The sequence below is a fragment of the Sus scrofa genome, chromosome 1 (genome assembly GCF_000003025.6).
Source record: "Sus scrofa isolate TJ Tabasco breed Duroc chromosome 1, Sscrofa11.1, whole genome shotgun sequence".
Classification (NCBI taxonomy): domain Eukaryota; kingdom Metazoa; phylum Chordata; class Mammalia; order Artiodactyla; family Suidae; genus Sus; species Sus scrofa.
Genome location: NC_010443.5, coordinates 152,158,195 through 152,230,283, shown reverse-complemented (window position 1 = coordinate 152,230,283; position 72,089 = coordinate 152,158,195). Strand labels below are relative to the sequence as shown.

At 38.5% G+C, this 72,089-nt stretch overlaps 1 long non-coding RNA gene across 2 annotated transcripts; it reads left to right on the top strand.

The window, feature by feature from the left end:
- Positions 17,356-63,110, top strand: LOC110261593. Of its 2 annotated transcripts, XR_002345922.1 has the most exons (5): positions 17,356-17,448; positions 18,046-18,265; positions 25,273-25,409; positions 45,295-45,377; positions 62,736-63,110. It is a non-coding gene; the product is annotated as an uncharacterized LOC110261593 (long non-coding RNA). The 2 variants fall into 2 exon arrangements; XR_002345923.1 differs by lacking the exon at positions 25,273-25,409.

Sequence of the window (72,089 nt, the reverse complement as noted above, 5' to 3'; positions counted from 1 at the left end):
TCTATTGGTATTTATATATCTACCTGCACTTGGGGGAGATTTTCTTTTCTAAGCCCTCTCATTCTTCCTCAAGATATTTCTGTAAAAATAAGCAAATAATTTTGGAATGTGAAAAGCATGTCTGTGGATGTATTTGTTTAATGTTGATGCAAAGACCAGAAATAAAATCAAATGCCAGAAATATAAGTGTTTAAAATTTTAGGTAGGTAGAGAAAAACTATTAATATAAAGAAAGAAATACAAAGAAGGAAATCTATACTGATAGGTCATTGCTGGCAGAAGATGGCTGCCTATTTATTACTTTATACTGGAAATAAAAAATTGAAATATGAAAACTTTTTTTGGAAAACTACATTCCAATTGTAGTTTGAGAACAGAATTTCTAATCTCTGTGGCTTGTGGGGATCCAGAGACAGTCAGTGCAGTGTGAAGAATTTGGTCTGAATATCTTGATTCAGTGAAAATTTCAGTACACACACTAGCTGCAGTGTTAGGCAAGATACTACTTCAAACCCAAATCTTAGTTCATTAGCTGTGAGTCTGTGTAATTAGAGGATTAATAAGAGCATTAGAATGGAATCATAAGTATAAAAGTATCCAAGAACTATATAGATATAGTAATGTATCAATATTTTGTAGACAAATCATGGTTGTAATTCCAACTTCATATGTTTTGGTACCAATTTACCTCTATTTATACACTATTTTATGTCATAAATAATTCATGGTGGTTTAGAAGAAAATGGCAAAATGCAAATTTGAATAAAATTATAATTTAGAGAAGTGTAAATTAAAATAGGCAGTAGATTTCAGGGGAAAATTGAATCTCAATTTGTGGGCCACATGAGCCTAATAATGGTTATAGGTGAGGCATAAATTTGGTTCTGAGTTTCATGGAAAATGTAACAAAAAAGGAAAGTATTCATTTATATAGATCTTAACTGATAAGGCAATGCTTTGCTTATTTGAATATGGGATATGAGTGGCTTTTTCTGACATCTCCAAGATAACAAATTCACTTGGGGCTTTATAGAAGAGTCATTAAACAACTTAGGGATAATGTTCTCAAAAAAAAGAAAAAAAAAAAAAAAAGAAAATCCCCCAAACCTCTAAGGAAGGAGGGACTGTTCTGTGATTGCCCCTCCATAAAAATCCAGGATATAAAAGTGCATTACCATTCAAGTACAAGAGAATATGGTCTAAATCAGCATCTTTCTGATAATTTTGGTGGCTACTATGAAAACCCTAGATGATCAAGGGTTTTTTTTTTTTTTTTTTTTTTTTTAGTCCACATTCCTACACTGGGGCAACATTTCACAAAGAAAAAAATTCATTTATTGAATGTTAATTAAACATTTACTATGTGCAAAATATGATTGTACTGGTGGAGGATGTCCATTTACAGAGGTTATTTGATGTTGGTCTCTGTTAGGGGTCTTTATCACATCTTCTCTCTATGCAAACCTCCATCAGAACCACTGTCATCCTCACAATAAACTGAGGACCTTGTTTCTCTCTTCCTGGAGAAAACAGAAACAGCTGAAAGGGATCTCTCCATTTCTCCTCTCCAATCTCCTGACCTACGTGCATCTACACCATGCACTTTGATGTTCTTCCTCCAGGACAGGAGCTGAGCTGTTGCTGACCCAGACAAAGCCATCTATACTCAAGGATATTATTCTGACCATTGACCCTCAATCTTCCTCATTACATTATCGTCTACATTATCTTTTTCCCCCTTTTTTCTGCATTGATCTTATCAGCATGAAGGCTTGTTATCGCCTTGCCTTAAAATATCTATTCCCCCACACTACATCTCCTCAGTTCTTTTACCATTTCTCTGTTCTATTTATAATAAGAATCCTTGAAAGATTTTTCAAATATTCCTTTTCTCCCTTTTTTTTGCATATGAAACATACTTGAATCAAATACCAAAACTGCTTTTGTCAAGGTTATCAGCATCCTCTATTTTGCTAAGTTAATGGTCAGTTCCCAGCCCTTACATTCCTGCCTTGTCATTTGAATGAAGTAACCACTACCTCCTACTTGCAACACTGCCTTCATTTGGCAGCTGGGACTCCATCTTGTCCTGGTTTTCCTGAAACATCTTTGCAGTTTCTACTTAGCATCTGTGACTGTTTCCTTTTCCCTCTGACGTCCCTAAATGCTAGAATGTCTTTTCTCTTTCCTAACTATAATCAGTAATTAATCTCTTGATGATCTCCTTATCTTTCATGGTTTAAACACCACTTAGACCAGTAGCTGTCAGTCCTCACTGTGTTCATTACTGCATGGTAATCCTCACTATATCTTAACCCAGGAAGCTTTTGTAAAGATCTGTGGTATAAGGGACCACAGATATTCTGATATATTTGGTTTGTGATGATGCCCAGGGAATGGCCTGTTTTAGGAGCTCTCCTGTTGATTCTGATGTGTTGCTATCAGAAGAAGAGTCACACATATTTAGGTGGAGACTGAACTCAGTTCTGAACCGAAAGAAGAAAAGACCTGTTTTTTTAGCCGCACACCCAATCAGTCATAAGTCCTAAATATCTCTTGAATTTCTCCACTTGCATTCTTGCCATTGATGCTTTATTGGGCCAATTGGATGAGATTCATAAACATAACTAAGTGTTCAAATGTTGAAAAAGCAATCAGCATCTTCTATTTCTCTTCCTCATCGCTTGCTTTAAATTCCTTGCCCTTAGAAAGTCATATTATTATTTCATACTTGTTTTCCTAAGTTTATGTTTTAGAGTAATCATAAATTAACAGACATAATTTTAGATGAGTGAAGGAGGTTGTATTAGACTACGTGAAATATGATTCAATATTTAACTCTGTGTGTGTAAGTTATCTGTAGGTGGGAGTGCTATAGATGGCTTAAGGCAGTTTATTTTCTTTGTACTAGTTTTGTTTTTTATACATAGGTTTTATAACTATAGAATACAGTAAATGACAATTTAGAGATGCATTTTCTTTTAAGAAAAAAGTCTCACAACATATTACTACATATGTATTCTACATATTTGTACATATTTTTATTGTATATATTTTTTCATATTTTATGTTACACATTTTTATACATTAGTTCAACTACTTTGCATACCTTTTGGTCTTAGTGACAGTAGTATTTTCCTGACTACTCTGTATGTTAGAAAACTATAGAAATAAAAAAAAAAAATAGGAGGATTCCATGAGTTAAAACTCCAGTGCAGTTACACGGATTAAAAGATACCAAGTTGTCTGTGTAAGGTGGTAATTCTCTTTGCTTTTTTACACAGGCAGACTTCCCCTGGTATTGGCATCCAGCAACCCTGTGTTTTCATTAGCCATCATCACTTTTTAAATAAAAGGCATCTTTTTCTATACAAATTAAAAGGAAACCGCTTATGTAATTAAATCTGAAGAGCCTAACTTTCAGGAATGTAGATAGACTGTGCTTTTTAATAGCTATCTTGACCTTGTGTTAATAATAATATATTTCTCCTGCTAGGCTAAACATCTTCGCAGCTTGTAGCAGGGTAATATAAGGGTTAATTGCTTACTGAATCAAAATTAGTCAAGTTATGTTATTGTAATGAAATCAGAGCACATCTTGGTAATAACTCTGTCCACACTGCAGTTGCCATTTATCATGGTAACTCTGTCCACAATGCAGTTTGGTGGTATTTGGCTTGAAAAAAGAAAAATATGATGGAATCTTGCTCTTTATTTTCAAATAATATTTCCCCCAACTTAAAAAAAATCTCAGGTGTTTTCTCCAGAATATCCTAGTTAGTTGCCAGTGCTTTGCTATGGTGCAGAGTGCCAGAGGTAGAGTGTGGCATAGGGCACTTTTTGCTCTTTGCATCCCCAAACCATGCCAGGACCTTGGTTTCAAATTATTCATAGTGAGCTTGTCACAGTACTGTAAGACAGCTTACAAACAGCAGGACATTTCATTAGTTGGACAGTAAACACGGGGAAAAGGAAACCCATACAATGCAGGGGAGACTGAAGAATGCATTCAGTTGTCTATGAATAAATGATGTTTTTGACTATGGAATTAATCATTTGCTTACAACTTTCCAAAATTTGATTTTTATGGTTTCCCTTTACATATACAATGAAAATTGTGCTGTCATGTGCCTCCTTAGCAATTTAGACTGATTTCTTTATCCTCAGGGTGGCTTTGCCTGCTGTTTGGGGTTTGTGACTCTAGGTGGGGGTACAGGTGCATTACCAAGGACTGTTCAGGTTAGTTTTGAACTAGGCTCTCAAAGACCGATTAAGGATATACTAAATTTCAGAGGTATTTTCAACTCTTTGTATTACAGAAAAGAGAATAATTGGTCATACTTCTTAATTTACCCATTAATGGCATGCCACTTCATGCACTGTCATGTAATGCTGTTGTCTTTTAGGGTTTGAAAATTAAGGAATTGTTTGCATCTGGACAAAACAGAATGGGATATAGAGCCCAAGCAAGACCGCTTCTATTGTTTTTGTCGAAACGACTCAAAAATTTGGAGCCTTAACTAATGCCTGCTTTCTGGCAAACTCTGAAGATAATGAAGGTGTTGCTCAAGAAAAGGAAGATATCTGGAAATTTTGTGATTCACCCTTAATATGAACAGTATGATTCCATTTTCCAGGCATTCCACTTGAAAACAGTGATACAAACTTACCTTGATTATTCTTAAAATTTCCTATTTCATATTTTTCCCTTTCCCTAATTCTAAGGTAGGAGAGGGAGTTACATTTCACTCTGGAGTTGTGTACCATCCACAGTTTAAAATGATAATGCCTGTCCTCGGAGCAGTAAGTGTTTCCTAACCTCCAGGCTGAACCTCTTCCCCAGAGCTTCATGACTGTGAGCAGTTCTTTCTTTGCCACCTCTCTCTTCTCTCCCCCCTTCCTTTCTTTCTCTTTTCCTTCCCTCTTTCTTTTTCTTCCTTTCTTCCCTCTTTCTGCCTTCACTTTCTCTCTCCTCGCTTCTTTCCTTCATCCCCTCTTCCTTCCTTCTGTTGACGTAAAACATACAAACAGCCAGCAAAACAGGTTTATTCAGGAAGAACTGCACTTTGGGACCTGCAATTTATAGTGAACCACAGGCATGTTCAGTAAATAGAGGAAAGAATGTTCTTTTATAGAGGAGAAGAGGAAGTTAGGAGGGGCTGTTATAAATAAAGAGCCCACTGGAGGAAACTAGGAGTTTCAAGTGTAGTAGCTTTTCATTGGCCGAGTTGTGATGGTCTTTCCTTGGCTGGGCTGTTGCTAAGCCAGGAGAAATTCTTCCTTCCTACTGCTGGGTAGTAAAGCAGTAACTTTTTCCAGCTGGATATGCAAAAGTATGTGTCTTCCTCTTAGCTGTGCAATTGATGACAAGTGGTAAGGGCTAAGAGCTCTCCCTTGTGGCCACTCACCTCTGTTTATATTAATTAATTAATTAAGTCCTTCCCACAGCAAATGAGGCTCCTGGGCCAGGGATCAGATTCGAGCTGCAGCCACAAGCTAAACCACAGCCGCACCAGATCCACTGTGCCACGCCAGGGATCAAACTGCATCCCAGCACTCCCAAGCCACTGCACCATTGCACCACAGCAGGAGCTCCCACGCAACTTTATTTTAAATTAGGTTTCTGATCATTAATTTTCACACTTCCCTCTTTCCTTCCTTTTTTTTTTTTCCCCCTTCACTGGAGTGGATTGAAAAGAGTGTAGCCTTGGAGATGCATCCTGAGTTGAATTCTCCTGAAGCCTCATGCCTGTTGAGGAACCTTGGAAAAGTGGCTTAACTTCTTTGAATACTATTTTTCCTCACCTGTAAAATAAGGCTAATTCATAACGCTTTTCACATGTAGCTGGAGGGGGACAAAGGAGTGAATGTGTGTAAATCAGTTGTCACATATTATCACTTACACCTAAGTGAGGTTAATTTTATTTTCACAGTAGGAGCTGAATAAATGGCAGTTATTACCATGTGAACATTTTTTAGATATTTTAGTATATTTTTTTCAAGAATGTGCATATGTTATTTAAATGCAATATTATTTACCGTTTCTCAGTGGCTTAAGGCTATTTCACCTGGAGGTCACAAATCCTCACCTTTCTGATGAAGATCACCTTGGGTCAGGAGCTCACCTATGCACCAAGGGCACAGTCCTAGAGCCAGGCCAGACCAAGCAGCCTGAGACCTGCTTTGGGCTCTGCCGTTAACTAGCCCTGGGCCCTTTCTTGAATCTTTTCTTTGGTGGGAAGGGCTTTTCACTTTTTTATGGGATTGGAAAAGCAGATTAGGAGTTCCCATCGTGGTTTAGTGGAAGCGAGTTAGATTGGCATCCATGAGGATGCTGGTTTGATCCCTGGCCTCGCATAGTGGGTTAAGAATCCGGCATTGCCATGAGCTGTCGTGTAATTTCATAGATGCAGCTTGCATCTGGTGTTGCTATGGCTGTTGCATAGGCTGACAGCTACAGCTCTAATTGGACCCTAAGTCAGAGAACCTCCATATACCGCAGGTGTGATCCTAAAAAGACAGAGGGGAAAAAAAAAAAAAACAAGAAAAAAAGAAAGAAAGCAAGAAAAAAAAAAGGAGACTATATTGTCTGTCTTCCCAAGGCCACTCCTAGATTGGGCCAGGTCCAGATGGAAAGCCAATAGTTAGAGATGGGGTGTGATCAATTTCTCTTCTATTCTCTCTCACTTATTTATCTTCTCACCAGCTAATTCCCTGTGCTCTCCGACCCTGTGGATCTGCAGGAGGGAGGACGTTTGATGGTGGAAATGAGAGGAAGGGACAGAGAAGGCTGTAATTAGATACTTTCATGCACGTTTGTGGCTTCCTCAGACATTTCCTTCTCGCTCCTCCTGATGCTGGAGATCTCGCACCAGAAATGCTCTGGATTCTACAAAATGCATCTCCTCTGGCTTACTGCTGAGTTTTCCCTCAACCCATGGGGTCTTGCCTCTCCCCAAGCTGACCTTCTTAGACACCTCCAGACCAATATCACCTGGTCCAGGGGAAAGGTCAACGTTGGTCCACTGTTGAAGTTCTGATGGCATATGAGGTGGACTTAACTGCACACTGATGAATCATAATAAAGGCTTTTTCTAGTCTTCTTTTATTGGTGGGGAGTGAGTGGTCACAGGTGCGTGGCTGGCTCCTGCCCCCTCACTTGCAAGTCTTATCTTGATGGTCTAGCTCTTCATTTTTGGGTGTGAAAGTGCTACCATTTTTTTTCTTTTTTAGGGCCACACCTGTGGCATATGGAAGTTCCTGGGCTAGGAGTTGAATCAGAGATGCAGCTGCCGGACTACACCACAGCCACAGCCACAGCAATGCCATATCTAAGCCGGCTTTGCAACCTACACCATACATAGCTCACAGCAACGCTGTATCCTTAACCCACTGAATAAGGCCAGGGATTGAACCTGCATCCTCTTAGATACTAGTTGGGCTTGTTACCACTGAACCATAATGGGAACTCCCCCAATTGTTGTTTTAATCTAAATCTTTTGGCTGAAACAATGAAGCAGTAATTTCCCATTTTATATCCTATTCCACTCAGACTGATGAAGGAAACCAGCTTTGCCATTTGTGTAGTTCTTGGCACCACTTCATAAAAGTGGAAAATGCATCTTGAAACCCCCTAGAGGTCCTTTGTAGCTTCTTTTCTCATTCCATGTATTAACTGACCCCATTTGTACTTCATTATTTCTGTTTAAATTTTAAATGATAAATATTAATTGACTTTCCAATGGATTTTATTTGATTGATTGATTGGTGATTGATTCTAATGGATTTATTTCTTATCCATCCCTAACATTTAACAGCTTTCAAGGTTAGGAGATGAGCCAAAAACATCCATCTGAGAGTGACATCGACAGAAGTGAAGCTGGGTATTCAGCTCCACTGGTTTCTGGAGGCCAGCAAACCATTCTGTTAATGTGCTCTTTGCTTTATCATTTGCTTCATAATTCCTGAACAGAACTGAGCTGTAGAACAGGATGCTGGAATAATTGCAGCAATGATAACTTGAGTGGCTAAACCCTGAGATGACTGAGAAATAGTGGAGGAACTGTGGAGAAAGGAAGTGTTTATTCCACACCTCCCAATAAATGAATAGCTATGAGAGCCAAAGAAAGAAAACAAAATAACCTCAGAATTAATAAATTATGGGAGGTCTTTCTCAAAAGCCATGTCTCATCTAGCCTTTTGACCATTTTCTCTTATAAAATATAAATATCAATAGATCATTAAGATTTAAATAAAAAGGTTTTAAAAGGTACTTCTCAAGAGTAGACGGTGACCTTAAAATTGGACTATACAAATAAATCACATCTCACTGGCAAAGATGGTGCAAAATAAATTATTGAACTTTAAAAGGCCAATAAATTATGTTTTACTTTATCATGATATATTTTAATCAACAATGAAATTGATATATTACAGTCAAGTTTTCCAAGCATTTTAAGTAGAAAATTGTTTTTTTCTTTGACTCCCATAGACTGTCTTTGAAATTCACCCAGTGTAAGAAAATACAGGAAACTCTCTTGATGTGAAGTGACACCTTGTAAGATTCTGGAATATTTTATAATATATACAATCCAAGAGTGATGACCACTGCTTGCAACTTACTCTAGATATTCTCACATGGGCTTTTGTTGAAGCATATGGGGTTGATTTAAAGAGAAAATGCTGCTTCCAATTCTGTAATCACCCTCTGCTTTGGCTCTGGAGTATTAGTCTATTCTGGAAGCTAGAATGACAATTGGTGGTGTATTTTGAAAAATGGGAGGAGTTAATGAGGTCTTTTATTATATGATTATGTTCTCTGCTTTCCCATCTAATTTGCTAGAAGGTAATTCAACCTGTATTTTCCCATCACTTAATAAGGATGAATAGCAGCACAGTCTGTTTTAGGGGCTTTAATTGTTTGCTAGACATTGCATATCTGTTCCAAGAATGCTTATGATACTAGAGAGAAAGTTCCCTTCCTTGGAGTATTTCTGCCAATCTGACTTTTTGAATAAGATCTAACGGTAATACTGTGGAGAAGACCATTAGGTGGATGCTATCGAAGTCTTGGAAATGAATTATAGGCAATAGGAGAGTCCTAAAGGTAGGGGAGGAGGGAGGAAGAGCCTGCAGGAATACTGGCCAAGGCTTTCCTGTTCTTAACTGTAATGAAGCAGAGTTGTTCCTTGTTTAAATTGCTCTAGTTAAAAGTCATGAGTAAACTACTAAATCTTCATCTTGTGACGATTTTGTGATCTCTGTATGGAACATAGCATTCATTTCCTCCATTCTGGGTTAGTAATTTGTAGCATATTTCCTTGATAAAAGGTCTATGGCCCTCTTCTTTTTAAATTTTCCTTTTGATAAAAGGTCTATGGCCCTCTTCTTTTTAAATTTTACTTATGGTCATCAGAAATCTTCCATACATGAAAGTGCACCTCAGAAGTCTCAAAAGTCTCCTTATCTATCTATCTATCTATCCATTATCCATCTGTCTATATCTGTATCCATCTATTTATCTATCCATCCATCTATTTATCTATACATGCATTGTAAATCAGATAGTCCCTACAAGTTGCTATTATCTACAAGGAATGTGCCTAGTGCTGATTATGAAGCATGCTGGGAAACAAGGAGAAATAATGTAAGAGGAAGAAATGGTTAATGTAGAGAAATGTGGAAAAGAGGAGAGGTAGAGGTGCAGCTGGATTCAACAGGAAACAATCCCGACAGTGTCTTTCCCTGGAGCCTGTGACTTTGGACAGTGGAAAAATATTCTGAAAGCTGATGGTGGAATGGATTTGTGGTTGTTTCTGGGAGCCATGCAGATACCATAGAATAGTTGAACAATGATCAGGAAAGGGTGAGACTATATTCAATAATAGTTAACAATAAGGCTGAATTTTTTCTGTATATTCTCTTTGCAATTAAAAAATAAAACAAGTAGAAAGGTTCATCTTGATTTTTTGGCAGTGGGTAAAGCTATAAAGTTCCTCTACCTTCTTTTGTGAAAAATGAATAAAATTAAGGGCCAGATCAGTCATGAGGCTGCAGCAAGGAGGAAGGGTATTTGGTGTGTGACGGGAAAGTGTTTATGCTTTCTTCAGGCCTAGTGAGTCCTTTTCTTTTTGGTTGCCTTTTGGGATCAACGTCTAATTACTACCATTCAGTCCTAACCCCTAACATCTAACTATACCTCCAACCCTTCCATTCGTATAGTTCACACACTCTTGGCTGCCTCCAATTAGAGAGGTTGCTGCATCTGGGCTCCTGAAAAACCTGTGATTGATTGTTTTGGCCAGTTTAGTTCAAAGTATTGGAGCAATCCTTTAAAATGCTTTTGGGGGTCATTTGACTGGTGTACGTGTGTGTGTGTGTGTGTGTGTGTGTGTGTGTGTGTGTATACACAGATGTTTGTATATGGAATTGGCTTACGCAGTGATGAGGTTTGGTTCAGTGGTCCTTTGGGTTCTGTCTCCATGTCTGGTGCTGGAGTAGGAAGTTCAGGGCAGATGGTCGGAAAGGAGGAGCATGAAGAGGCTGGAATCCCATGAGTACAAGCTGAAATCCTATAAGAAGAGGCAGAAACTCATCCTCATTCTTGCTCCCTGTGATCTTAGTGACAAAGATATCTGGAGGGAGCTAGGGCCCTTCTTCATGTTGCTGAGATGCACACCTGGCCCAGGGCTCCTTTATACCGATGGGGTGATTCAGCAGATCACAATGTGTGTAGGTGCTTCAAGGTGGCTTATGCCTCCCTTCTAAACTCTAGAAGTGCTAAGAACCTCTCCTCTGTGGCCTGTCCTAACCAGACACCTAACCTCCCAGGGGAAGGGAGATTTGGGGAACATTGTTCAACCTGTACACAGCAAGGTAACCAGTCTTGTAAAACCTGTGATGGCCATGGTGGCAATGGTGACATTGATAGCAGCTGACATGTACTGAATGAATGATTGCTGTTTATTAGGCACTGAGCTAAACTCTTCTTATGATTATTTCATCAGATCATAACCACAATCCTGTGAAGTAGATTCTATTATCTCCCTCTCAGATAAAGAAGCTACAGCACAGAGATTCCATAATTGAACAGCTAATACGATTGGAATGCAGATGGTTTTAAACAACTGTCTTCAAAATATCACCTCTGCAGCATGTTTCTTAGTATAAATGGTTTTATCCATCATTACAATGTCACCTTTGTGTTGAAGTGTGCACGTGTGTGTGTGTGTGTGTGTGTGTGTGTGTGTTTAAACATCAACTAGGATGACTATCCATATAGCCACTTGTCATCACAAGCAAGGTTAATAACTTTGGAATACTAAACGTTGACAGCTAGTAATGTAACTTACCCAAGATAACCAGTGTACCTCTGGTACAAAAGAGTCTCATGATCATTTCCCATCTCACTGCAAATGTTGTAGTGATCCTACTGTACTTTACAGATGCCATTTGTATAAAATTTGCCAGATCCATGACGTCCTGTAGCACATTGTACATTTTGCTGCATTTGCTTCTTATGAATAATGCAGAGGAGAAATTCACTGGTGGTGCTACCTCGTTTATTCACTCTGGAATTCTTTGTTTCAACCAGAGCAGCTGTTCTATCAATGGTTGTTTACACTTTTTTTTCCTATAAAAGATTGTTTTTTTATTTAAGAAATAATTTAGTATTGAGATAGCATCTTTTCTAGTATTTCTTTCTGGTATTAGCTCACAAAAAGTAGCTTTTCAATATTGAAAGGGAGTCTATAGTATACCAAATATTATAAGCTTGATTCATTAGCAACATCTGTATTTTCATCCAACTGTGTAACAGTTTTCCCACATGACTTATTTTTTCTAACATTGTTTTTTTAATTTTTCAGCAATGTTTACCATGTTTTCCAATAATATTTGCTGACAAAGAAATGCATTTTACTTTGCCGTTGTACCATCTTTCATGTGTGTATAATCTCAGTCATTCTTTCTTTCTTTCTTTTTTTTTTCCTTTTTTGTCTTTTTAGGGCCGAACCTGCAGCACATGGAGGTTCCCAGGCTAGGGGCTGAATTGGAGCTGTAGCCACTGGCCTACACCACAGCCACAGCAAAGCCAGATCAGAGCCTCTACTGTGACCTACACCACAGCTCACGGCAACGCAGGATCCTTAACCCACTGAGCAAGACCAGGGATCGAACCTGAGTCCTCATGGATGCTAGTCAGATTTGTTTCTGCTGAGCCGCAATGGGAACGCCTGTCTTTTATTTTTAAGTGAGAAAACTCGACAAAGCCTTCTCAGCATTTGGAGTTTTGTAAGATACACTATTATCTTTTGCTGAAAACTTGAGGTGTTTTCATGTTCTTGATACTTACTTTTAAGATAAATTACTGATTATTAGCTAATATTTCACCATATACATTTAGCATATTGTAAATGATAAATGGTTTTCTTGATACAATTTTTTGGTCTAACTTTTATCAGATCTAATTACTTCACCATTGTTTTTATTTATTTGTTGTTATTATTTTTTGGTCTTTCAAGGCCCCACCCATGGCATATGGAAATTCCCAGGCTAGGAGCTGAATCAGAGCTGTAGCTGCTGGCCTACACCATAGCTACAGCAATGCCAGATCCAAGCCTCATCTGCAACCTACACCACAGCTCACAGCAATGCCAGATCCTTAACCCACTGAACAAGTCCAGGAATCGGACCTGCAACCTCGTGGTTCCTAGTCAGGTTCATTTCCACTGAGCCACTATAGGAACCCTCTCCATTGTTTTAAAACTCATAAAACAAAGAGCTTTTACTAGAACAGTATGTTGACCACATCTAGCATTTTTGCTGTTTGACTGTGCTTTCATCATTAATATTATCTTCAGTTTTGATTTCTTGGATGCATCATTAGAACCAACCTCCCATGTTGTGGTTTAAGAAAAACTAGGAAGTATAATCTGGAACTCCACGAATTTGAGCCAGTGCAGATGGTTATATAGTTACCACAAATTTGGTTGTAAACATAAGTAGAATTTATTTTTTTCTCATAATTTTTAAATTAAAAAAATAGCTATAATGGGAAATTCTTAGATGCCATTTTGGAAGAAATTTTGGATACTAGGACATAACTGGAGATTAGAATTCTATCTAGACTTAGGAGAAGAGGCTGAGGAAGCTGCTAAGGCTGCCTTTCTCCTTGACCTTTAACCTTCACAAACATTGTTCAGTGATGCTCAGAGGTCATATTGGTGACTTGAGGCAAAAACTTCATGATAATCAACAGAATGTCCCTTTGCCCAGCCTCCCTGGGAACTTATCTCTCTGAAATCTCATGGAAGGGCCTAGTAGCTTGGTTGGGATGTGATATATGATTCAGAAATACAAATTAAGCATATTTTCTACTTTCATTTAAATCATTTTGACTGTTGAATAAATTGATCAATGAAAACAGAACATTTTTCTGGCAGGAGGAGAAGTTTCAATGAAATTACTGTGTAAAAGCATATGGCTTTTGTGTATTTTCATCAAAGCATACATAGCTTCTATACATTTGATTTCATTCAGTAGTTCTTAATTTGGTCTCTATTTCTATAAAAAGGATACTATAATACCAATTTTAAACAATTTGTGGGACAACTAGTAGCTATCATAGTCTCAAAATTCCCCTCTTTTTATGTATTGTGTTGGTTATTGACACAAAACTCTGTTACTGACACATACTGAATGAAGTTCATAGAAGGAAAATAGAGAATTAATATTGTTTTGGGACATATTTACCATGAAAACAATCACTCCTGAATATTTCTGGTAGTTCTGCCTATGGCCTTACTTCATAGTGACATCCTGTATAATATATACTTTGCTACCCAATGTAAATTGTGAACTAAAAAGAGACCGTAAGATTTTTGGCTTAGGGTAGCCAGTGTTATCTCACTGGTGTCAGTGAAGCTGTATAGAAAGGAATTCAGGATTAAGGAGGGTGATTCCCTCAGATTATGAAACTACTGTTTGCCAGGCTCCAGCCTAAGTCCTTGAGATTGACCCATGAAGACAGCATATACACTGTACAACAAAAAGTATGAAAGAGAAGGCAGTGTAATCTTATGTGTCAAAAATATCTACACTGCACAGAAAATTGCAGGTATCAGTGAACATTTCAGGTGGCTAAATAGAGACATTAAAGTAAGTGTTATTCTAGGAAAATGATTGAACTCTGTGGCCATTTGGACAAAGTGATAAGACTAATGACACGTGCAGAAGAGATGCAGACAAGCTCTCAGTGTCTGCTTTCTGGGCATTACCTGGATCAATTCTTGGGCTAAATGCAGAGCATCAGGGACAATCCTGAAGGATATTATTGAAAATTTTATTTCTTACAAAGTATAACATTATTTCTCACAATACAAATATGCAATACCCACCCAAAATCTTACAGTATATACTTTATAATTCAGATTCTTGGGCATTCTAAAGAGTCAATAAAGTCTGCTTGTGGCAAATAGGTTTCTGACTTTTACAGCCAGGCATCCAAATGACGCTTGGTGATACTTATATACCTACAGTGTGTGAGAACTGCAAAGGCATGAGAAATGATTGAACTGATTCTCTGAGCACAATCTAACAGAATTCGTGAGGGGACTTAAGGAAATGTGACTTTTTTATCCAAGGGTGTATTATAGTCAAGGAAGGAGAGATTGAGAATAACCAGACTGCTGTACTTTCCTCTGTGATAGCAGATTTCAAAAGCTTAAGCGAAATGTCAGCTTCATTTCAAAGCACCAGTCTCTGGAAAAGAAATTACTGGAGATGGTTGAACTTCTCTTGCAATTCAATTCAGTGTGTAATTATTTAACTTTCTGGTAATGAATAGGGCGCAGTATCTAAAGATGCCAATATGCTTGTTTTCGTCGGAGCTTTCTGAGTTCCAATTTCTGAAAGAATGTGCACAGGACAGAGAACAGGCTATGATACTCTCAGTCAAGAGTGAATAGAAGGTGCTGGCACAGGAGTGTAGGGTAGAAGGAAAGTTGTGTCTTGAAATGAGCAGAGGTCAAAATGCCAGCAACACACATTTATTCATTTATTTGTTGATCTCACTGGCTTTTCATTTTACAAAGATCAGGTGAGGAAAGTTTGCTATTTGGGTTTATTGTGAAATGATAAGGGTTTACCTTTTTAAACTGCTACTCTATTTCTATCTTCTAAGTTATTTACCAATACAAGAAAGCTGTTAAGAGGACATACGTAAAAACCAAAAGAGGACCATTTTTCCCCAGGTAGACATAGCTTTGAACTTGGCACTGTTACTCCCTACGTCTTGGACTTTAGGAAATTTCTTATTTGGCGCATCATTCTTCTACTCTTACCTTAAAAATGAGAAGAAAAAAATATCTGAATCATAGATTTTTTCTTTGTTTACTCTTTTATAAAAATTTTTATTATGATTTATTTATAATGTTCTGTCAATTTCTGCTGTATAGCAAAGTGACCCAGTCCTACATATATACATTCTTTTTCTCATATTATCCTCCATCATGTTCCATCACAAGTGATTATATATATAGTTTCCTGTGCTGTACAGGATCTCATTGCCTGTCCACTCCAAATGCAAGACGACCAATACATCCCACTCCCTCCCCTCCCCATAGCAAACATGACTCATAGATTTATTGTGGAAAATAAAGAAATAATATAAACCCCTTGTGCAGATACTCAAAATGTCACTTTTCAAAAAAGTTTTGGGCTCCAATTTCTTCTTATCTTACCAAAGGCATTTGCAAATGAAATGGGAATTTGCTGAATCAGGTGGGTCATTTTTGAAATATGTGGAAGATGGGAGAAATACCAAGACAGTGCCATTTCGATTTTTAAACTGGGGATAATGTCAGATTTAGAAAAGTAGAGGTTCATGGATTTAATATTGGTCTACAGCAGGATTTTTATGCATATTATTCAAAGAATGGAATGTTTGCCTGTACAGGAGACATGAGACAACCAGGTCTAAACACGAGTTTGTTCACTATGAGCAAGTCACACCAGACTGACTGAATTTCCCTCTCTTTCTTTCTTTCTCTCTCCCTCCATCGCTCCTTTTTTCCTTTCTTCTGTCTTTCTTCCTTCCTTTCTCTCTTTTGCCACACTGGCGGCCTGCAGAAGTTCCAGGACGAGGGATCGAACCTGTGCCACTGTAACCAGAGCCACAGCAGTGACAATGTCAGACCCTTAACCTGCTGAACCACCAGGGAACTCTTAACTGAATTTATTTTGTTAAGGTGCATCAATCAGGAGACCTTGTGGCCTAAATATATGAATTGTTGCAAAACATCTGTTTCTTTGTGCTTAAAGTGTATACTGTTATAGCTATGACTGTTGGATTAGGAATAGATTGAATATTAATATTTTTTCACATGTTAAAGTAGAAACTGAGGCCTGTGAAAAATGTTCACAATCTATTTGAACAAAAATCAGTTTAAATTGGGCAGCACCCCATCTAGCAGATAGAAAGGAGCTCTGAGGAGCTGTACAAAATGAGTTTTACAGGCAGAAGGAATTGGGAACATGGAAGTTATACTATATGAAAAAGCAGGTTGGTTATTACAGAGTTTCCCTCTTTAGGGGTTGGTGGTGGGGGCGGGAGGGTGTGGATGGGGGGTGTTCCTCAGGCAGATGACCTAACTAGAGTCAACCAGGTGATTCCTGATTAACTTAAGATTAGGTTTCTGAGAGAACAAAAACTGTAACTAAGTTTAAGTCTTGGTTTGGCTCTGTGTGAATTAGCATAAGTCACTCCATCTTGAGCCTGTTGTCTTGTTTTTAATGCATGCTATTAATTTTCTTCAAAAACATGATGATAACCCTTTACAGCTTGTTACCATGGAGAATTAAGTTTTTGAATTTATGTGGCTTGAGTGGTTTCCCTCTGCAGCTAGAGACCTATTTTTCTAGCAGTCTGTTCCTTTTAATGGAAAGACCAATGGGGTGGTTTTTATTAGTAGGGCTGAGTGTAGGTGCACAAAAGGGAGCCAGGCTGTGGATCCCCATAGTTGCCAAAGTAAAGGCTCTTCTAATCTCCAGGGAGAACACTTAATTTGCATTTACTCCAGGGTAAAGCTGCCTTCTATGTTTTTGTTGCAGTGTATTTTATTTTTCCAGCATCTGATATAAAGTCAAGAGTTTGCTCAAGCTTCGCTCTTTTATCTTGAGCTTGACACCCACACTGGTTTGCTACCTAGACAGACCACTTTCTTTTGAGAGTGGTTCTCAAGTTTTATTCAGAAAGTTAAAGCTCTTTCTACTCTCTGCCTAACTGGGGATGGGAGAGGCGGCACCCACTTGGCCAGCTGTCATGAATTAAGATTGTTAGTGGTTAACCTGCTCATGGCCTGAGGTTCACACCTGCTCCTTATCTCCAGTGCGTTTCTGCGCAGTTTCTTCAGAGTTCTGGGGGAGCCACCCTTTCCTCTGCTCTCTTGGGTGAGTGTTTCCCTTGGTTGTTATTTTATTTTCTCTTGGTCTGTTTCTCAGTATCTTGGGCTGCAATTTTCCACTTCATGGTTTTCAGTCTTGTTATGGTTTTTCTGCTTCCCTTTATATTTTCTTTTTGTTCTTCCATTGGGACCTTGAGAGATAGAGAAGGTAAGCAGGCCCACTGGTTGTTTTCTTTGGTTCACAATATTTATGTGGTAGCTTTTCTGGGGAAAAAACTCCAAACAAGAGAAAAATCTCATTAGTCATGAGACACAGCTTTGTGAAGTGCTGACATAGTGTTTTAGGCCTCAGAGAAATAGTTTGCTACAAATAAATGTCATTATCTCAACCTTAGAAATAAGGAAACTGAAACTTAAAATGGTTGGGTAACTTGGCCTCAACTAATGAGCTAGGTGTTGGCCCAAGTCTCATGACTCCAAAGGCAAACTTTTATAGTAAGTGTAGCAAAAACCATTGCAGTGTATTGGATGAATTGAAAATATATTTCTAAATGCACTAAAAATCCAAGCTGATGTAATGAGAATATACATTTGTTGTCACTGTTTTTGCCATCCAGAGTTGTGTTACTGTTTATGTTTTTAGATGTCGAAAGTTCAGACATAGCAGATGTAAAACCGCTGAATCGCCAAGATAGTAATTAGTAAAAGTTCAATGTGCACACGCAAAAAGTTGGTGAGCTGGAAGCCCTTAAGCCAAAGATTAAATGAGTCTCAGAGGCCTGTTAAAGAAGCTCATGGAATGACGAGGCAGCAACTGTGTATTCCTCACACTGGTGGGTTTTAAGACTAGCGTTTTCTTGATGGTAAGGATTTGGTTAGTTTATATTAACTTGTGTGAACCATTTAAATTTCACTTAAGATTTTTCAGAGGGATTAACAAGCGACCTAGGTCTAGTCTCGCTCTTCTTGGAAAACATGCTAAAGTCGTTTTTTGCTTGTATGACTGAAGTGGTTTGGTCTGTTCAAGAAGTTGTCATATTTGGTCTCTGTGTTTAACTGTAATTATTGCAACTAATTTAATTATATTGTACTAATAATTACTTATTACAGTGTGTTCCCATTATAAAAACTTGAGGCTTCATTTTCACCAAAAAGTCGGTATTAAAAATATTGCTCTTCCACACCTCTTAATGGAATTGCTTTCAATATTTCCTGAAGACATTTGCACCAAAATGGAAATTTCAGTTCAGAGATTAAGAGGTCTAAACACTTATGTTTTTATTGTATATTTATAAATCATTTTTTTTGTCTTTTTGCCTTTTCTGGGGCTTCACCCACGGCATATGAAGGTTCCCAGGCTAGGGGTCTAATCGGAGCTGTAGCCACCGGCCTAGGTCAGAGCCACAGCAACACAGGATCTGAGCCGCGTCTGCGACCTACAGCACAGCTCAGGGCAACGCCGGATCCTTAACCCACTGAGCAAGGTCAGGGATGGAACCTGCAACCTCATGGTTCCTAGTCGGATTCATTAACCACTGAGCCACGACGGGAACTCCAGACAAATCAATTTTTAAATGTTTCAATTAATTTGTGTCTCATAGCAAACTCTTTGTAACATTCTCATCCTTATTTACCTTCAGTAATTCTTCATATACTTAAAAATGTTAACGTAAGACTTAAAAATTAAACAACTTTTAAATGAAAAAAGAACGAAATTTCTCCAAACACAAAAACAATTTGTAAGAATGGCATTGTTTATCACTTTTGTAACTCTCAAGGTCTGGCTTAATAGAAGACAGGTGAGCAAACAATTCTTAATGAGCTGGCTTTGACTCTCAGTTCACCTTAAAGTACAGGGTATGGGAGATGAAGCTTAGTAACTGTTAACATAAAAAAAGGCAAAAAGTCTTTATCTCAAGATTTGTATGAGGAAAGATGTGTAAAAGCTAGCAGAAATATAATATTGGGTTTCCAATAAAAATAGGATTTAGTTCTGGTATTCTAAGTCCTTAATTAGTTAAACTACACCCAGAGTGTCAAGCCCAGTGCATGATTTATAATAGCTACTCATAATGCAAAGAGAAAATCAAAATACTTTGAGTTCTCAATGGCATGCGTTTAAAAATAATGATTTTATTCTGCGTGAGTGAAATGGATGCCAAAGGACTTAAGACTTTGGCATGTTAAGAACAGTGAAAAAATATAATTGGGGGAGAAAATTAGAATTATAGTCATTAAAAATAAGACCATAATCAGTCTTAAGGGGTAGAACTAGAAATCACACAGATAAGCAATTTGAGGTCAATATGAGGAGGAACTTTCAAACATCCTAGGAAATATAAAATCTGCAGTTAGGTCTAATGAATTTCTGGCCACTTTCTTGGAAATTCTATGGAGTTTCTAATGAGTTAAATTTGGTAAGCTTTATAATTGTGCTGCTCTGTAATAGTTAGCAATCCACCTTGATGGACTCTTGTAATCTATAGAAATTGAAGCCAGACTAGAAGTGCAGGTCAGGCTTTATTGGTACTGGTGCTGCACAAGGAAGTGAGAACAAGTAACAGGTGTCCTTACTTTCTTCCTGAGTGAGGTGGGCTGGTTTCTTAAGTGGGGTGAGTGTGGATGGGAGGGGATTGGTGGGGCTTGGGTGGCCTGCCATCCTTTGAGGGAGTCTACTCAGGCTCCAGCTTTTGCTTCCAGCACTTCAGAAGTGGCAGTTGGGTTTTGAACTTTGAATTTTGTTCATAATTTGCTCCAACCTCACATGTGTGCAATCATATTTGGTCCCTTACCATTTCTTCATATTCTGTTGCTCCAGGAGGCTTTTGTTCAGGTGCAAGCACTGCAGGAAAGGGTCCCAGGTCTCAGCCTTTCTCAATATCCCTTGAGAGCATTTCAGTACAACTCAAAAGTTAGTCTGGAATTGTAATCGCATGTCTGTATGACTCACAAGTGAGAACTGATCGAATTAAGTGATTAAAAACAATAAAACTGTTTGCAAAAGCATTGTTCCATAATTGGGTTTGTCTCTGAATCTCTAAAATTGAAGGACTTTCCTTGTGTTTATTACAAAACAAAGTAAGATTGGAACTAATTTTGGTTTTTCTATAAGCAGAAAAAAGGGAAACACAGTGTTTTGGGAAGAGATGTATTTGAGTTTGTCTTAAAGACAGTGATTTCCAAATAATTGGTTGTCTTTCAAGTATAATTTGATGTATAAGTTTTTTACACATTGCTTTTTGGAGACATCCTGATAACGGACTTTTTATTCAGTAAAGATTTCAAGGAAGTGTAATAAAATCTATTGTTTCCACAAAACATGGATTTGCATTGTCATATCAAGTCTATTTTATGGTTGGTTTTTAAAAAGCAGTAGTTATTACTGTAGATCACTCCATCTATTTTGATGGTAGATTGCTTCACTTGCTATTCATGTGGAAGATGAAAGTAGAAAAATCAGTAAAAAGTGTATATAGCCTAAAATCCTAGATAGTAAAGGAGAAAGTGGGATTGATGTTTCTTTAGCAGACAGGCTGGAGACAAGGGAACAAAATATCAATAGTACCGGTTCTAAAGTTTCCTTCGAATAACTGACTTTGAAAAATGACTCTCGGAGTTCCCATTGTGGCTCAGTGGTTACCGAATCTGACTAGCATCCATGAGGACACAGGTTTGATCCCTGGCCTTGCTCAGTAGGTTAAGGATCCGGCATTGCCTTGAGCTGTGGTATAGGTCGCAGACATGGCTTGGGTCCTGTGTTACTGTGGCTGTGGTGTAGGCTGGCAGCTACAGCTCTGATTCCACCCCTAGCCTGGGAACATCCATATGACAAGGTGTGGCCCTAAAAAGCAAATGCAAAAAAAAAAAAAAATGATTCTCGGGCTTGGAGTGTGTCATGCACTAGACAGATGGGGCCACGAATGCAGAGGTGGAAAGTTCAAGGTCCTTATCGGTAAGAAAGGAAATGGTTTTATGTGATTCCTAGGGCCACTAGACCACAAAGTGTATTTTTATTATGAATCATTTTATAGTAAATAAATGCTTCCATTTCTGCATAATGCTTTAGGCATATAAACAGAAAAGTCCTAAACAGAGTGGCCCATAAAAGGAAACAACAAACATAGTCACCTCAAGCTTAGGATCTCTGGTAGATTCTTAAGGCAGTGGATGAACAAGAGCAACACAGATGGGGACAGAGTTTTGAGGGCAATAATAGTAGTTTCCCCAAATACTTTCCCTAGTGGTGTATGCTAATTTCCCTTCACATAACTTAGATTTGTCAACAATAGCATGGTAATTTTTATTGCTGTCGGCTCTATCCTTGGTACAATTTTGTTTTCATTTCTATTATGAACCCACTTTAAAAAGATGTTACCTTCTCTTGTCAGGTGACGTTGTTTTTGCAGATTGTTGAAAGCCCCCCCCCCCATTCTCGATCTTGAATCAGCTGAGTTTAAGCCTTTCTTCCCAATGTGTAGAGGAAACAAGGTGAATGACACAACTCCCCCTACCACCTCCCCAGCCCCAAATCTAATTTAGGCTTCATAGCACAGTGAAATTTGCTGAGATTTTTAAAGAGGTTGGAGGCAGCCCCCAGCACTAGTTTAAAATGGGGGCTTCAAAAGGAAGAAAAGCTGAAAAGGAACAAAACAAGTGCCTCATTGACTCCCAAAGGGTGTTGTTTCCTAGTTTCACAGCCCAAATATGGTCTCAGGGTTCATAGCTGAGTACTTCTTGGAAGTGAAATGTGTATCTGAGTTAATATGTACATCTGAGGTGGGCATTCTGTGAGTATTAGTTATGGCCAAATCTCTTTATTTGGGTAAGGAATAGCACCAGGGACACCTTTTTGGAAGGTGGGAATAGAGATTGACAGAATCAGTTGATTCTAATCCTCTCTATTTTCAAAGCATCTTAGCATACCCTGGGACTCCATTTTGACTAGCTGAGTAGGTTTTGCCTGCTGCATCTGTTGTTTCCCCTCATGATAAAATCCTTCTATAGTTTGCCATCCCCTACCAAATAACATCCAAGTGTTTGGGAATGATTTATATCGGTGGATCTCAGGGTTGAGCAGGCATCAGAGTCACCTGGAGGGCTATTAGTATAGTTGATCCTTAGGAACATGGGTTTGAGCCACATGGGACCACTCATTTCAGTAGTAAATACTACATGGTACTACCCAATTCCCAGTTGGTTGAATCCTTGAATAGGGAACTATGGCTAATGAGGAACACCATATATGGATGGACAACTGTTATATGCAGAGTTTGGATGGCACAGATTGTTGGCACCCCCTCCCCCAATGGTACAAGGGTCGACTGTGCAGATCCTGAAACAGAGGATGGGGCCTGAGTGTTTGAATATCTAGCAACTCCCAGGTGATGCTAATGCTGTTGGCCAAGGGACCACACTTGGAGAATCAGCAGCATAGAATGTTTCCTTGATCTGACCAAGACCAAGGCTAGCCTAACCTTGGACTATTTCCTCATGCTCAGGGGGATTTGTCAGACTTTTCACAGTTCCCAAATAGGAGTGTTCTTTCATGCCCCTCTGCTCTGCCTTCTGCCTTGAAGGGTCTTTACTGAAGTCTTGTCTGAAGTCTGACTTGCCAGCATAGCCTGTAGGTCTCCCTTTTGCTGTTCTCAGCCCTTTAATTTTTATTTTTATATTTTTTATTTTTATTTTTTTTTATTTTTAATTTTTTTTCCTCTACCTTTTTTTTTTTTCCCCACTGTACAGCAAGGGGGTCAGGTTATCCTTACATGTATACATTGCAATTACAGTTTTTCCCCCACCCTTTCTTCTGTTGCAACATGAGTATCTAGACATAGTTCTCAATGCTATTCAGCAGGATCTCCTTGTAAGTCTATTCTAGGTTGTGTCTGATAAGCCCAAGCTCCCGATCCCTCCCACTCCCTCCCCCTCCCATCAGGCAACCACAAGTCTCTTCTCCAAGTCCATGATTTTCTTTTCTCTCAGCCCTTTAATAAGTTTTTTAGTGGATAGAGTTTCTCAAGCCTCCTTAATTTTATTCTGCTAATTTTCGCTTCCCTTAGTTTCTGCCACTGAGTTTTGGGTTTTCTGGGAAGGACCATAATCACTTGTCAGGTTCTTAAGTTTCACCTTCATTTTATCTGCTCTGATGCAGTGGTTATGAGCAAGTATTTTGGAACCAGATGATCTGGGTTCAAACCTCAGTTCTCATGGCATGGTGCTGTCCGTAGCTGTGGGAAAGTTACTTAGCTTCTCAGAGCCTGAGCTTTCATCTATGTATAAGGATGATACTAGTAATTCCATTCCTTGTAGTGGGTATTAACACACATAAAGAATTTAGAGTAATACCTGGAAATTTTATATGAATGTTTGATGCTGTATTAGAATGTATTATCCACAGGACTTAGGCTTAAATATTTGTTGAATCAATGAATCACAAGTGATCCAAGAGACTGGGGGGTGGCCTCAGTAACTTGAGTTGAATGATGAGAAAATTTGCAGTTGAAAGTTTAGGTCAGCAAGAGCTGTACCGATATGGTAATGCTTTCCTTGTCAAATATGCAGTGTTTACACTTTAAATAACCTTTTTTAGAGCAATCTTATGTTCATAGAAAAATTGAGAAAATAATTCCTATTTGCCCCATCTCTCTGGCACATAGTTTCCCATGTTATTAACATCTTCTCATTAGTGTGGTAGATTTTTTTTTATAATTGATGGATCAGTATTAATACATTGTTATCTAAAGTCTGTAGTTTAATACATTAGGGTTACCCCTTTGTACAGTTGAGTTTTGATAAACTCATGTCACATATTCAGTGTTGCAGTATCATGCAGAATAATTTCATTGCCCTAAAAATGGCCTGTTACATCTCATCACCTCCCCCTGAAACCATGGCAGCTGCTAATCATTTTACTAAGTTTGCTTTTCCTAGAATTTCGTTAGAATTAGTCCATAGCCTTTTCAGTTTGGCGGCTTTTACTTAGCAATGTATACTGAAGGTTCTTCCATATCTTGATAGAGCTCATTTCTTTTTATTGCTGAATAATGTGTTATCTGGATGAACCATGGTTTATTAACTCCCCTATTGAAGGTTGCTACCAATTTGACTGTTAAGAATAAAACTGCTATCAATATTCATGTGCTGGTTTTTGTGTGAACAAAAGTAAATGGGTAAATATCTGAGTATGATTGTTCGATAAGCCTGTTTTCACCCTTGTAAGGATCTGCCAAGCCGTCTTCCAATGTAGCTGCACCCATCTGCATGCCCAACAGTAAAGAATGAGCATTAGTGTTGCTGCACATCTTCTCCAGAATTTAGTGCCATTAGTGTCTTGAATTTTAGCTGTAATAATGTGTTTACTTTGTGTTTTCTTTTTTTACTTTTTTAAACAACCTCTTTCCCTTAATACGTCTTGATCAATTATTGGTCACGTGCTTGTATGGGGGATAGACGGATACACTGGAATGTCCGGTGCCAGACCTTTCCTGTGTTTCTAGCTGGAAGCTAAACTGAGAGAAATAGGCCAATGGAATTGCATAAATTAAGGAGTGTAGTATCACTGACTTGAGTTACATGAGGAACTCCCTAATTAATCTTGGGAATAGGGCAGCACAGGCAGAGAACTGATCTCTGACCTAATCTCTTTTAGACTGTGCAGGGTTTCCATAATAACAATTCTCTCAACACAGCATAGGCAAAGCTTGTGAGGACTGGCAGGAGCCTTGGGTTAATGTAGTTGATGTTCCACTACTTAATCCAGTGACCTTCTGCACGTCACTTCACCTGTAGATCCCAGAGAGAGTTGTACTAGAGGATTTGTAAGATCCCTTTAAGCCCCCTAATTCTGATTCTAAAATCCCTCTTGGAACAGCTCTATCAGCCCAGAACAAGGGAGAGAGACCACACAGCCCTCACTTTGAGGCAGACGTGATTCATCACACACAAGACCCTCCTGAGTGAATTTTCAGCCTTTTGAAGCAGCTGAGATGTGTGACAGGGTGGCCTCAGGTAAATTTCTTTGGGGGAGATGCTGAAAACTTGAAAAAGGTGATCCTGCGTGTTGAGGGCCTGAGCAAGGGGATCACAAGGAAGTGGGGCATCTTTGACTAGATTAGGGGATTCATCGTTTGCAGCAGTAGCAGCAGGGGTTCTGGAAACAGTACAACACACCCATTTCAAGCACTCAGGTATACAGTGATACAATGATTCTGTCATGCTGAGAGCTTTTTATTTTTTTCACTGGTAGGTGAGGTTAGAGGGATTGTGTGACAAGCAAATTAAAAACTGAATAGGGTGAGCAGTGACACAGGGAAGAGCTGGGGAGTGACAGAGAAAAGCTATTGTCAGACAGCATGATTACACATCACGGCGCCTGCAGCTAAATGCATTTTTTAGGGGCCACTGAAATCACCTTTCTTCCTTTGAGACTGGCTGACTAGTGTGATATTGCTGGGAAAAAAAAAAAGGGACATTTAACTTTAAGAAAATGAAAGCTATCGCTCAAATTTTCCTGTCCTGCTTGTATCTTTATCTCCAGTTACATTTCCCACAGAGCTAATTGGTCTTTTTGAAAAGTCACTGGGGTGCAGGAAGCCAAATGGCTGTAAGTGAAGCCCGGATGATTTCCGCCAACTCCCCTGGGTCAGAGTTGTCCTTAATGATAATCATTGGCTTTAATAACTGTCCTTTATGGGAGCAGAGGAACAGAATACTGCTCATCCATGAGGCTATTTTAATCTTTCTGGAATGACCCCCCTGAGCATTTCTAAACTTCTTTAGCGTATTATCAACCCTGACTACCTGTGCTGGAGACCAAGCAGGCGAGGCCTCATCACAAAGGAAATAAAGCCATAATGGGATTGGCGGTCTTGCATCAAAGTGCAGAGGCAGGTGTGTGCCATGGGATGTCTGGCTGTTCATGTTGTGGGGACGGACTAGATCCAAGAAGAAATGGGCCCCCACATGATTAATGGCTCAGACACAATAGAAATTGAAATATTGGCGGGTTGGCCAGGCTGCAAGGCAGCCCCTGTCACACAGAGGTCCCGGAACTGGGGTGTAGGGCTTTACCATCTTCAACAAACGGGGTCTGTGGTCACCCTGGGCGCATAGCTGTTCTAGCCAAAGAGAAAAGCCTAGAACAATAACTGGTGGATATTTTTGGGGTCAGATTAAATAGTCACTTGGGTCACTTCTATTCCCACTCCATTTTGCATGAATTCCAAGATGGTTATCTCTGATGTAAACACTAACATACCTATTGACATATCTCCGGTCTGCAAGCAGAAAGACTTGATTATATTTTAATTGTTACTAGTATGAATTTGGGAAATTTCACCTGTTCTTTGTTAGCTATTGCATAATTTTGGGGTAATAATATCCTCAGAGTTGTTACAGGAATGAGGTAATACATGTCAACTTTGCTCTTTCTTTAGCCATGTCTAAAGCATGCAAAAGTTCCTGGTCTAAGGATCAAACACGAACCACAGCAATGACAATGTTGAATCCTTAACCATAGGGGCACCAAGTGACTCCTGTTTTATTCTAATATGTGCTCTCAATTCCATAAAGGAATATTTTAAAACTTATCAATATATTTTAAGAGCATCTATACTGTTTAGTATTCCACAACAGGTGTTTTGAATTCTGGGGAGAGGGGAGGAGTCACTGAAACTTCTAAAATGGTTAATTCTTCTCAGTAGGTCTCGATGAACTGTTAGTATTGGTGTATGTAGCAGTCAGCTACATTATTTAAAAACTGGAGAAACACCTATAAATACAGAAAGGTCAGTAGGGTCAGGAGTGTAATGTGTAGGAAGTGAGACGTGGCAGGGTAAGATGAGAAAATCAGGGAGGGGATTACAAAATGGAGTCACGTAAAACATATTGAGCCCATTGTGGGTGCTTTGCATTATGCTGATCTCCAAGGCAAATGCAGAACCATAAACCACAACTTTGTTGCTCTTCTCAGCAAGATTTTATGTAATCATAAAATCACAAGTCATGCTGATACCCATTTTAGGGACTGTTTTTCATTCCCGATTGCTAATAAAAAACACTAAAATGTAAACTACTCTAAGTCATTAATAATTTCTTAATTGTTAAATATAAAGAGGATAGTTTCAATTTCTCCTCTTAGTTAAACCCTGGGCTCCAATTGACAGGGTTTGCTGCTCCTTCCATCTTCAATGGCTACCCCTTGGGCTTCTGGACACTTTTTCTTCCTGGTTTTCTTGGCTCTTAAAATACTCCTTTTCCTCAGAACGTTCCTTAGAATGTACCTCACCCTTTGGATCAACACTCTATAGGTACTGACTTGGATCTATACCATAGTATCACTCATTAGCTTCAAATGCAAACAGGGCTTGCCCATGTAAAACTGCTGTCTTGCATGTTATCAATCTTGGTGATTGCCAGCTTTCATCCATCCATCAGTCATGCTTAATTCTTTCTTCTCCTTTAGACCTCCTCAATCCCATCAAGTCAGTGATGAGGTTATATTTTCATTTTGCTGACTTTTTTTTCCCCTTACTACCTGTATCAGGATATGATCAGTAGTAGTACCACTATGATGTATGTACATATATGTATTTTTTATATTACTGTTTATTACATTTATAGTTGTAAAATGATCATCAAGACCTAATTTTATATTCCATCCCAAACCCCTAGCATCCCTTCACCCTCCAACTTCTCTCCTTTGGAAACCATAAGTTTTTCCAGAGTCTGAGTCAGTATATATTTTTTCTCATTATGCTTCCACCTCTGTTACATGAGAGATTTGTCACAGGGATCTACACTTGACTGTGGGAGCTGGTTGAACAGTCTCTGGAAGGCTATTGTCCTCACATCTGGTGTTGGAGTTGGAAGTGTACAGCTTGCTCCCTGACCTACCCTGCTCCCAGTCACCATCTCTTAATTGGGTCATTTTTTGGAGTAAAGGCAGATGCTTGCTCTAGAGCCTGCAATGACTCCTTGATAACATGAATCAGATCATTTCTGTATAAACCCTCTGGTGATTCCTATTTCACTTAAACTAAAAACCAAAAGTGCATCCGCATGCTCCATGGAACTCTAACATTATGTCTGGTATGATACATTTTTTTGAGATAATCAAAAAGTGGTAATGAAATTGGAACTATGCAGACTAGTTAGGGAGTGGTTTTATAGACTGGTTCTCTCTAGGCTCTGACAGAAATGTGGGAGTTCCACACAGTCACTTATATCCTTTGACTATTAATGAGAAAATTTTAACACTTTAGTCATTTCATTTTCAAAACAATTTGGCTCCCCCCCCCTTTTTTTGTTGTTGTTGTTTTTACTATTTAATCAAATACCCATGGATAAAATAGTAAATTTTTGCGGAGTCTATTACTCAAGTGTATGTTTTCTAAATGACTTGAAATTATTTGTAACTGGCAAATTCTATTTGAAGAGAATTCACTGGGCTGGTGTCTACTCAGGCTTGTCAGAGGGGAGGGACTGCCTACCATTGATTTTGAAATGACTAGGAATAAAAGCAGCTTTAAAAGGCTAGGGATGAATTGGAGTCACATTTCCCCTAACCGCTCATGTTAGGATTATTCATATGCATTTTTTTCTTTAAACACACATCCTAATTCCAAAATAATTGGTCACAATTATCTTTATTTATGTGCCTGATCACAATGAGGTCTTCAATGGGAAAAAGCTAAATGCTTGTTACCATTGTTGGGCATATTAAAGTTGTTTGATAAATACATGTTGTCTAAACAGTATCTTTTCTGGTCTGCCTTTCTCCAGCTTCTTTATTTACTAATACTTACACAAACCTTTAGAAACAAAGTTGTCTAAACAGTATCTTTTCTGGTCTACATTTCTCCAACTTCTCCTTTATTTACTAATACTTATACAAGCTTTTAGAAAAACAAAGTTAAAACACACAAAATGAGACAAACAGAATTATCCTTGCCTTAAAATTGTACATGATTATGAATTCCTAATATGTTACTAGAGATTTTTATAGGAAGGTTAGTCTTCTCTAATCCTCATATACCTGAGCAAGAAGAACCAGTTGATAAAGGATAAAAAGAAATGTATTAGTAAAATAGCTAAAGAGTAAAATTGATAGATTTAAGAATTTAAAATCTTATTTTTCCAGTTATATTGAAAGATAATTGACACAGTATGTAAATTTAAGATGTGCATACGTATTGATACTTACTGCAGAATGATTACAGCTGTAGTGTTGGTACCTCTTTTTCATTATATAATAGCTTTTTTGGGTGTGTGGAAAGAGTTGATGATATGACAACATTTGATTCTCTTAATGTGGTATATTTCTTTATTGATTTGTGTATGTTGACCATCCTTGTACCCTATAGATAAATCCTGCTTAATTTTCATATAAGATCCTTCTAATGTACTAGTTGAATTCAGTTGGCTGATGTTTTGAGAAGTTTTACATCTATATGCACCAGGGATATTGGTCTGTAGGTTTCTTAGAGTGACCTTTTCTGGCTTTGGTATGAGGGTAGTGCTGGCCACATAGTGAGTTTGGGTGCATTTCCTCCTCTGCAAATTTTGGGAGAATTTGAGAGGGGTCGGCACTCACTCTCTAATGTTGGGTAGAATTAACTAATGAAACCGTCTGGTCCCGGGCTATTCCTCATCAGGAGGTTTTTGATTACTAACTTAATGTTGTTACTGAACTATGTGGATTTCCTCTTCAGGATTTAGTCTGGGTAGCCTACATGTTGCTAGGAACTCTTAAGTGCATTTTTGCTGTGTTTTGTCTTGTTTGGGCATCTTACCAAATAGGACAAATTTAATTTTTGGTTATGTGTACATTTTGTCTTTTCCTTCTATAATGCTTCATTGTACATACTCAGTGTACTTAGGCTTCTACCTTCCGATAGTGTAACCTAACTTGCCTTTAATTGGCCACTACAATGGATAATCTTAGCATTTCTCATACATATTTCTATTGGGATATATGCAAAATTCTCATTGTTATATATACCTGGTATAGAATTACTGTATTGTAACCTAATTGTAAAACTCAAGTAATGGAAGTAACAATGGACAGTTTTCCAAAATAGCTGTGCTGTGTTTGTCCCAGTGCTGGTGCCTGAGTGTTCCATTGCCCGTATGAATATATACCTATATTTTTATTTTGCAGCTTTCTAATTCTCACTAGGCTTTTGGACAATATCCAATATATACTCTGAAACACTGTCAACTTCTACTATATGAGAAAATAGAATATGCATTGAAACTGAAACTTCTATTTCCCATTTTATACACTACCCCCCAAAAAAACCCCAGAAACCTTAAGAATGCAACTGAACATAAAAGGAGATGAAGATATCATGGGTTATAAGAAGGCATGCTTGGCAAAGAAGGTGCAGTGTAGTCCTGAAGTCTAAAGGATTTCTAAAACACCCAAAGCATAGTAGAAAAAAATCTGGATTAAAAATTCCATTTTTAAATTTTCTGTGGTGCTGAGTAAAAGGATGTTCTTTTGGATTAGTCAAATATTATCTGTAATGAAAATTTCAACATTAATAGGAAACTGTTAAGAGATTTTAATATGAGATCATTGGAAAAATCTGATTTTTTAATGAGTATTTCAGTAAAGAGAAATGAACAAAAGGCAAGGTATTTTGAGAAGGAAGAAAAAGATTAATGCTCAGTAAGTGTAAAAATAAGTCCATAAGTTTCAGCTATCAAAATAACTGTTATTTTTATTTTGTCTTTCTGGAGCCATATCTGTGGCACATGGAGGTTCAGGCTAGGGGTCCAATCAGCGGTGGTCGCTGGTCTACACCATAGACACAGCAATGTCAGATCTGAGGCATGTCTGTGACCTACACCACAGCTCAAGGCAATGCCAGATACATAACCCACTGAACAAGGCCAGGGATTGAACCCGCGTCCTCATGGATGCCAGTCAGATTCGTTTCCACTGAGCCATGGTGGGGAACTCCATAATTGTTTTTTTAAATGCCTCTTTAGTATACAAAGATACTGAGGTTTTATAAAAGTGAAAACAACAAAATCAAATATTCCTGATATGCTACTAAAACACCTCAATGTCAAACCGAACTGCCCAGAGAGCCTGAACAAAGGATGAAAGGAGGCAGAGGCCCAGAGGGAAAATGCTGAGTTATTCAGTAATAGTCAACAAAGGCATCTTCAAGTCCCCCTCTCTGTCCCCTCATTCCACATAATGAGGCCTCAGCAGAGGCATCTGAGAGAGGTCTTGTCCAAAGACCCAGGCACAGAATGCAGGTCTTCATAAGAGTGTGGCTGGCTTGGAGTGGGGAGGCCTGAGTTCGTGACTGAAACTCCTTCTGAAGACTGCAGTGTGTTCTCTGCTCCAAGTCTGGGGGTGGTGGTTGTTGCAATGGAGACTGCCTCTGTCATTGCTTAGGGTCAGGCCTAAAAGGATCACACTTAGGATTTGGAATTGAAAGCAGACTCCTCAATGAAACTATTTTGAAGTTTAAAACTACAAGTGCCGGAGTTCCCGTCATGGTGCAGTGGTTAACGAATCTGACTAGGAACCATGAGGTTGCGGATTCAGTCCCTGCCCTTGCTCAGTGGGTTAAAGATCCGGTGTTGCTGTGAGCTGTGGTGTAGATTGCAGATGCGGCTCGGATCCCGCGTTGCTGTGGCTCTGGCGTAGGCCGGAATTTACTCCGATTCGACCCCTAGCCTGGGAACCTCCATATGCCGCGGAGCGGCCCAAGAAATCGCAAAAAGACAAAAAACAAAAAACAAAAAAAACAAAAAACCCCAAAAACCTACAAGTGCCAAAACTCACATTTTGTAAGCTGGGGAAAAAGCTTTCATACCTTAAAAATATAGGTGTCAAAATATCAGTGGACATGGCATTTTACTAAAGTTTAGAATAATTCTAATTAAGAAATGAAAGGATGATTGTTAAAAAAGATACCATACTATCATTAGGAGACGATATTTTTTTTCTCTGGAAAATCTGAGCTCCGTTAGAAAATTTCCAGTAAATAATATTTTGGAAAAGTGGTTGGAAAAAAAGTTAACTAGCAGTATACAAATAGCAACTAGTAGATAAAGGAAAACAAAAACCCGTGTCTTAACATAGAACTGAAGTCTCTATTACCTAGGAATAAACTTTTAAAAATATCAAGTAAAGGAACCATCAAAAACATCAAGATGACCTTTATGAAGTCTGTACAATATTTCTTCAAAGAAGTTCCTGAATGGGAAGAGTCAGTATTGTGAGGATGGCTTCATGATATTTTGACCATCGATGGATTTCTAGGTGAGTTTTTTTTTTTTTTTTTTTTTAAATGGAGCAAGTTGAATTTGTTTCTCTGCAAGTAAATACAGAGAAATGAAGCCAAGACTTGTGGGTTTTTTTGTTTTTGTTTTGTCTTTTTGCCTTTTCTAGGGCCGTTTCCGTGGCATATGGAGATTCCCAGGCTAGGGGTTGAATCAGAGCCGTAGCCACCAGCCTACACCAGAGCCACAGCAACTCGGGAGCCACATTTGCAACCTACACCACAGCTCACCGCAACGCCGGATCGTTAACCCACTGAGCAAGGCCAGGGATCGAACCGCAACCTCATGCTTCCTATTCGGATTCGTTAACCACTGCCCCACGACGGGAACTACAGCCAAGACTTGTTTAAGGGATTAAACATACTTGATACAAAAGGTGCTATAATGATACAAACAGAATTTCATGAATCAGATAGCTTAGAAACATCTATATTTGAACTTGGCAACTAATCAGACTCAAAGAATTGTCCATACCATGATATTAATTTAGAAAAAGCTGAATCTCCATCTGACATTTCATAATTTCCAGATGATTAAAAGATAAATGTAATTTTCTGGCATTATACACAAGTATTTCTATAATCTTAAGACAAACACAAAAGCCATAAAATTTTATGAACTTTGAAAATACTGAATACTTTAATTTTGTAAAGATAAAAATTACTCCATTATTTGGCATTTATACCTCTGCAAAGATTTAAATGTGCAAAAGTACCCAGAAGTTTTATACATTTCTTAACTTCATGGAAGAAGCACTTGCCAATGATTATATTGTGAAGATAGTCAACTATATTAATTGGACAATATCCATTAAAATATACTTTCCATCTGGCTATAGCTTAAATGGATGGATGTGGGAATGTGAGGGTTTTCATACTGGTGTGATGGAGTGTGAATAACGTCAGTAAGAGCAACTGGGAGATATCCATCAAGCTTAATAACACATTATTTCATGCTAACAATGTTACTAACTTGGAACCTGTCCACACATGCTGTAGCACACAAGATGTAGTAAATACTGTACCTGGGCTAGAGCTTACTTTGCAGATGGCACTCATTCCCCAACTGCTGGTAGGGTGGCTTATTGAGGGCTCACAGCTGAGTCTCCTGAGCACCAGCCTTGGCTGGAAGGTGACACCCTGAGGTGGCCCATGTTCAATGACTGGTCTGTGCAGAGTACAGAGGCCCTGCTGGTAGCCTTAATTGGGAACAAGTTGGAAGGTCCACTAAAGCTCCAGGGTTCCTCACGGGATCAACTAAGGTCCCCATGTAACTATCATTTTTTTTTCTCCCTCTGATTCTGGTGCCCTCACTCCCTTTGAGGTGTTACCTGGGAGGACACACCTTGTGTTAATTTCTAAAGGTTGCCATTAAAAGTGCCACAAAACCAGGCGGCTTAAGACATAGCCAGTTATTCTCACGATCCTGGAAATTAGAGGTTCAAACGTGAAGTTGTCAGCAGGGTCATCGTTTAAGTCTCCAGGAAAGAATCTACCCCATGCTTTTCTCTTAGGTCCTGGTGTTGCCATCAACCCCTAGTGTTCCTTGGTTCTCGAATGCATTCCTCCAGTCCTTGGATTGGTTGTCACGTGCTGCTCTGTCCATGTGGTTTCAAATTGTCCTCTCTTTGGGTGGCTGCCTCCCTGTTTCTTCCTTAAAAGATCGCAAGTGTTAAGAGGACTAACCCTGATGACTTCATCTTAACTTGATTATGTCTTTATAACAATCCTGTTTCCAAATAAGATCATATTCACAAGGCAAGTTAGGACTCCAGCATCTCTTGGGGTGCAGGATTCAACCATAACAGGCCTTAAAGTCTAGTATCACCAACCAGGGCTATGAAGTGTTACCTTTCCTTTCTGCTACACAGTTAACAGATTAGCATGTTCCTTCTTCTGCAATAACTTTCTGTAAATTCCTGAAGAGAAAATAAGATGTTGAAATAAAGTGTGTTTTAACCATGTAACAGTATCCTCATTTTTCTTCTAAATCAATTTAAAAATTCATTCTCATTTAGACAATAAATAGTGATTGGAGAAAGATTGAATTGATACACAGATAAAAATTTCAGTAACTCCGTATACAATTTTAAAACCGTGCTTATTTGACTGCGTTTCCAATCTTCCAGAATATTTAGGCAATTAATTTGTGGATGTGTTGACTCCACTTGGGGTAGAGTCCTACATTTGGAGTTTTCCAGAGTTACACAAATGTGCTACAGTATTACTAACTGCCAGCTGTAATTTCGAGCCAGACTGAGTAACAAATGCATTATTATCTTTTGTGATTTTCTTGCCAGATTGCTTAATGTCTGACTATATGCCCTCACAAAAAATAGAATTGCAGTGTGATATGATGACTTATGATAGTTTTTTTTGAGGTATTTGGACAGTTACTGTTGCCATGTAAACAGCTTGATAACTTGACTGCCCGAGGTGCCTACAGAGTCTGGATAGGTGGCAGTTTTCTGAGGTTTTCCTAAAATTGAAGTCAGAAACAGTACAGAAGTGGTGCTATAAAAAATGAAAGTGTCTGGGAAAGGGAATCTTACACAATTAGTTCTGAATATTTACACTTGCATATGACAATGAAACAATAGTTGTATGTAATGACCATTGCTCATTACTACCCTTCCTGCCCCACCCCCACACCCTTAGATCTGCTATTCTTAGGCGCTTAAAGGTTATACCATCAAAGATGAAGACAATTATTTTAATGTCTCACCTAGAAATCTCAACAAAACCTGTGCAAAAGTGGCATAAAGTCTAAAGAAAGACAACCATTTATCTTATGACGACAACCATTTATCTTATGACGTGTTAATACTTTCTCTTGCAAGGAGAGCTTGGATAACTTTTTTCCTTCATGAAACAATTTTTCAATTTTTTTTCTTTTTTTTTTTTTTTTTGCTTAGACTGTTAAAACTGATTACAGTAAATTGTACTGTCTGTGCTCAACACCTAATTTCATGTACTGCCCTTCTTGAGACATCATCTCCCAGGGTGCCCTGGAAGAGTTGCAGGGCTCATCTAAAACAAAACCCTGGCACTCTGGCGCAAAACATCTGGCAGAGTTGTTTACCTGTCCTATGGCTTTCTTAAATTTGTCAGCTGTCTTTCAAAATTTGTCAGCTGTCCGGTAAAATTGGTTTCCTAATCATCAGTACCTAGGATAATCTAATAAGAAATTCAGCATTTTCTTGAGTATCAAAGATTCAAAAATTCCTGAAACATTTTATCATTGTAATGCCAATTGATAAAGTTTAGCCAAATGTTAACCCGAGTGGACTTATAGGTAAACTATAATTCTTGGAAATGACAATCTGAAGGTGAAGTGTACTCTTTATACTCATTTCTTAAAAGATTAACAGTATCTGCACCTACTTTTTTTTTTTTTTTGTCTTTATGCACCCACAGCATATGGAGGTTTCCAGGCTAAGGGTCTAATCAGAGCTGTTGCTGCCAGCCTATGCCAGAGCCACAGCAACTCCATATCTGAGCTATGTCTGCGACCTACACCACAGGTCACAGCAACATCAGATTCTTAATCCACTGAGAGAGGTCAGGGATCGAACCCACAACCATATGGTTCCTAGTCAGATTTGTTTGTGCCGTGCCATGATGGGAACTCCTGCACCTACAATTTTAATAATGAGCCATACTAATAAACTTGACCTTTTATGTAGGTAAGTAATAATCACTATCCTTTTCTTTGCTAGTAATTTTTATCTTCCTATTGACATTATTTTTTTTTTGCCATCAATCAGTAGAAACACAAAACATAGTATCCAAACAGAGAAATTATTCCCTTTCTTTCAACAATTGGCTTAGTCTAAGTTGAAATCAAGTTTAGAATTCCTACATTAAATTTGAGTCTATATACTACCATGTCAAATCTTTAAGAGACCAGCAAAAAATTCTCTGGGCTATTTTTCCCGCTTAAATCCTAATTGACAGATTTTCAACTACCTTGCTCTGTTGTTTCCATATACTCCACAAAATCCTTGTTCATCTGGTCTCAACTGCTAAGCTGTGTAGATGTCACTCTGAATTATGCCCCAAAACTAAAGACCCTAAATACTGTTGTATAATCATCTGTCATAATCATCTGTCATTGTCTTTCTGTCCAAATATTAGCCTTCTCCTCTTTATACAATAAGCCTTTAAACAAAACACCTGCTCTAGGCCAGCTGGTTGCTCTCATGGGGCTAATAGAGTAGTAGAAGTGACAGACATCAAACAAAAATCACACCATAAATGGTTTCACTGCAATTGAAATAAGCTCTGTGAAGCTAAAGCACGAAGGGCAAGTTGTCTTGGTGAAAGCATTTCAGTGGACCCTGAAATGTTGGAGAGTAAAGGAGGCAACGTTTTGGCAGTCAGTTCATGAATGAAGACTCACTAAGAAAAAGCCCATGCAGCAGAAATTCAACAACCAGACCTCTGAGAAAATAGTAGTGCTCTAAGACTTGGAGGAAATGAGGGCCAGTTCATGCAAGGTGTTACATAGGAGAAACTTAAGGATGTCATGGTTCCATCTATGAAAGGCAGGAAGCCTTTTAAGGTTTTAATCTGAGAAGGAGCAGTGTCTATTTTGATGATAAAGTATTTTTATGGCTAGTCAAGAGAACTGGAGTGTGAATGCAGGAGCCCAGGGTATTGGCAAGCCAGTGCAGGATACTAGGGTGATGGTGGTAGCTTAGATTGCTGAGATGGATTTGAGGATGCATGAAGTGGAAAGGTGGAAGAAATACTGAGGAAGCTGAGTTGACAGTGCTTAGAGAAAAGTTAACTGGGTGTGAAGATGAAAAGCTGTTTCAGGAATGACTGGCTGGTCTCTGCACGGGCAGCCCTGGGCTTCAGTGGTGACATTTACTGGGAGAGGGAACATGAGATGAAGGGAAGCCTGTGCTGTCTGTCTGTCTAGTGTCAACTAGAAGAAATAGCCTAGTGAGACTTACCTGGAAGGAAAAGCCTGGTTTGGATTTGTCAGTCATTTGAGGACATGACATCACAGCACTGGTGTATGACCTTAGAACAGTAATTGTAAAACCCAAGGAGGGTACTTGGTAGCTGTGCCATCATTAACTCAGTGATAGAACTCAGTGATCATGACAACTGGACATATTCTCACTGGTGAATATAACCTTTCTAACTGATCAATCCCAGGGGACATTGCTCTGCCTTTCTCCCACCCCTTGGAAGTTTCCTCCAACTTCCTATCTAACAACCTTGCTTAGGAAGCTGACGGCCAATTCCCAACAGAGTTGAAGAGCTCCTCTCATGGAAACATTGTGATTCTAGCTTTTCCCCTTACTATACACTTTCTATCAGATATAACATTTAAAGAGATGTGGAATTGTGATTTGTTCTGGGATAGTTGCCTATGAGGCATTCAAGAAATGATATCAACTAGGTAGATGGATGTTATGATTGGGACTTAAACCTTGTATACTGAGCTGAAGAAGAGGTGTTGAACAATCCTCCAAAAACATGAAAATCATTACTTAACTAACTGCAGTCAGTACAGCACAGACACTGTTCTACATGCTTTTACAAGTAGCAATTGTTGAAACAACCCCAAAACTTTGATGCTGCTATTATCTCAATTTTGCAAGTGGGGAAACTGAGGCATAGAAGGACCTTTTTAAAAGACATGGCTAGGAAGGCGGGGAGCTGGGATTATGTGGGCCAATTATAAAATCCAAGCTCTTGAATCCCTGTGCTATGCTGTCTAATAGTTGAGACTAACACCGAACAGGGGTCTAGGAGTCCCCCTTCAGGTACCCTGAATCACTCAACACTGACATCATTGTGGTGCTGACTAACTTGGAGAAAAGTTAATTTAAATCTTCCTTACTTGCTTCAGACATCTTACTTGTATTCTCTCTAGTCCTTTAATCTCCCTTTCCAACTATCTGAGGTTAAGAGCCACTGGAGAAGAATTATTGGGCTGGCTGCCACCATCTTGGCAGAGTCTCTGCTCCATCTCTTTTGCCTCCTAGTCAAGCTCCTTAAAGTTATTAAACTATAGATGTGATAAACTCATTTGAGTAATAAAAATAAAGTTATACCCAAGGATGAATATATATAATATATACTGTGTGTTTGTGTGTGTGTGTGTGTATATATATATATATATATATATATATATATATATATATCCCAATCAATTAAGCAGAGGTTATTTATTCCGAACTGGCTACAGCAAGAGAGTCTACCACTGTCACTTGGGTTGGACAAGAGACTGAAGGGCAGGTTGGTGAGTAGGGAAACTTAATGGTGAAAAAAACAAAAGTATGCATTCAGGTGTGTCTTGATGGGAGTCTGAAGGCTCATCAGAAGCAGGGTATCCCAAGTGATTGATTAGGGGAGCATATTTGGTTTCTTTGCTTGGTCCAGGTTGGAAGTGAAGGTAAAAAGTAGGAAAGCTATCAGTTACTGATAAGGTCTGGGCCTGTGAAGCTGTTGCCACAGAAGCTGTGGCTTGGCTTCCAGGGCTGGTTGCTACAGGTTTTGGGTCAGTGATCTTTATTTATGATCTGGCTAATAGCCTCTGACATGTTCCGTCTCTTATACCTGCTGTTCTTAAACTTTTTCATATTCTCGAAACATACTTTGCTTCTATGATAGTACATCTGTCCTGGGTTTAGTTCTCTTTTCATGTTTTTTTTTTGGGGGGGGGTACTCTTTCTTTGCCATTCATCTAGTTTTTCTGTTAGCTACATGGCTCCCCATCATTTGGAACATTTTCTTTACCCTCATCTCAGTTTCTCTGTGTAGAATTGTATGTTCTAGCCAGACTGCACTAGAGAAAATTCCAGCTGCCTTGGAATGTCTCTCCCATCATTTCCATCTGGGTAGCTAACACCTCTTTTAAACCTCAGCTTAGATACCATTTCCTTGGGAAAGCTTTCTGGGAACCCTCACCAAGTCTGAGATCTCGGAGTCCCAGCTTTTAGGTCACTGTGTTTAAAACACTTACCACATTGTATTGTGTCATCTATTAACTTAATGTTTTCCTCCCCCAAACTTTAAACACTACTGGGGAACAGTTACCAGTATAGTGTCCTGTGGAGCAGACAGCCTCTACATGTTTACTGAAAGAATGTAATGGTTCAAAACTGAAAGTAGAGTAAAGCTCTTGAGGTTCACAGAACTCTTCCTGAGCCCTGGAGGCTGGGGCAGGTCTGCTTCATGGAGAGATTTCTCCTGTAAGCGCCTAAGAATTTGTCAGCAGTGAGACAGAAAAAGATGAATTTAAGTCTTTGGACCAGAAAGCAAATGACTTAACACTTCCTGAAATGCAGGAACTAGAGGGCAGATGAGTGATGGTTCCTGAGGCCATGTGGGGAGTTGGGAAGTAGAGAGGGCTCAGGCTTCCTCCAGCCTCTGAATCATGGGGACTCCCTAAAACTAAAGGCCCACCGTAAGCACTCATTTGCCAGGTTCATTTCACAATACACATGTGAAAACCAAAAGTGTTTTTGCAAGCGGCAGTGACATCCATCTTCTGTCTTCAAAGTTCATTAGAAATTGAAAAATCTTAACCTGGAAAAAAACTTGAATGCCGTTGCCCCAGCACAGAGACCATCCAATGGTTTGTTATCTCCACTGTCCTTCTGGACAACTGGAATTGTTTTTAGTTCTCTGGTGTGAGCTGTTCTTGCCAAAAATTATTTTTCAATTTACTTTGTTTATAGATCAAAAAAAAAAAGTAGGAAGAACACAGTGAACACATGGCCTTTCATCCTCTAGGAACTTAATTATAGAAGGTTTTTACTTGTATGAGAAGTAAGAAACTGGCATCTGAGCTCTCATTTGAGGGCAGCTAAGCTGAGGAATATGGCTGAGCCCCTGAGGCTTGTTGCATTATAATTGGTGGTGTGAGGTGAAGAAGGGAATTAGAAATTCCATGGTAACAGGAATAGGAAAAGCTTTGAATCTGTGCTTCCTTTCCAGCTATCTCTGCTCTGTTTGGGTGTGGACTTCCTTGCATCCCCTCTAAGGCCAGATTGTTCAAGGAGCAAGTTAAGAAATTGTTCTCACCCTGGCAGGAAACCCGGAGTCAAGTTCCTATCTGCTACCTTTGTCCCTGCAATAATCCTTCTTATATGCTGCTCAGTCATTTGAAGCCCTGTGAATTTCTTGACTCCTTTCCCTTGCTTTCCAGTATCAGTCTTTTGTAGTCCTAATATGACAGTTGAAGCTTTACCTTGATTTTTTTTCCCAGGACCTGTGTGTTACTGAGCTCATAATTGTAGTTGTGGAGACTGATAGTTTTACTTTGAACTCAATTTTATGTAGAACCATCTGGAATCCTATTCTGGAATCAACTTCAGGTGCATTTATAAATGTCTTAAGGGAAAAAAGTAAGATTTATTGCTATCTTTGTTCACTTTATAAATGTGAATTTGTTGGAAGAAGAAATTTTTCTTGCTATTTCTAGATCCTTCTCACTGGTCTAAGAAATTAATTGACATCAGAAAGAATAGGATATGAGTTCATTTTGTGGCTTAGCCATAATGAACCCAACTAGTATCCATGAGGTTGTGGGTTTGATCCCTCGCTTTGCTCAGTGGATTAAGGATCTGGCCTTGCCATGAGCTGTGGTGTAGGTCACAGACTTGGCTTGGATATGGTATTGCTGTGGCTATGGTGTAGGCTGGTAGCTGCAGCCTCCTATTCAACCCCTATCCTGGGAACTTCCATATGCCACAAGTGCAGCCCTTTAAAAAAAAAAAAGTCTTCACTTAAAGGGTGTTGGGGGTAATAGTTTGAGACTTGAATGGGAAGGAAAGCAATTTACTTGGATTGGAAAAGCAAATGTGTTGAAAAGTAAAGGTTTCCTGCGCCAGGCTGGATATTTCAATGATAGCATCAAGAAGCAATTGAAATGGAGGAAGAGATTCCTACTTCAGTAGATGAACATGTTTTTAAGCAAGGGAAGATAATAAACAGGGCATGTTTCCTACCTGAGCAACATAATTAAAATTCCTTTTTGGCTTTGCCTCTCTCTCTTTTTTTTAATCAATGTTTTTTTTTTCTATATTGAATAATACATTTACACATTTTAACATAAGTGTGGCAAATTTAATGTGAGAGTGAGTTCATTACAAGTATATAGATATTGGGAACCATACTTGCTTAACCTGCATGCAGAAACCAAAAGGTGCATGTTTGAGTGGCAGACATCTGATAATGAGGAAAAATGAATTTACTTCAGAAAAACTATTCATGTGTGCACTGTGGGTGACAATTACTGTAACCCTAATGTCGAGTGAAACTCAAATGCGTAGAGAAAATACTGATCATCCTATACTTAAGCTGTGATTTTTTGGGGGGACAAAAATTTGGCAGAACTTGCTATTGAAGTACAATGCTAGTTCATACTTATGTGAGATATGGAGATCTCTACTGCCCTACTTGGGAATGAATCATTTTGCACCCCGGCCAAAAGCTAGAAGTCCAGAGCAACACCTATTAATTAAATCCCTGAGCTAGTTGAGTCCATGGTCCAACACTGCTGGAAACCAATATGGCACATACTGAGATGCTGAATAGTCCATTGTCAGTGTGAAGCAGTGAGAAGACAGAAGGCAACATGAGAGGCAAAGCTCCGAACTTTTTTTTTGTTATACATTGGCCACTGTGTTCATTTTTAATGATCTTTATTTTTTTTAACAACGGTTTTAGACTTACAAAAATGTAGATGGTACAGAGTTTCCTTATACCTATTTTTCCCTATTAATACCTTATTAGTATGATGATTTTTTTTTATAATTGATCAGTATTAAAGGGCACACTTCAGATTCTTTGCTTTTACCTAATGTCTTTTCCAAGATCCCAGCTAAGGTATCCCTTTATGGAAAGTTGTCATGTCTCCTTGGGCCTCTCTTGGCTGTGATGTTTCTTAGACTTTTCCTTGCTCTGTGAATGAAGCTGACTGTTCGGAGGAGTATCAGTCAGGTGTTGTGTATGCTGCCCCCTCTTGGGATTTGTACGAGGTTTTTCTCTTGATTAGATGTGGCTATGGGTTTGGGGGAGGAAGACAACAGAGGTCAAAGACCGTTTTCACCAGTTCATGTTAAGGGTATGTACTATCAACATGGTTATCACTGATGTTTGCCTTGATCATCTGGCCAAAAGAGTGTGGGCTAGGTCCTGCAACTGTAAGGTTATCTTCTCCTCCCTCCTCCAGATCCCATCCATTCTGCCCTCTTGTGCAGGAAGTCACTGAGCATAAGCCACACTTGAGAAGTGGGGATTTATGCTTCAGTCTCCGTGAGGTGCAGTATCTACACACACTACTTGGAATGCTTCTGCAAAGGTTATTTACCTCTGTTACCTCACTTAACAATCATTGGATCAGTGTTAATGGCCTCATGGGTATTTTATGCTTGTGTTATCAATAATTGTTTTTTCTTACTCAAGTGATTCCAGCTTTGGCCATTGGGATCTCTTCCAGCTGGTTCCTAGGTCCCTTTGGTATAACCCCCGTCAGTATAGGGTCTTAGTAATTTTTCAGCTTTTTCTTTCTGGTGTTATAAGATATTCCATATTCATCATGTTTATTTCCTGCTGAAGTTGGAAATTGGCCAAAAATAGCAGGTTCTTATCCTAGGATAATGGTTTAGGAACCAAGGTCTGCATACTAGCTGTGCTCTTTGCATATGCATTGTCATTTCTTTGAGGTACCCTTGGCTGAGAGAATACAAATGTCTTTGTGTACACTAACTCATATGCATGTATACTTCCAAAAATATATTTTCTGCCCCAGGTCTGTAGCTACTTATTCCTGGATTCTTTGGCTCCTTTGGAGAATAATACCGGAAATCAATTATGGGTGCCAGGGGTGCTGTTGCTCCTGGGCTGATGTTGCTTCAGGGTCCTCTTCATTTGACCCAGTGAAGAACTAGATGTGCATATATCCTAGCTCATGTGTCTATAAGTCTGTGTGTAATTGTATATTACATTTCTATGTGTGTAATTGTATATTAAACTCAACTTGAGTCTCTACTGATGTCTTCACCACTAATCCACCACCCCCAGGGGTTGTTTCAGCCTCCTGCCCTTGCATACCTGTAAAATCACTCCAGTAGTGGGAAATCTGGTTCCCGTCCTCTGTTATCTATTTAATTGCTCAATTCCAGTACACGGAGCAATATTAGATTTGTTAACAAGTCATCCCATGGTGAGTAACCTCAACCAGAGTCCTGGGTGCAGCTCCTTTTGCCTTTATGCTTAGAGATACCACTCATTTCCAGAGTTAGTTAGGGCTTACCTGCCTCTCCCTCCTTCAGTGAAATAGTTTCATACATTTTTAATAGATTCTCTGGTCAGTCTGCCTTCCTTGTGACATCACTGGTTCCTCAGTGATGTGTTTTGAACTTGTCTACACTAAGATTCATTCCTTGTGCTGTAAGGTTTTATGATTTTGACAAATGGGTAATATTAAATATCCATCATTACATTATATGGACTAGTTGCACCTAAAAATCCTGTTTTAACTATTCGCCCTTATTGCTCCTTCCAGACTCATGGGAATCACTGATCTTTTTACTGTTTTACCTTTTCTAGAATGTCATGTAAATGGGATCATATAATATTTTAAAATTGAATCTTTGATTAAGAACAATATTCTTTTAAGAAAAATACTCTTTTAAGGTTCATGCTACCAAAAGCATCCATGAAACTTAAAAGCATGTAGCTTAATAGCATATTTATTTTTATGCCTGAATAATGTTCCATTGTATGGATATACCAGTTTATTCCTCTATTTAAAAATGCCCCAAACTGGAACTAGGTTTTGTAGGATATATATATTTTATTAGATATCAATTTTAAAAACGGCTTGGTTAAATACCTGAGCACGCAATGGCTGGATCATATGGTAAGACTTTTATAGTTTTGTAAGAAACTGCCAAACATTTTTTTTTCCATAAGCAGGAAGAACTCATTTAAATTTCCCTTTGCCAGTGCTTTAGTTGGACTTCTAAGACATGGCATTGTAGTCATTGCTGAGAATGTGGAATAACCACTGCCTGGTCAATGGGCTTGGTGGCCTAATGATAGGTATATAAGGATGCTTACCTTCTTACTAAAGATTTTTAACCTATTGCTTTTAAAATCATGGAATCCAGATTAATATGAGACATGGGATAAATTACTTCACCTTGATCTCGGTTTTCTTACTTAGAAAATGGAAATGCGGAGTTCCCGTCGTGGTGCAGTGGTTAACCAATCCGAGTAGGTACAATTAGGTTGCAGATTCCCTCCCTGGCCTTGCTCAGGGGGTAAAGGATCTGGCGTTGCCATGAGCTGTGGTGCAGGTCACAGACATGACTCAGAGCCTATGTTGCTATGGTGCAGGGCAGCAGAAACAGCTCTGATTAGACCCCTAGCCTGGGAACCTCCATATGGTGCAGGTGCAGCCCTAGAAAAGACCAAAAAAAAAAAAATGGAAATTCTAAAAGCCACCTTGCTGATTTCTTGTGATGGTTAGGGGTAAAGAAATGAATATAAAATTATGATATAAAATAGTTATTAATATTAAATTTATTGGATTTGTGTCACTATGATTTTAGCTCTACTGGTCATGAGAAGCTTTGAGGAGTTTGTGCTTTAATAGAAGAAGCAAGTAGAGATGCCTAAGGAAAAGGAAAATGAGGTAAGAAAGTTCAGGGGAGACTCTGAAGCCAGCTGAGCTTCAAGGCATGGGCATGAGGTCACCAGTTGTCATGAATTTCTTGGATTTTCTATGGTGAAAATCAAATAATTGGCAAATAAATAACAATTTCCTCCTAACTTTTCCACTTATTTTTCTGATTTTTACTGCAGCTACAAGAACTTGAATAATTGAATACAAGCTCTGATTATAGGCATTACTTCCTTGATAGTTTTAAAATGGTTTTTAACATTTTATTGAATTATTTTTTGCTAAAACCTTTTAGTAATCACTCAGGTTAAATTCATGTCTAATCCTATTACATTAATAATTTTCTCACAAATGGGTATATAAGCTGTTCTGCATGTATTGAGATGATGATGCTGTTTGTCTAAGCTGAAGGGTGAGACTGACCTGCCCTCTTTCTCATACTCTCCTTGCCAGGGTTTGGAATTGAGGATATAGCATTAACTTCAGAGAATAAAAGGGCCACCCTAATTATTTTTTTTGGAAGAGTTTATAGACACTTTGTGCTTTTTTGGAAAATTGAGAAGTTACCTGAAAAACCATTCGTGCCTGGTCCTTAGTGAGAACATTTTATTTATTGGTCTTTTTAGGGCTACACCCGGGACATATGGAGGTTCCCAGGCTAGGGGTCCAATCAGAGCTGTAGCCAATGCCTATGCCATAGCAACAAGGAATCCGAGCCGCATCTCTGACCTACACCACAGCTCAGGGCAATGCCAGATTCTTAAACCACTGAGCAAGGCCAGGGATTGAACCTGTTTCTTCATGGTTACTAGTCAGATTCATTTTCTGCTGAGCCACTACAGCAGGTCCAGAACGTCTTAATCTACTAATTCAGCCTATTCAATGGTCATGGTATTAGGTTGACTCTTGCAAACATAGGTTTGAACTGTGAAGATCCACTTATATGTGTTTTTTTAAATAGATATACATATTCATGTTTTCCATATCTCTTTAGACCAGAATGTATATTTGTCTAGGTTTTTAGGTAGAATGGCATATGATTCTCTTACAAGTTAAAAAAAATTTACTTGTACTTAAAATGATGATCCTGTTGATTCTTATTTTTTTACTTTTTACTTTTTTTTTTTTTTTTTTTTTTTTTTTGGTCTTTTTAGGGCTGTACCCACAGCTTATGGAGGTTCCCAGGCTAGGGGCCTAATCAGAGTTGTTTCTGCCGGCGCATGCCACAGCCACAGCAACGCCAGATCCCCCAGATCGGAGCCGTGTTTTCAACCTACACCATAGCTCAGGGCAATGCCAGATCCTTAACACCCTGAGCGAGGCCAGGTATGGAACCTGCAACCTCATGGTTCCTAGTTGAATTCGTTTCTGCTGTGCCATGACAGGACCTCCAATCCTGTTAATTCTTTAACTCATGCCTTAAATCATTCTTCCTGGCTTTTAAAAAACTATTTTAGGAGTTCCCGTTGCAGGTTTCATCCCTGGCCTTGCTCAGTGAGTTAAGGATCTGGCGTTGCCCTGAGCTGTGATGTAGATCGCAGATATGACTTGGATCCCACGTTGCTGTTGCTTTGGTGTAGGTGGGCAGCTAAAGCTCCAATTAAACCCCTAGCCTGGGAACCTCCATATGCTGTGGGTGTGGCCCTAAAAAGACAAAAAACAAGCTATTTTAAAAATAGAGGCAAATTGCTGTATTTGCTAATATCCATGTACTCTTGCATTCCTGCAGTAACAAACTTGGTTGCATTTTATATGGAATTTTTCCTTATACTATTACTGCTTCATGATTGTTTTCAAAGGACAACCTTTTGGCTCTTGCTCATATCTACTGTAAAATTATTTTCTATTCTATGAAATTTATAGCTCTCTTGACTGTGTTTTGATTTGCTGTTTTTTTATTAGACTGGATACTTGGCCTTAATTGTTCAGCCTTTCTCCTTCTTTAGTAAAAATATTTAAATATATAAAATTGTACTTTAATCCTTTTTCTTCATCCTACCAGTTTTGATATGTAGCATTTTCACTATTCAATTCTACATGTTTAATTCTCATAAGAAAAAACTATTGCCTTTGATCTCTGCTATTACTGTTTGAGAAAATAGTTGCCTGCCTTGTTATTTTTTGTTCTTTTTTCCCTTGATGCTAAAGGTCTATGGTTCATGCCCTAAAGTTTCACATCAATGTGTATGGATGTGCATTTCATATTTTATTGTTATACACTGTGTTCAATATACCTATGGATTCTGGTCTGTAGTTCTGGAAAATTCTCAAGCACTCCTTCAATTTTCTTTGCTTCATTCTCTTGTCTCCCTCTGAAACTCTCACTAGATGTGAGTTAGATCTTCTCATTATACCCTTTTTGTTCTTCAGCAGCTCTTAGAAATTTCTCTTCGGCTGTGGTTTGTCCCAAGTGATTATTTTTCTCCCCCAGAAATTGCTAGTACTATCCTTTTTAGTATTATCTCTCCACGAGTTCTTCCTATATTTTTAGTTCAACTTTTATTTCCTAGTTTTTCTGTTTTTCCAGTTCTGCCTTATCAGACTAGAAAAATCTTTTGTTTCTTACCTGTTTAATTCCATCCTTTACTTCTAACATCTATATGGATGATGTATTTTCACTGTTGCTGTCCTTGTGGTGCAATCTTTTTATTCTTGTTGACTCTCTTATAGTAACTTCATTGTTTTTGTTTTGGATAATTTCTTTGCCTTGAACTCATATTTGATTTAATTAATTTTTAAAAAGCTGTGGAACAAAACTGGGTGGTTTGGGGGAGTTTCTGTTGTGGCTCTGTGGGTTAAAAACCTGATGTTGTCTCTGGGAGGAAGCGGTTTTGATCCCTGGCCTTGCTGAATGGGTTAAGGATTCAGTTAGGTTGCAGATGTGGCTTGGATCTGGTGTTGCTGTGGCATATGCCACAGCTGCAGCTCCAATGTGACAACTAGCCTGAGAACTTCCATATGCTACAGGTATAGGCATGAAAAGAAAATTGGTTGGTTTTCCTCCAGGGGAAAAAAAAAATGTATGCTTGCTTCTGTGTGAGTCCTGGTTTGCTACAAATCTGGCACCACTTTAACTAGTGTTTTGTATATTATTTTGAGTGGCTATTGGCATTCTAGAGAAGGCAGCCTAACTGATACAGGCCTGAAGCTTAATATTTTAATCCTGGTGCTGAAAATGATAAGATGCCCCAAAGAACCTTCAGTCAGCATTTACTCAACCATTGCCCATTCTGTTAGTGTGCATCTGTTGTTTTCCTCCCTTTGTTTAGGAGGGTGGTGCATTTTCTTTAGAGACTGGATATGCTATAAAGAATATATTTCAGCAGTTTATCAAATCTAATTGTATTGCAGTGAAAATCCTTTCAGAATATTGAGTTGGTAATATTGCCAGAAGCAAGAGCTATAGTCTATTGAAGGCTTTGAAGATGTATATGCTGTCTAACTTCAGCTTCTGCTGTCTGATGGGCGCTATACACAGAAGAGCCCTAGATTCCCTCATTTTTTCCATGAGCACTGGAGTGATGCTTAATTGTAGTCACTAATCATTTAGAGAATCTTATAAAAGCCACAGCATCTCTACAAAGAGTATGTGCGTATATGATATTACATAATTTCAGAGGTTGCAGACAATTTCAGCCTATCCATGGACCTTTCATAAATTCAGATTGAGACTCTGAATAGGAGAGCTAATTTTATAAATGTTATCAGAAATGATGAGTTTGAGAAGGTGTAGGTTCAGTGTTCAGGAAGAAATAATAAGCCTATTATCCTCAGGTTCCTTCAGTGCTGCTTTAATATACAAGGCAAAACTAGTTCAACAACAGTTTGGATTCTGCCCATATTAAAAAGGTAGAATCGGCTTTTCTATTTTTGACAATTTTAGAAAGAGCAATCTTATTTCTCAAGTGGTTGGAAATGTAGGTCATTAACAGTTAAGGTCATTCATATGCTCAGTCCTTTTAAAACTAGGATTCAAAGCCATCATCTTGGCATGTAGGAGAAAGAGTTCAAGGAAACAACTAAGTTTGCATGATGACCTAGTGGGGTAACCTTCCATGTGACCTAAACCATAAGTGTTCATCAGGAGGCTGATGAACATTTCCTCTCCAAGGGATTTCATAGTAGAATTAGCAGGAAATAGGTCCATGAAAGACAGGATAGGTCCATGCAAGAAATTCTTGAGTAGCACTCAGTTATTTGTGGCCACGTAGAAGTATCAGAAGTTAAATCAAGAGAAGAGAAGCAGAGTGGATGCTGAAAGTGCTATGAAAACATCCAGAGCATCCCTTAGGAGGCCAATGCCCTAATCATCAGTCGTAAATGATGGCCATGAATGAGCATCAGTTATCATTTGCAGATCAGAGGTATATTAAGTCTGTAATTACTAATAAAATGTTATAGCTGGGGAGTGATTTATTTATGTAAATTAGACTGAATTCAAGATGATCTCTAAAATAGCATTAGCCTTAATTCAGTTGAATTCCAGTATACCTTTTGAAGTTGGTGTATATTTGAAAACTTAAACACAAACATAATGATAAAAATCTTTCCCCCTAGTCAAGACCTTAAGAGCCTTCACTAGGATCCTCTGGAGCTGGGATGCTGAGATTCAATTCCTATCTTTCCTCCTGAAAACCTGCTTGATTCACCCAGATTATTAAACTTTCCAGGGCTTCACTTTACTCATCAGGATAGTGGTAATTATAGGATTAATCTGAAATTTTTAACAAAACATAAAAATGGTAATTATGTAAAGCACTTCATAGTACCTGGCTTATAAAGGCATTAAATATTATCATTATCAGTATTGATTTTACTAAACCATATTGAGTAACTCTTAGGAAAGAAGGGCTATAAATGATTTCAGACGTTTATCTACCCTCCATGGGAACCTTCAGAATCTGGATTCATCCACAGGAGTCACACCCAGGGCCATTATCTATGTGTGGCATGGCAGAAAAAGAAAAGGAGTTAATCTCCCTCTTACAGGATCAGGCAGACTGAACCCTGTAGGCAGTCAAATAGCAGGGAAATACAGAATCTAGTTCAGGAAGGGGCAAAGGGTGAAGCTGAGCTCAGCTTGGAGCCTTGAATTGTACAATGTACCAAAAGCCTGGAGAAGGTAATAAAACTGCAGCAATGTCAGTGGTAGAAGTTGTATTTGTAGCGGTGTGAGCAACATATTAACAATGATGAGCAAATGACTTTAGCCAAGGATCAGATTTATATGAAAAGCATAAGCATAAAGAATTTTTAGGAGTTGTCATGTGACACTGAAGAATTCATTCTTCAGAGTTCCATGTGTGACTTAGCGGTTAATGAACCCAACTAGGATCCATGAGGATGCAGGTTCGACCCCTGGCCTTGCTCAGTGGATTAAGGATCTGATGTTACTGTGAGCTGTGGTGTAGGTTGTAGATGGGCTTGGATCCCTGGTGTAGGCCAGCAGCTATAGCTCCAATTCTCCCCCTAGCCTGGGAAATTTATATGTTGTGGGTGAGGCCCTAAGAAAAGAAAAAAAATTCATGCCTCTTAGATGGAATTGTCTCACAAAGAACACTTATATTTTCATGATCACTGGTGACCTGAAAACAGGCAGTTAGGCACTGTCAGTGTTTATCTCATCCTGTATGCCTATGGTAAAGGGGAAAGTGCATAGATAATAAAGTGTTGTATGAAAATACTTTTGGTATCTTTAATAAATTGCAAATCGTCTCAACCACAGAACATCCATATAATTTATGAGAGAGACTTTCTAGAAAACAAGCAAAACCTCTTAAGACTTGAGAAAATAGAAATATTTCTCAAATAGAACTAGAGAATGATAGCCATAAAAAAATTTCAGGAGCATGATGTGGAGAGCTATGGAAAGACTGTATTGAGATGACACCTAAAAACGAGTGATTCAAGTTATTTTAAAAGAAGTGTGGTGACTCAACTGCCTCCTGAAAACAGGACAGCAAGAAACATTCTCTATACAGTGTGAAGTTCCTCTGTCCTTCCTATTTCTAATTCCAGGCAAGGTGCTGTCGGCCCTCAGGAGCAAGGCAACAAATGGCAAGTTTTAGTCAGTGGTGTGGGCTGTGTGGGGCCTTTAGATCCTGTGCACACACTGAGCAACATCATGCATATTCCCATCAGAATGTTGACACCTGAACCTTTGCTGGAGCTCCAAAGGGAAGGTTGCAAAGTGCTGAGGATGAGCATCAATTCTGGGTTAGCTTAACATTCTCCTCCTGTGCCCAGAAAAGTAACAATTTCAACTGAATTTAATTCTATAATGAAACTAGGAATTGGAATCTCTAGGTGTTGAGCTAACCTTTTCTCCAGAGTCAGGTCTTTTTCAAAATGGTATCTTAGTGACACTGATGGCCCAAGGCCATCGAAGAACAGTGCAAAAAAAATTTTATATATATATACACATACATACATATATGCACAGTTCTCTCGAATCTTAAAAAGCTGGCTTTTTTAAATGAAAATGACCATTTTAATTTTTATAACCTTTAGTTATCTTGCCAATTTTTAAAAAAATACTGAAATACATTTGATTTTACAATGTCGAGTTAGTTTCAGGTGTATAGTGAAGTTATTCAGATAAATATGTATGTATACACCCACACACATATTACATTTCTCTTCCATTGTAAGGTATTACACGATAATGAGTATGGTTTTCTGTACTATACAGCAGATCCTTGTTGGTTATCTTACTTCATATGTAGCAGTGCATGTATTTTATCCCCAGTTTACTAATTTATCCCTCTCTTCTCCTTTCCTTTAGTAACCATAAATTTGTTTTCTATGTCTGAGTCTGTTTGGTAAATAAGTTCACTTGGCTTTTTTTAGATTCCATTTATAAGTGATATCATGATGTTTGTCTTTATCTGGCTTATTTGGCTTAGTATAATACTCACTAGGTCCATCCATGTTACTGCAAATGACATGATTTCATTCTTCTTTATGGCTGAGTAATATAAGTGTGTGTACCACATTTTCTTTACCCATTCATATGTCAGCTGACACTTTGTTTCCATGTTTTCGCTATTGTAAATAGTGCTGCAGTGAATATTGGGATGCATGAGTTTTTTGAATTATGATTTTCACCAAATAAATACCCAGGAGTGGAATTGCTGGATCATATGGTAGCTCTATTTTTAGTTTGTAAAGGAACCTCCATACTGTTTGTCCATGGTGGTTGCACCACTTTACATTTCCACTAACAGTATTGGAGGGTTCCTTTTTCTCCACAGTTTATCCAGCATTTGTTATTTGTAGACTTTTTTGATGATGGCCTTCTGAGTGGCATGAGGTAATTTATCTCATTTAAATTTTGATTTGCATTTAATAATTGGCCAGTACCATACCCTTTTGATGGCCAGTACCATGCTCTTTTGATGACAGTAGCTTTGTAGTAAAGTCTGAATTCAGGGAGCCTGATTCTTTCAGCTCCATTTTTTTCCCCCCTCAGGATTGGTTTGACTATTTGGGGTGTTTTGTGTTTCCAAACACATGTTCAAATATTTTGTTCTAGTTCTATGAAAGATACCATTGGTAATTTGGTAGGGATTGAATCTGTAGGTTGCCTTGGGTAGTATAGTCATTTTGAGAATATTGATTCTTTGATTCCAAGAGCATGATATATCTTTGCATCTGTTTGTTACCTTTAATTTCTTTCAACAAGGTCTTAGAGTTTTCAGAGTGCAGGTCTTTGCCTCTTTAGGTAGGTTTATTCCTAGGTATTTTATTCTTTTTGATGCAGTAAGTAAATGGGGTTGTTTCTCTAATTTCTCTTTGTGATCTTTCATTGTTAATATATATAAATGCATTCAATTTCTGTGTATTAATTTTGTATCCTGCAGCTTTACCAAATTCATAGGTCTCTAACAGTTTTCCGGTAGTGTCTTTAGGATTTTCTAGCTACAGTATCATGTCATCTGCACACAGTGATAGTTTTACTTCTCCCTTTTCAGTTTGGATTCCTTTAATTTCTTTTTCTTCTCTGGTTGCCATGGCTAGGACTTCCAAAACTATGTTGAACAGAAGTGATGAGAGCAGACATCCTTGTCTTGTTCCTGATCTTAGTGGGGAAGGCTTTCATTTTTTCAACATTGGGAATGATAGCTGTAGTTTTGTCATATATGGCCTTTTTTTTTTTTTTTTTTTTTTTGTCTCTTGTCTTTTCAGGGCCACACCTGCGGCATATGGAGGTTTCCAGGCTAGGGGTCTAATTGGAGCTACAGCTGCTGGCCTACTCCAGAGCCACAGCAATGCCAGAGCTGAGCCACATCTACCACCTATACCACAGCTCACAGCAATGCTGGATCCTTAACCCACTGAGCGAGGCCAGGATTTGAACCCCAACCTCATGGTTCCTAGTCAGATTCGCTTCTGCTGTGCCACAACGAGAACTCCTATGTGGCCTTCATGACATTGAGGTAGTTTTCCTATATGCCTGCTTTCTGAAGGTGTTTTTCAGAAATGGGTGTTGGAGTCTGTGAAAAGCTCTTTCTGCACCTATTGAGAGGATCATGTGGTTTTTATTCTTCGGTTTGCTAATGTGGTGTATCACACTGATGGGAAAAATTGAAAAAGACTTGCATATCTGGCACAAATCCCACTTGATCATGGTGTTTGATCCTTTTAATATATTGCTAGATTGGGTTTCTAGTATTTTGTTGAGTTTTACATTTATGTTCATCAGTGATATTGAACTGTAATTTTTTAAAATAATTGGTAATGTTGAGCATCATGTGCTTCTTGGCCTTCTGTATATTTCTTTGGGAAAATGTAAAAAGCTGCATTTGAATAAGGATTTTTGTTTTTGAAAGTATTCAAGCACTTAGTATCTTTAATCACACAATATTTAATCAGTTTGTGTTCCTCTAATTTACAAAGAACAAATTTTGCTGTTGTGTATGAAGGCCTACAACTTTTGGTTCTCCACACCACTTAATTTTGATTCCTAATGCTATGGATTTTTATATTTTATGTCCCCTAGGACTTCATATTTGATTCTTAGTATAATAATTGGAGTTCCAATTTGAATAGATATTTGATGCCTTTGCCTTTGCACATGTATATTTCAATACTAAATAATATATTTTCATACTATATACATGTTACTACAGATGGCTTATTTCTAAGTCCTTAAGTTTTTTGTTACTATTTAAATTGATAAATATAATTATACACATTTTAAAAACTTGTTTCCATGTTAGCATGCTAAATTTTAGTCATTTTACTAACTACCAATATTGTTGTTTTTTTCCCCAGATTGTTGTAGGATTATACAAGTTACTATAAGAAAGAGATCACATGTCTTATCCAGTGATTGTGCTGATTTAGTTCTTGACATTTCATAGAAGTTATTGGAACTTTCGAGACAGCTATAATTGTACTAGATGATTTTCTTGCCTAAGTCTTGATTTTAATTGAAATGGTTTTACTCTTGTGCCACTTAACTTTTGGTAAATCTTTTTTTTTTTCCATTTTTAAACTTTTCAATTTCCTATCTTATTTTAACAAATGTCTTTTTTGGCATTAGCCGATAATACCACATTCTTCCTTTAATTTCTTGATATAACTGTCAGTAGAGGAAAAAATAGAAGTATTGGAGTCTGTTTTAGCTTGGTCCAAAACCAAACCACAGGTGCCAGGCACTCTCCTATTAAAGAAGAGGTGAGTGATTGGCTGCTTATGTTGGACACACATATGTGGAAAGGTGAAACTGACTGTGTTCTTAGCAAGCCTTGTCTGTTGGAAAGTGTGAGGTTAAAGATGGATGATGACATTTTGCTGAGTGATGGTTGGCTCTGCCATCCCCATCCTACACATAATGCCATCTCCTCCTGGCTGGAGGAGGCTGAGGTGCTTGACTTTAACTAAAATCTTGGAAGAGAAGTTGGTGTTTGTCCCCAGGGCTACTAAGCCAAGGGACTGGAAAATCAGAGGCATCTGACATTGTGTAGAACTAGGGCCCTGTGACATCACAGTCCTATCATCACAGTGGGTGGAGGTGGCTGCTTTAGGGCCAGGTGAGCTGTTCTGAGCTGTTTCCGGGGGTCAGATGTAAACTATGCAGTGGGGACATTTTGGTGCCACTTGAGAGACCTCTAACTCAAAGTAGGCAAGACAACATCAGCCTCAAAAGGCTAGACATAGTCTCTTTCTAAAATTGTTTTTTAGGGCTGTACCTGTGGCATATGGAGGTTCCCAGGCTAGGGGTTGAGTTGAAGCTGTAGCAGCTGGCCTACACACCACAGCAACACCAGATCCAAGCTGCATCTGAGACCTCCACCACAGCTCACGGCAACACTGGATCTTTAACCCACTGAGCAAGGCCAGGGATCAAACCTGTGTCCTCATGGATACTAGTTAGGTTTGACAACCACTGATCCATGACAGGAACTCATATTTTTATTTATTTTTTTGTCTTTTTGCCATTTCTTGGGCTGCTCCCGCGGCATATGGAGGTTCCCAGGCCAGGGGTCGAATCGGAGCTGTAGCCACCGGCCTATGCCAGAGCCACAGCAACGTGGGATCCAAGCCGCGTCTGCAACCTACACCACAGCTCACGGTAACGCAGGATCCTTAACCCACTGAGCAAGGCCAGGGATCGAACCCACAACCTCATGGTTCCTAGTTGGATTCGTTAACCACTGAGTCACGACGGGAACTCCCAGGAACTCGTATTTTTAAAAAGAAAAATGAGGGCCAGCTGAAGTAATGTGGCCTGGGCCATAGTGAAGCCAGGCAGAGGGGCTCAGCGGGGGAATATCTGATGGTGTCCCAGCATGGAAACATGAATGCACTATCGTTGAGGGCATTCATGCTGAATTTCATCTCCTCTGACCTCTCTGGCTCATAGCTGTAATCTTGGAGAAGCCGGAGTAGCCTAGTGAGAAATTCAGGATAGAAGGAGGAGTACAAAAAGCATAAAGAGGGGGAAAGAGGGAGACAAGTGGCTATGCCAGAGAATCACCTGAGGCTTTTAATGTCCTAATGCCAATGCCACAATTAAATCAGAATCTCTTCCTGGTCGGATCCAGGCATTAATCTTTTAAAAATACTTCAGATTAATTATGGAGATGTGTTTCAAAGCCAGAGCTACAATCCTAGTGCTTTGGAGACCTTGTTAAAATGCAGATTCTGATTCAGTATGTGTGGCGTGGGGCTCAAGATTCTGTAGTTCTGACAAATTCCAGGTGATGCTGAGGCTCTATTCCTGGACCACAAGAGAGATACATGTGGCTCATTTTCCCATCCCCTCTGCCCTCTGCAAGCCTGAAGAAGTACTGAGTACTAGATGGGACATTTTAGAGACTGGTCTGAGTCTGTTGCTGTGACTGAAATGCTCAGAGGAAATCTATGTTACTTAAGACTGACTAGAAAGTTTAGAAGGCATGCCTTCTACATCATACTTGGGAGTAGAAACAATTAGGAATGGGATTGTATGGGTAATGGAGGGAAACTGTACATTTATTTTCTGCCTGCCCCCATTAGCATTTCATTCCAACATTATAATAGAGTTTTAAAGTAGTTTTTCAAAATCAATATTCAAATCTTTCTATAAAATTGTGGAACCACTCTTGAATTTATAGAATACACTCTCCTTGTTATAATTGGGATGGAGAGATCATAGCCACTGATGCATGTCCAAGGGTCAGTCCTAGTTCTACCTCTTGGAAACCCTGTGACCTTGGGCAGCTACCTAACCTCTCACTGTTTCTGCTTACTAACAGGTCAGATGTGGATAATTGTGACCTGAGGTGGTTGTGAAGAGCAGTACAAATAACACTGAGAACAGTGTCTAAATCTAAATAAGTTTTCAATAAGTATAAATTTAATACTGTTAAAACTGAATTAGGCTATTATCTCTTTACATCTATCTAATATTCTGAAACTATTACTAATGTACATATATTCTGAAACTATTACTAATGCAATTATTAAAAACAGTTAAAATTTTACTTTGGAGAATTTTTTTCTTCTCCTTTTCTTTAGGATACTTCCCACTAGGAACCATTTGTCCAGTTGCCACCTTTAACCAATCATTTAGTACTAGTTTTTTTCCTTATTGCAGTTCATGGGACTTTATACATGTAAATAAACTTTCATTTTCTTAAAAATAAACAATTTTTAATTTGACTATATTTCGTTGTAAAACCAATTTTTCAAATTCTACTTTTGGCTCTGCTTAGTCCCTTTGCTTTTTGTTTTCTGTTTGTTTTTTAGCAAAAGTGCTAGTTTGCTTTATTTTTAAACTTTTTTCTTTAGTTTGGAAGATTGATATGAGCTGGATATTCCTGAGTTCTCAGAATATAATGTTAGGAGCAGGCTTCTAAATTTCAAGTCAGTATATTTGGTCAACTTTCTATTATGTATTCATAAATTTTTTGGATTCCACCAGTGAAAGTGTATTGGAAGATAAGTTTGTTTCTGCAGCATAACATAGGGTTAAATTTTAAACCTTCTGTGGACCCATAAAAGGTGCATCCTTATTCACAGATGATTAAAGTCTACTTATCTGTTCAGGTTTGCACACTGTTCTACTCAATTCCCTTCCTGTCCTCTCATGTATTATTCCAGACTTATGAAGATATGTATTGAAATTTCCTGCTGGATTTGTGTCCTTTCTGAGTGTTCCTTGCTTACAGAGTGCTCTGTTGCTTTATCTGTGTAATTGCTGCTTTGTTTTGCATCTCAGGGCTACTGTATTTCCTTCATTCGAGGTGCTGTTCTCACCTCACTACATGATAGCTCTTTATCTAAAGTCGAGTGCTTCTGACCTTAAGCCCATCTCCTTGGATGGTGATCCTATAACTCCTGCTTTCTTTGGTTTTTCTGGGTAGTTTGCCCACCCACTATAGTTGGCCTTGTTTTTTGACATTTTCTTTTAAATGTATTTCTCATAAAGAGCTTTTTTTTTTTTTTTTTTTTTTTTTTTTTTGTTGTTGTTGTTGTTGTAAAGCAATACTGCAGTCTCTTTGGATAGGGGTTTTTTCCTGCTCACATCATGTATAAAACTCAATACACTATTCTTTGCGTTTAGTATGTAAGTGTGTTTGGGTGTTGCCCTCCTTTTCTTTTGCTGCTTAAGTCCTATGTTGACAAAATTTGCTGCACTTTTCTATCCATTTTTGGCCAATGAAGAGAGCCCTTTACTCTCACGAGTGTTCCTGCTTGGGTGATGTGTTGCATGGTCCTTGGATTTAGTGGTTACCTTCCCTTTTCTAAGTGTTCATAATCATACATGCATTTCTTTACTAAAGTATGGACATAGGAGTTCCTGCCATGGCACAGTGAGTTAAGAATCCAACTGCAGCAGCTTGGGTTGCTGCAGAAGTGCAGGTTTGATTCCTAGCCCTGCAGTGGGTTAAAGGATCCAGTGTTGCCACAGCTGTGGCTTGGATTCAGTCCCTGGCCCAGAAATTTCCATATGCTGTGGATGCAGCCATGAAATTGAAATAAAATAACTCTTTATGCAGCAACAGTTGTCACACCCTTCCTTCTCGGTCTAGAAAGGAGCTGTCTTTCTTAAAATTTCCCTGCAATCCTTTGCTACCCTGTGAACTAAACTTTTACTCTCTCCCTTTCCTCTTGGCCCCAAATCAGAGTTTTGACCTGATATTTTAGTTCATTTAATTTCAGAATATTAAGAGAATGTATTTGCAATATGTCTTTTATCGTCTTAATGTCAGGAATCTTTATTTAGCATTTATATTAACTCATATCATCATCATTCTTGATGCAACCCAATGTGGTTCCTTATTGTTTCCTGTCTTGGTGATTTCAGCTTTTTGATCTTTGGATGGTCTTTCTCTTTTTCTCCACTGGAGTTTTGTGGGTGGCAGAGTCACAGGAACTTTGCTGTCTTTGTGTGGCCATCACCCTGTGATGCTGCATTAACCTCCTGTGTACGGTTTTGCTGGCATGGTACTGCTAGTGGTTTACATCCATTCCTTTGCTTTCTTCCAGCAGATTGTCTCCTTTTAGGATTCTATTTAGGGTTTGTGCTAGTTTGTCCACCTCTGACATCTGAGCACCTTGGGCAGTATTTTCTTTCTGCCCATTGAGGTCCGAGGCCTGGAACACAAAAGTAGAGTCTCATGAAAACGGATCTTCTGGCAGCACACCAGTGAGCAGGTGGCTGGGACCCTTGGTCATAGGGTCTGTAGGATGCTGCACACCATTCACTTCCTCCTTAACTCAGCAACAGTCAGGGCAAAAGATGAACAGGCTTCTATTCTTAGGCATCGATGAGTGCCTGTTATGAGTTCCACTCAGACCACTATTACCTCATTGGAGACCGATTCTGGGGCACTTTCCTCTACTAAGGTCTCATTGAGAAGGGAAAGGGGAGTTTTGTCTGCTGTTCACTGCATTATCCGTAATGCTAAGAGCAGTGCTTGGCATAAGTTAATGAACAAATGGCTGCACTTTAGAGGTAAAGTTAAACAGGGAGCTGGCATGAGTTTTGAAAAGTGATTTCTCAAACAACAATGTTCCGAGCATCATTTGCTCATTTATTGCGATAGGCACTTTTTTTATTCTCTAGAAATGTAGGTAAGTCTTAATGACTGAGAATAATAGTTAACACTGCTCATTTGTCATCTTTTTGTTTCCCCCAGTGAAAGGAAAGAAAATATGGTGAATATTTAGAAGGCTTAAGCTTATAAAAGGAATTTTTAATAAGGTCCTCTCTCAAACAGTGATGCTTCCAAGGATGCATAGAGTGCCTCTGAAGGCTGATCCCAGTGGAGAAAAGTGTCCTTGGGATGAATTGATGGCTGCAAAATCCAGCTTGTTCCTGTGAGGATGTCATGATCTGGCTCATAGGAGATCAGGAGCAGGACAGAAGTTAAATCATCATAGACTTATGAGGCCAGAGGAAGGAAAGGATGAGGATGGACAGGCAGTGTCCATACATAGTGACATTAGTGGCCATATTATGAGGCCATGGGGCAATGCTGGTGCTTGTAGGCATTCACCTTCCTTAGTACCTAATGAAGGGAAAGGAAATAGACACTGCTACCTACCTCTAAGAGTAGGCCCATAAAGTACAGTTTACAGATGGAGACAAAGGAGCAAGAAACTCCCTCTGATGGTTCTGTGCAGACATGCATCCTGAAATTGAAGGAATGAGGTCTTGGAAGTGAAGCATCAGACTGACCTGGTGGTGCCATTCTCTTTTCACTCTGGTTTCCTTGTCTCCTTTGTCTTACTTTCAGTGAGTCTGGACATGTTCCAGGTGCCCCCCAAGGAGGAGAAGAGCATTCTCCCAGGCATGAGAGTTGGGTGCAGGTGGTGGTAACCTTGAAGCCATAGAGCCCATGAGGCTGGCTTTGCACCTGGGGTCATGTAGGTCCCCCTGGCAGTGTAGCTGTTTCTGTTTCATCCTTTGTTTATAACTCAAGCTTTCAATAAAGTGGCATAACACATGAAGCCCTGATCTCAGCTGTGCTTTGGCGAGTTCAGGAAAAGGCTTAGATGGGAGAAAGCAGTCCATTCTCCCAAGTTTCCTCTCAGCCTTCCCATTGCCTCTCCTCAATCAATTTTGCTGGCAACTTCTCATGTCTCCAACTGACTTTAAATATTGGGGACCCCCAAGAGTTTGTGAATCCTTCTCATTGTGAGATTCCTGAAGGAGGGAGATACAAAGTCTGCTTTAAATTGTCTGTACTATTATGAAAGATAATGCCTGTTTTCAGCACACCAAACATACTGGCATCACACATATTCCTTCCTCTCCCATGTCCTCATGTCATATATCTGGTCCAGTATAAGTCTGATTGGTTCCACCTTCAAACTACATTATCTCTTCACCGTCCTCACTGTTAGCACTTTAGTCTGCCATCATCTTCACATGCTTTGGTGAGTCAAGTGGTTTTTCTGCTTTGCCTCTCTTCCAACCTTTGTATCCTCAAGACAGAAGCCAGAATGATCTTAAAACCAGGTCAGGTCACTCCCCTAGTGGCTCAAAAGGCCCTGTGAAGGCTTGACCCCTGTGATCTCTGCCCCCATCTTTCTCATCTTTGGCTCATTTTGCTTCAACCACACATGCCTGTTTGCTGTTCCTTGACCTCAACACATTACCCACACTCAGAGCCTTTGAGTATACACTTTCTATCCAGAAACCAAGAAGTTGACATAACTCTCCTTACCTTTTTAACCCTCAGACCTCACCTCTGTGGTTGCCCTTTGACCTTACTTGAAGTTAAAACTCCTTTAATCCTTACACTTCTCATTTCACGTCCTTGCTTTAACTCTTCTAGTACTTGTCATTAGGTGACATGCTATCATTTAATACTCAATTATTTTATTTGTTAATCCCAGTTTCACTAGGGTGTACACTCCATAAAATAATAGGTGTTTTTCTGTTTGCAGCAGCCTTAAGCCTTGGAAAGGTGTGTGCAACATAGTAGGAACTGAATAAGTTATTTGTCAGATGAATCAATCAGCCAGTCTCCTCTGAGACCTGGTGTTGGCCATAGGATCCTTCAGGTGGGAAATAAATCCTAGAATTGAGAATTACTCAAAATAAGCATAATAGTCTTAAGTCAAATAGTCTTAAGTAAAATGACACAACAGAAGTGAAATGGATGTCCTGGGGACAAACTTAGAGAGACACGAGAAATAAGTCAGAGGAATTCTCAAAATGAAGTTTAAAGTTTGACAGGTACAGGGGCTGCTTGCAAGCTAATGACATGTGGTCATGCAGAGTAATGTTACCTTTTGTATACATTGGATCTCTCGCCACTTGGTATACTTTTGTACTTATCTGTATCTGAGTATATTTGCACACACCAAAATGCACGAGAGAGAGTGTGTGTGTGTGTTTTGAAGGTCAAAATGTCAATGATTATGTGTAACACTTGATGGCAGATTTCTTAATTCTGGGTAGACTAAATTTTTAAAAAACAGATGCTTTGTATTTTTATCTTTTCCTGAAACTGGAATAAGTTACTTTTAGAACAAGAAAAGATGCTATCATGATGATTGTTAACTTACTTTAAATGCATCAGCATATACAGTGTGAAATTGTGTGTTTGTTACCTAGGTTCTAATCAGAAAATCAAAATTTAGGGTGGTTGTAACCAGGAAGCATCTATGTAAGAACTGGCCAATCTCAGCAGTTTTACTGCACACATTTCTGTCAAGTAGGCCATTGTGCTAATTAGTTTTTAAAATATCAAAAAATGAGTTTTTGTTGAAAATGATGACCTACCACTTAGCATGAAGAATTTCAGAGGTGGACTCTTTTTGGTGACGTGAAGGTAATTCTAAATACATGGATTGGCTAAAAATATTTTAAATATTCTCAACTATGCATGGATAGGACCTAAAACTTATACCTTCCACTTGTAGGAATGATGTTCTAGGCTAAACCCCTCAACGGTGACGTATTCAGCTTCTGATTGTCTGATCCTAGCCTTACGATGGTGAGAGAATCTTGCCTCTGGATTTTGGTGATGGCCTTAAATGAAAAAAAAAATAAATAAACTGGTAACAATAGTTGATTAAAAGGATAGAAGTCTGAGACTTTACCCAATTTATAGGTAAGCTGTAAAGACCACATTTTGTGCTCGACTGTCAGTAAGTATTCAGTTGTTAAATGACTATCATGTAGAATTATGTCTCAGGGGAGCATCCCTCGTATCTTGGTAGGTTATGGGGCTGGAACTCATACCTCTTCAGCTGGTAGTAGGATATACACATAGAAATGTAAGTCTGGTTATGATTTAATTAGATAGAAATGGCCATACTACCCAAAGCAATCTACAGATTCAATGCAATCCCTATCAAATTACCCATGACATTTTTCACAGAACTAGAACAATCCAAACATTTATATGGAACCACAAAAGACCCAGAATTGCCAAAGCAATTCTGAGGGAAAAAAAAACCAAGCAGGAGACGTAACTCTCCCAGATTTCAGGCAATACTACAAAGCCACAGCCATCACGACAGTGTGGTACTGGTATCAAAACAGACAGACCCTGAATAGCACTGAGAACTTTGTCTAGATACTCATGTTGCAACAGAAGAAAGGGTGGGGGAAAAATATAATTGTAATGTATACATGTAAGGATAACCTGACCCCCTTGCTGTACAGTGGGAAAATAAAACAAACAAACAAACAAACAAAAAAAACCAGACAGACCAATGGAACAGAATGGAGAATGCAGAAATAAACCCTGACACCTATGGTCAATAATCTTTGACAAAGGAGGCAAGAACATTAAATGGGAAAATGTCTTTTCAGCAAGTATTGCTGGGAAACCTGGACAGCTGCATGCAAAGCAACGAGACTAGAACACACCCTCACACCATGCACGAAAATAAACTCAAAATGGCTTAAAGACTTAAATATAAGACAAGACACCATCAAACTCCTGGAAAAGAACATAAGCTAAACATTCTCTGCCATCAACCTTATGAATATTTTCTCAGGTCAGTCTCCCAAAGCAACAGAAATAAGAGCAAAAATAAACCAGTGGGACCTAATCAAGCTGACAAGCTTTTGCACAGCAAAGAAGACCAAATAGAAAACAAAAAGACAACTTACAGAATGGGACAAAATAGTTTTAAATGATGCAATGGACAAGGACTTAATCTCTAGAATATACAAGCAACCTATACAACTCAACAGCAAAAAATCCAAAACCCAATTGAAAAATGGGCAAAAGACCTGAATAGACCATTCTCCAAGGAGGATATACAGATGGCCAATAAGCACATGAAAAAATGCTCAACATCCATGATTATTAGAGAAATGAAAATCAAAACTATCACGAGATACCACCTCACACCAGTCAGAATGGCCATCATTAGCAAGTCCACAAAATAACAAGTGCTAAGGGGGTGTGGAAAAAAGGAACCCTCCTGTACTGTTGGTGGGAATGTAAGCTGGTACAGCCACTATGGAGAACAGTATGGAGGTATCTTAGAAATCTACACATAGAACTACCATATGACCCCGCAGTCCCACTCTTTGGCATATATCCAGATGAAACTTTCCTTAGAAAAGGCACATGCACCCACATGTTCATTGCAGCACTATTCCCAATAGCCAAGACATGGAAACAACCTTAAATGTCCATCGACAGATAATTGGATTAGGAAGAAGTGGTATATATACACAGTGGAATACTACTCAGCCATAAAAAAGAATGACATAATGCCATTTGCAGCAACATGGATGGAACTAGAGACTCTCATACTGAGTGAAATAACCAGAAAGAGAAAGACAAATACCATATTATATCACTTATAATTGGAATCAAATATACAGCACAAATGAACCTTTCCACAGAAAAGCAAATCATGCACTTGGAGAATAGACTTGTGGTTGCCAAAGGGGGATAGGGGGAGGGAGTGGGTGTGGATTGGGAGCCTGGGGTTAGTGCAAACTATTGCCTTTGGAATGGATAAGCAATGATATCCTGCTGTGTAGCACTGGGAACTATGTCTAGTCAGTTATGATGGAGCATGATAATGTGCAAAAATAGAATATGTACATGTACGTGTAACTGGGTCACCATGCTGTACAGTAGAAAAAAATTGTATTAGGGAAATAACAAAAAATAATAAACTAGATAGTAATGGACTCAGTGTTTAGAAGGGGAGAAAGATCTAAAAATCACATGCCAGTCATTCCCTCACTGTAGTTGTTTAAAAATTTAACTTTTCTGCAAAGAATCATTCAGGTGACTTTTATGCAAATATCTGTCCTGCAGGCGGAGGAAGAAGCCTTTGAGTTGACTCTTTTTGCCTCTGCTGGTTATCTTAGCCCATTGATTCTTCTGCATGCTTTGGAGATCAAAGCATGTGAAAGATATAGAAAGAATGCTTTGCTTAAAGATATTAAAAATTGTGTTACATCTCAGATTCAATTTTCTGTTTGCTGTTTTACAGGGAGCGTAGTATTATTTGCCCTTAATTTCAACTAAAAGTGTAAATCAAAATATCATCCACAATTACCATTTATCTATTTTTCCAAAGGCAGATATGTAGATGTTTCTGTTTGAGGTTTCTCGTTTCCCTTTGATTTGTATCCCTCTTTAACACATGATGAAACTGGAAACATGTGCTCTGTGAGATGCCTTTTTTATAAGTCAGGCCCTAGGTCAGTCCTTCAATAGAAGGAAAATGCAAATCTATATCTGCTCCAACTTCAGAAGAATTTACCATGAGCTCCAATGATTCCTTTGGCGTTCAACAAATATGTCTTAATCTTTTGTCTACTTTATAGATAATTATTTTTTTAGGTAACTGAATAGTCCTATGTCCTCATCCTTTTACTGTTTCTTTCTTGAGTGATTTGACGTGATTAGGACTTGAATAAAATCATGTTTCCATCCATATTTGTCTAACATAAAATTAATACCATATATTTTGAAGGATAGTGTATTGCATTACCTAATTAGATTTAAAAAGATAAAACTACTGTAATTTTATAAATCACTTGTAATTTGTCACTTTATTTTTCAAATGGAAGCTGTTCTCACATCTTTGCAACATCCTTTAGGTAGAAAGCATAATATAAAATGCTAATCTGTTACAGAAGAAATGGCCATTGTATAATTTGTACGTGTCATGTTTATCTGATTAAAGTTTTTCAATCTATTCTAAGCCTCAGATGGCATCACATATGCAAAACTGACTCATATTGAGCTTCGGCTGGGTCTGATTTTGCCACAGTCAAGGGTAATTGGACCATCATTTCTCTACCCTGATAAAGTCTTATCTTGCTGTGAAGCTCTTATGCATTTTGAATTATTTACTTTTTATCTCTGTGATCTTATAAGTCATTGGCCTCAGTTTTCTCATTTCTGAAATGAAAGATATTTTCATTGGAAAATGTTTAGGTTTCACTGAAGAACTGACATCCATTCAATGGTTATCAAGCACTGTTGAACAAGGACCGAGGATTCACAAAGATGACAAAAATTTTTATAATTATTATAGGTTTCCAAACTAGTTGGGAAACTTTTCATAGATGAAATAATAGATAACAATTTACAATGTCAGTATCTTTGAATGGAGTAGGACAAATTAATGTGTTAAAGAATTTCATTTACCTTCAAACATTGAGGCAACCAGAGGAGATTGTAGAAAGAAAGAGCTTCATTTGGATCACCAAGAAACTACAAATATCAGGCTTGAAGTTGTCATAGTGATCTTGAAAACTAAGGACTTGGCTAAATGCATAACCTGTAAGTGGTACTTATTACTGATTACTCTGGGTGTTACAATATACATGTATATTGTAATACTTATGACTGGTTTTGGTATTTTTACCACATTGAGTAAAATGTATAAATCTTACTTCCATTTAGGCCACTATAATCCCACTTTTGAAATACTGCCTTTTGTATAAGATTATATCATTAAGTTTAGAAAACTCATGAGGATGGTATTTTATATTTAGAAAACCGTATTTCTAAATATTTCTCCATTTTTCCATTGTTCTTTCTTGCATCCTGGAGCGCTCTTGCTTCTTTCTTTTCTCATAGGCCTTCTGTTTGCTGAAGCGTTGTTCTGCTGGTGACATTTAAAATTTTTTTCTTCATCAGAGAACATGTGTTTTCTCTCATTCCCAAAGGATAGTTTCACTGGATATAGAATTAATGGTTGGCAGTTCTTTGAGCACTTGGAAACTGTGCTACATCCTCTGGTCCACGGTTTCAGATGACAGATTTTGTGGCATTGAGTTGATGTTCCCCTAGAAATAATATGTCACTACCCTCTGGCTACTTTCTAGATTTCCTTCTTTTTAGTTTTTAGAAATTTAATTATGAGTTTTGACATGGATTCTCAGGGAAAATCCCTAGAATATAATCCCAAACTTCTTAAATCCATGTGTTTATGATCTTTGCTCAACTCAAGTTTTTAAACATTTATCCAAATACTCTTTAAACTCACTAACTTTAACCCCTCCTTCTGAGACTCCGAAGATGGGAATGTTGTGTCTTTTGTTACTGTCCCACAGATTCCCAAGGCTCCTTTTTCTACACTGTTTGCTCTATTGTTCAAATTGGGGTGAATTTTATTGATCTGTCCCCAGTTTGACTGATTATATGTGCTGTTATTTTCAGCCAGCCAGTGAATTTTACTTTTCTGTTATTGTGCTTTTCAGGTCTACAATTTCAATTTATTTCCCTTTTGTAACTCAATTTATTTGAGGTTTTCTGTTTTTTCAATTGCTTCAAAATTTGTTATTGGTGGTCGAAATGCTTTCAGCATGTTTTATCATCCTGGTCGGGTAATTGACACCTGCTCACATCAGTTTATCATTTTTCGTTCACTTTGATTTTCCTGGTCTTGAGTTTAATGGGTGATTTCGAGTTATATCCTGGATCTTTTGGCTCTTAGGAAACACCAGATCTATTCTTAAATTTTACCAGGCATATACCTGTTTGGGTTTAGCATGAAGATCCTGGCCTGCCTTTATTGGTTGTAGTTCTAAGAACAGTTTTCAGGGTCTTTCTTGTGGGATTTTGTGAGTTATCTTGTGCCATTGAGTCTCCACGTCCCTGCTGGTGATGATTCAGATGGGGCCAATGGAGATTTCCAGTCTGAAGCGGGGTGGCGTGGCTGTTGTCTGTAGGTGGGAAAAACCTCTTTCTGGCCCGTAGGGAAAGAGTGTTTCCCTGGCGAGGTACTTGTTGCTCTAGGATCCTCCTTTCCTGTCAGGTGTTAAGTGGGCCTCTCAGACAGGCACTTGTGATGGCAGCGCCCTCTTGCTTTGTGCCACTGATCTCCCAGTTTCTCTTGGTTTGGAAACAGTCTCAGGCCCAGTGGTAAATGGGGAAGGAGAGTGTTTCCTTGGGGGTGTGTTGATTCTTTTTGCCCATGGTATTGGGTTTGCCTGTTGTTGACAAGACTGCTGTTCAATCCACAGAAGAATGAATGAACCTGTGGAATGTACCTGGCTGCCTTCTAGGTTTAGGAGGTGAATTGGTGACTTGTATCTCCTTTTTCTGTTGGTCAGGGCATCATAAGATAACCCCATTGCTATTTTCTTCTCTAGTCCTGAGTTCCTAGTTGACCTTCTTCTTCCCCCTTTTTGGAGTTCTCCTTTGCTTTTCCTGTGCACTGTTGCAGAGTTTATTTTTGTACTTAGAGGAGCAGGGAGAGACAAGTTTACAACACTCTTGAACAGATGAAAAGCCCTCAGTGCTAAAATGTGGATTTCTGAAAACATCTTTTAAGAAGGGAACACAAGACTTTAACCAATGTGCTGAGAAAGACAAATCGAGCAAAGCAGTTGGAGCTTCTTCAGCTCTTCTGCTTGGGATCTTTCATGTTCTTTCTTTCTCTTTTCTATTCTTTTTTCTCTAAGATTTAGCAGCTAGTGTGAAAGTTTTGCACAGCCAAAGCAAGTGGAACTTTTGAATTTTGATCATTTCCTTTTAGTTATTGCCTTTGCTATGGAGATTATTTTTTTTCCCCTTCATGTAACTGTCACTTCAGGATATTATGTTTCCTAAGCTACTTTCCAGAATACAGAATATAGATATAGAAACAAATTAGTAGTTATAGTCCTACAAATTTCAACACTGTTGTTGAGAACCTACAACTGTATAGCTCTTATAATTTTCTGTGTATTTAGATTTGTTTTCAAACATACTAATTATTATCCTTTGAAATAGAAGTGAACATATGAAAAGTGATAAAATACAAGAATTTTAAAAACTTGTTTGCATTATAGGTAATACAAATTGAAAGTGAACACTGATTTATCCTTTTAAGTCTTTGGGAATCAGATTAATTCCCCAAACCCACGTTTTCAGTATGCAATTAACTTTGCACACAAAGGACTTGACAGATAAAATTCCGAATTTGCTCGCCTTTGAGCAATGTGATTGGCGGTGGTTCTCTGTAGGCTCTGGGAATTCAGTGTAGAAATATGGATTAGAAGTTATTTATGTGTTGCCTGTTTATCTTGAGTAATACATGTCAGTTTTTTTCTGCTGCTTCTGTTCTTAGGTAGCATCATAGTACATGTTGTGTGTTAAGTGGGTGCACATACCGTGTTGGTCATTGTTGAAATGAATGGACTTTGGTGTCCACTAGAAAGGCTCTCCAATTTTAGTTTGTCCCAAGTATGAGGTCATTTTCGTTTTTATACTTTGAAAGGCATCTCACCTTGTTCTTAATTTAGATGGCTTATCTTCTAATTTGTGCAGTACATTAAATAAAGAATTTTAAGGATAGACTGACTTAGAAGGAGATGGAAGCCTGAATCAGACCAAACAACACAGGACTCAGCTCTCCGGTAATAAACACAAAAGCTTTACATCTTCAAAGTTAAGATCAGTATTATACTTTCGACCATGCGCTCATTTGGATTATTAGCAAACACCTTTCTCTCTACTTAATTGGTGTGAGTTGGTAGAATAATTGCATGCTGCACTGTAGGTGGACATTTTAATTCTTGATGGAGCATCCGAAGGCACATCTATTTTTCTTGAAGAATTAGTTTCTTTAATGTTGTTGCAATATTTATGTGAGACTTCCTATCTACTTAGTGCTTATTTTGGAGCAAAGAGTGCTCCTAGCTAATGCTCCCAGTGGGAAATCAGAAATCTTTGCCCCGATGCTTGAGATTTGAAAGGGCTCTTGAACACTGGAAAGAGTTGTTAAAACCTCAATTAATAATTCAGAATTGCATGTTCTAAAAGAAATTCCAAAGAAAATATTCACCTTAAAGTGTCTCCTAGGGTAGAATTCACTAACCAGCAAATTCTGGATTGTCAGAATTATAATGGATTGTCAATCTGTAATGATTTTCATGTTTTAGTGGCTTGTGAGACAAGAATGTGTATAAATATAACAGAGGAAACATCTCCCCTGGTTCGTTTTTTTGTTCTTTTCCTCCTCATCTCAATCTCATCATTGTTGTTATTGTTCTCATCATCAGACTACCATCTATTGATAAACTATGGTGTCAGGTACTATGTAAGTACTTTATATGCGTGAGGGCACAAAATATCACTCGTTATTGACCTGTGTTATAGGAGTTTATCTGAAGATCTTTTCAGAAATATGTTAACATGAACTTTAAAAATTCTCAATTGAAAATAAAGCTTAGTTTTAATAACTATTGTTTTTTTTCCTAGCTTTGCAATTCTCATTAACCCAGTATCAGAATTTAGAGATTAAAAATTATAAGCAGTAAATAAATTCACATTTTGTCTCTAGTTACTATGGTCAGACTCTTCTTAAGTGAATTACATGTATTAGCTTAACCTTCAAAACAAATGTATAAAGCAGCCAAAGTAGTATTCTTGTACAAAGACAGAAATATAATTCTTTTTTTTTTTATTTTATTTTCCCACTATACAGCAAGGGGGTCAGGTTATCCTTACATGTATACATTACAATTACAGTTTCTCCCCCACCATTTCTTCTGTTGCAACATGAGTATCTAGACATAGTTCTCAATGCTATTCAGCGGGATCTCCTTGTAAATCTATTCTAGGTTGTGTCTGATAAGCCCAAGCTCCCGATCCCTCCCACTCCCTCCCCTCCCATCAGGCAACCACAAGTCTCTTCTCCAAGTCCATGATTTTCTCTTCTGAGGAGATGTTCATTTGTGCTGGATATTAGATTCCAGTTGTAAGTGATATCATATGGTATTTGTCTTTGTCTTTCTGGCTTTTTTCACTCAGGATGAGATTCTCTAGTTCCATCCATGTTGCTGCAAATGGCATTATGTCATCCTTTTTTATGGCTGAGTAGTATTCCATTGTGTATATATACCACATCTTCCGAATCCAATCATCTGTCGATGGACAGTTGGGTTGTTTCCATGTCCTGGCTATTGTGAATAGTGCTGCAATGAACATGCGGGTGCATGTGTCTCTTTTAAGTAGAGCTTTGTCTGGATAGATGCCCAAGAGTGGGATTGCTGGATCATATGGAAGTTCTATGTATAGATTTCTAAGGTATCTCCAAACTGTTCTCCATAGTGGCTGTACCAGTTTACATTCCCACCAGCAGTGCAGGAGGGTTCCCTTTTCTCCACAGCCCCTCCAGCACTTGTTATTTGTGGATTTATTAATGATGGCCATTCTGACTGGTGTGAGGTGGTATCTCATGGTAGTTTTGATTTGCATTTCTCTTATAATCAGCGATGTTGAGCATTTTTTCATGTGTTTGCTGGCCATCTGTGTATCTTCTTTGGAGAAATGTCTATTCAGGTCTTTTGCCCATTTTTCCATTGATTGATTGGCTTTTTTGCTGTTGAGTTGTATAAGTTGTTTATATATTCTAGAGATTAAGCTCTTGTCCGTTGCATCATTTGAAACTATTTTCTCCCATTCTGTAAGTTGTCTTTTTGTTTTCTTTTTGGTTTCCTTTGCTGTGCAAAAGCTTTTCAGTTTGATGAGGTCCCATGGGTTTATTTTTGCTCTAATTTCTATTGCTTTGGGAGACTGACCTGAGAAAATATTCATGATGTTGATGTCAGAGAGTGTTTTGCCTATGTTTTCTTCTAGGAGTTTGATGGTGTCCTGTCGTATATTTAAGTCTTTCAGCCATTTTGAGTTTATTTTTGTGCATGGTGTGAGGGTGTGTTCTAGTTTCATTGCTTTGCATGCAGCTGTCCAGGTTTCCCAGCAATGCTTGCTGAATAGACTTTCTTTTTCCCATTTGATGTTCTTGCCTCCCTTGTCAAAGATTAATTGACCATAGGTGTCAGGGTTTATTTCC